Source organism: Lepisma saccharinum, chromosome 9 (genome assembly GCF_977018435.1).
Source record: "Lepisma saccharinum chromosome 9, izLepSacc3.1, whole genome shotgun sequence".
Classification (NCBI taxonomy): Eukaryota; Metazoa; Arthropoda; class Insecta; order Zygentoma; family Lepismatidae; genus Lepisma; species Lepisma saccharinum.
This window is the reverse complement of record NC_139237.1, coordinates 40965775-41037863: the sequence shown is the minus strand read 5'-3', so window position 1 is coordinate 41037863 and position 72089 is coordinate 40965775. Positions and strand designations below refer to the sequence as shown.

Below are 72089 nucleotides of genomic sequence, written 5' to 3'. Positions count from 1 at the left end.
CATTACCGGAAGGAGTGGGGAAAACTCTGCATATGGTTGGCCCCTGTCGATAGTGACATGGCGAAAGCGTACTGTAAGTACTGCAAAGTAGAACTATCTGTATGCCAAAGCTACTGATCTGAAAAAAAAAACTTTCGGAAACACAGAAACATAAAGTCAGATCTGGTTACTTCTGTTCTGCAAGACAGCAGAAAAACAGTTCAAACCGGAAAATTTAAATACTTCTAGTGCTGAAGCTGGTTTAGCTTTATTCGTTGCCGAACACTGTTCTTTGCTAACCGTGAATCACTTGTCCGAATTATGTATGAAAAGGTTTGGTGACAAGCTGCAGTGCAGCATGCATTCGTCTGCATAAAACCAAGTGCACAGAAATAATAAACAACTTTCTTGCAATGCATTTTCTCGTTGATTTAGTATCTGACATCGGTAATCAGTGTGAAGTGCAGTGTTCAGAGGAAGAGGAGAGTAACGAGGAAATATTGTTTTTATACGCAAGTACTAGATTTTTTTCACCTTTTTGCTATTTTTTAAAAGTACATTTGATTTAGCGACTTTTTCTAGAGCATTTACATTTCATTTAGCGACTTTCTAGCGGATTTTCTAAGGACTTTTAGCGACTTAAACGTTCAAGTTGTTGGCAACACTGCGCAGCAGCCTTGTGTTAAGCTGCTGTAGTATGAGGTGCGTGAAGCACCTCCTCCCGCGACGTCGTAAGTCTAGGCGCATACGCTGTGGCCGGGTTGGTCTGCTGAATTTTCCTCGCTTCCCACCTTTCTTGCCAGCATATAGATCGTCCGCCGTAAGAGTAGACAACAGCTATAATTTACGTTCTATTTGATCGCGTATAAATCTTTCAGTTGAAATTGTTGCTTATTTGAAAAAAACTGTAGGTAGATGGTGTGACCTTGACTGGACTATTTTCGTGGCGTCAGCTTTAGGATAATGTTTTACTTTTATTAATTTCATCATATCATCACTCATCCCTATCTTCTCAAATGAGCCAAAAGTGGCACAAAAAACGAAGTAAAATAAAGCAAATCAATCAATCAATGTGTCGAGACCACCTCTCCATCGTTCGACAAGAGTTTGTGTAATACCCAGAAACAGGGCGATACTGTCTCGAACCCTTGAAAATATTGCTCACATGCACAGGTTCGGATTCAAAAACTATCTTGAATCAAATCGCTCTAAGTGGCAGCTTACAAATGATTAGTGGTTATGCAGAAAAAGAGAAATTCGAAATTAGGTTTCTGTTCGAAATCAGGATTCTCCTTGGCCGAGACCGAGTGAAACACCCTGTATTTCATATATACTTTTAATTCATTCTCTCATCTGATCATCTTCTAGGTCAACGTGACGGTACACATATTTTATGTTAAATAAATAAATATAAGTAAATATCAACATGACTTAACGGCGTTCCAATGGAAGTGAAGAAAATTCAACCATGGCTTAAATGGCCAGAATTAAGATATATTTTAAAACAGTTTTATCTAGACATCCCAACTGACAATACTAACAGCGATCAGCCTCCAACGCATCACAATATCCATCGAAATAATAGTATCTGATGCCATGCAATGGTGGTGGTAGATGCACATTGCAAGGTGGTTCGATTTCCACTTTAAACTGTAGGTCCAGTCCCGATTAGCCTTTCTGTGCATAAAGCGGTGTTAAGAACTAACCCAAACAAGTAACAAGTCCATGTGATGAAAATTCAAATATATTCTTTTTATAAAAATAATTTTTCATTCTACCACAATTTAGTCTATCTCCCTAAGATACAACTCCCCATTTATTTCCTTTTATTTCCCACACACCTCATTAAATCACAAATTCAATAAGTGTCTTTGTTATTTTTCTAGAGTAATACAGAATATAATTGTAAAGATTAATGAGAATACCAGGTAGGAATGTGTTCTGTACATTTCGCAGGGGGGGGGGGGGCAGTTGCCCCCCTGCCCCCCTCTAGCTACGGGCCTGCATTTATTTCCTTTCACCTTACGTCAACTAATTGCGCGAGTTAGAAAATGGCCACCGTACGTTCCTTGCCTGTCGTACCGCTTGCACCGTTACTAAGCCATCCGAAACCAGCTTGTCCCACCCCTTTTGGCGCGGAGATGCTCTCGCACATTGTTGCAACATTTATTCCCATATGTTTTGCTATGGAGGGCGGTGCTTGGGTTGCCGCGTGATGGACGGCAGATTACTGACAGCTAGCGCAGCCAATGCGGGCCGAGTTATGACCGTCAAACACCAGCGCGCGCTTCGAATCAACCGCCAATCATCATGTAGTTCCTCTTTATTCACGTTTTACGAACACTATTGTGTTTAGTTGGTTCCTCGCTTCGGGGTTTGGTGCTTGTAGATTCCTCTTACATAACGTTTCGTCAACACAATGTGTGACCTAAGAAAGAACAAATGAATAACGATTCCTCGCAATACTCTTAAGTTTGCACGTTCCTCTCTTGGGGGTGCTGTGCTTGTCCGCACATTCTTTGTCAATATCTCAACTTCCGTGGAGTGTATAGCAGCCACACCCATATTCCCAGTATCCTCGGGAGTAGCTCTATTACGTGTAAAAATCTCAGTCCAATCAGAGCACTTTTAAAACTTCCTCGCTTTGGCGTGAAAAGTCGAGCTTCCTCTTAATGGAGGGTGGGAAAACAGGTGTGTGTGTGTGTGTGTGTGTGTGTGTGAGGAGAGAGAGAGAGAGAGAGAGAGAGAGAGAGAGAGAGAGAGAGAGAGAGTGATCAGATCACCTTTTCTGATCCTGATATATATACACGCACACACACACATACAGTGCTCGAAAACTTTTCTTCAAAGCTAGGCGCCAGCTCTGAAAATCAGACGCCAGGTAGCAATTGTGCATACTACAGTATGTTTCAAAAGTCTCGCAATCCAAATTTTGAAAATGTATATCATGAAAATCGTAAGAGATATTTACACTGGGTTTTCTGCACTAAACTAATCCTGTAGGCTATCACTGGGTTCATAAATTTATGTTAGCATTTATCTAAATAAATGCAATTACATTATTTTAAAAAAATATTAATTTGCTGAAAAATCTGAGAACTGATTTTCAACAATAAATACCAACTCTTAAACAATTTGTGGGATCATTTGTTGGTGTTTGACTGGTTGTAAAACAGTTGCTTTGTGAGGTACAGCAGAAGCAGGGCATTTTTATTGGAAAACCTCTTGCACATGAGTGTAAGAATGAGTAGTAAAATATTCTTCAGCAATGTACACGCACTACTCCAATGAATACGCCATGCTGAATCAATTAAAAAAAAACAGGCACAGTAGAGGTGAAAGTGAGCGAAGAGAATTCAATGTAACTAGGGGCAGGCTAGGATTCTCTCAAGAGTCCTATTTCAGCACAAAATCTTGATTTACGATTTTTCACGTAAATGTATAGCCAGTACTTAAGACACATGTTGCATGCGACTGTTGACAATATTTCGACCTGTTAGTGTTGCCATATACGGAGATATGTCCCAAAAATGGCACTTTTCGCTCAACCCATAAAATCGCCAGTCAAAAATTCATCAAATGTTGCACATGACCAGTATTTGTCGCAAATGACAGACTGACATGGCATCAGTCATCAAATGTCTAATTATGACCCTTCGATCATTTTTTACATATTTTCTTACTCAGAAGTTCATTTCTGGAAAAAAAAATTGAATGCTGCTTTCAGTCAGTAATTAATTTATATAATTTTCTGTACGGAGTGAACTGAATTTTAAGCATTGAAAAATATCTCAATGGATGAGGCTTTATAATGCAGAAAACCCGGTATAAATATCTCTTACAGTTTTCATATATATTTCCAAAGTTTGGGTTGTGCAACTTTTGAAACACTCTGTATATGATGCTGAGCATCACGGTATTCAAAACATCGCTAAATTATTTGAGAAAGCAGGAAATGGGGTGTTGGGGGCAAAGGGTAAGAAATTGTTACTGACTCTATGGAATGTTCACAACGTTGATAAAAGAAAAAAAAACATTTGCTAAATTATGCTCTACTGCAATTTGAACTTGGAGAATCATCAAAATTTCGTACATATTACAGCGAAAGATCACAGTCGCCAGGCTAAAATTTTTAGTCGCCATGGCAATATATGGGAATATATGGGAATTATATAACAGAATGAGAAAATCTCTGTAGTTCCATATAGTTTCCCCAAAAAAGAAGCAGCACACAGGAAGAGGAAGAATCATACATAAGAATAGAGGGGGAGAAAGATATAACAAGAGAAATTGAGAGAGAGACGATAGGTAACTTTGGGAGAAAATATTGTTCCCCTCTTCTTCTCTATCATCCTCTTTCTTCTCTGCCTGTTTCCTTTCGATCTTTTCTTTCTTTCGATATCGCAATCTAGACGCGCACACGTCAGTGGCGCATGCACAACAGGTCTGGTTATGGGGGTCACTTTTGCCAGCAAATCTGCCAACACCCATGCATTCTGGTCCCAAAACACTGTGACCATCACCTTGCCAGCAGAAGGTTAGGCATGTGTCTTTGAGGGTGGTGGTGAGTCGTAGTGCTTCCATTGTTTTAGTCTGTGAGTCATAGTCATAAAAAGACCTCTTGGATTTCATGGCACATGGCTAAAAGTTTGTGGCAACAGCTGGCTTGGTTATTCCTCTAGAAAGGTGTGAGAAACCGGAGAACTCAAGAGAGTTGAAACCTTCCATATATGCAGATGATCCATGATGATTTTTTCCGCAGATCCCACACTAATATTGACTCTGTCAGCTAGTTCTCAAATGGTTATCAATAGAGGCCGGAAGTTTGGCAAAATGCCTCTTTTTATCTACTGCATATATTGATAAAATTTTTCCGGATATACGTTTCTTATGTTGTTTCAAATGTTTTAGAAGCCTTTTCATTTTGCCTATTTTGCCTATTTGGGACCCTGCTGCCTATTTTTAATTATAATGCCTTTTTTTGCCTTTTTCAATGAAATTTGGCTATTTTTTTATAAAAATGTGTATATAAATTATTTTTCTCCCAAAAAAACGTTGCTGACATTTATTTTTCTTCTGTTTATTATGTGAATAATTTTCGCCTTATTTAAGTAATATTGAACTCGTGCATGTTTCAACATTGCTGAAGGAGAAGAGTGTGAGAAAAATGTATTTTATGCTCAGTTAGGATATTGCCTTTCGGTTAACATTTCCTTGTGCATGATTGACTGCTGAAGTGGACAGGTTGATTTCGAACACAAAGAAAATATTTCTGAAATCTCCCTCTCGAACCCGAAAATTTAAGGAAGTTGCGTCTGAGCTTAGTTTACCTCTGCAACCAGTCTTGACCAGATGGGGAACCTGGATATCAGCAGCTATATATTATGCTAACAACCTTGAAAAAATCAGTGAGGTGATAGATGCTCTTCCAGAAAATGAAGCGGCTTCAATTCTTGAAGTGGAAAAAATCCTGTGCTATTCAAGTTTATTTTTGCACATTATGGTGCATTGCCAGAGACAATTACAATTATAGCATCCATGAAAATCTACGAGGAATCTATGCAGCATATGATGGAAGTGCCAGGAGAAAAGGGGTCAGCTGTTGCGGAAAAGTGCAAACGGGTAGTGAGTGCAAATGAGGACTTGAAACAATTGAAAACAATTTGTGATATTCTAAAAGGTGAAAATACTGTTACCAAAATGAGTCCAGCTACATTAGCTTGTTTTATGTATGCTCCAGTAACTTCTGTCGAAGTAGAAAGATAATTTTCTATTATGAAAAACATTCTCTCTGACATACGACTATCAATGAATGTTGAGAACTTAAAAAAAACACCTTCTAGTTATGTGCAATCAAGACGGAGAAAATTGAAATGCTATTCCCAATGTAGATTTTAACATTTTGCCAGAAATTATAGATAAAAGTAAGCGACTTCCAAATGTGCCTTTTTTCGGTTTATTTTGCCTTTTTTTATTTTTAGTGCCTATTTTCCACATTATAAATGCCTTTTTGCCTGACTATTTTAACGAAAATAAATGCCTGAACTTCCAGGCTCTAGTTATCAATGATCTTCTACGATTGCAACCTCAACTTTTTTTTCCATCAAGGCTGATTGCAGTCGACCAGAAATAGAAGTCATATAGTTTACACAGAGATCCAACTATATTTGGATTGCCAATGCTTTCTGATCCCATAGAATGGTTGGTTGATTGATTGAATTGCTTTATTTTACTTCGCTTCTTGTGCCACTTTTGGCTAATTTGCGAAGATGAGGATGAGTGATGATATGATGAAATTCATGAATGAACACTCACAAACATCCATGCCCAGGCCAGGATTCAAACCCGGGACCCCTGGCATCATACCACGATGTCCCATAGAATGGGGCATTTGGGCCGTACAGTATTGTCATCTACTGGAACATTTGTTGGGATGTGTTGCATTAAAAGAACAGGGACCTTATAACTTCTCTATACTCCACTGGCTCCATCCTCATACCTTCCTACACCCTCACAGCCATAAAATAAAAACGGTTATTAGTTCATGCCTACAAATGCAGTTTGTCCCGTGTAAGGGAGCATGTTTATCCCTGAACACTTACACTTTCATCCCCATATGGCCACTGGATGTGGGTTAGGGGAAATCTTTATTGAACGCTCCTCGTATGCATCAGATTTTTTTGTTTGATGTTGAGGTACAACATTTCTCAGACAAACATTTAGCCTCCATTTATGCATGCGATTTTTCTCGGAGGTGTAGTTCGATATTTGTCATTGTGGGACATCCAACAAAAATCTCATACATTGTGCTCTTATGAATCCTATATTTGTTGGATGTCACAGTGTGAAATTTTTTGTCATGTACAGTCACGGACACTGCTGGCTTGTAATGAATACATTGACTTTCAATGGAATTGTTACAAACCGGCAGTGTCCGTGACTGTACAATATTTGTTGGATGTCACATGCATAAATGAAGCCTTAGACTGCTGAACAACTGCAAACATGCTGATGTAATTTTATTGCTCTTTTGGGTCATTTTACCTTATTTAATGAACAATGCATCCAAAGGATTTTCTTCCCCAGCGTAATACTGGTTTTGCACAGGTTAGCACATGTTTACAATGACCCTGAACTGTTCTTAGACATTAAGAAGAATCCGACAAATCGGGATATAACTAGTCAATAATATCAAAACAAGTGAAACAGAAACCTGCATAGGTAAACGTTTTAAACATTTGACAAGTTCATGCCCCCAAGTTCAGGTTTCTGTTACACTCGTATAGCAACTCACCTCTTTCCCATAGTTTTAACCTCATGGGAGATGATTGTTAATCTGCCGCTCATGGAAGTTAATGTCCAACGTTATGGAATAAAATAATAATAATATTACATAGGTACATATTTGAATATAATAATTACTTGAATTATTCAATCCCTGAAATGCATCACTTTCCTCAGTAATCAGTATTCTTCTGCCAGCCCTACTGAATTTTGACTTTTCACCTATTGAAATTTTTGTAGGGTGGGTCAGGCTATTAATAAGACTTGAACAGTAGAAATAACAATAATAATTAGTATTATTTTTTTCATGATAATTATTATTATCATCATAATCATCATCCTTAGAGAGACTTCTACCCCAACCACCAGATGAATGAATATCCAGTACAACTGTTTTTGTTATGAACTTTTACATTCCTTGTTCACGAAAAAAAGCTTTAAAAGTAATTAACAATTTTAGTCATAAGTTTATGTTGTTTGACCCCTCACATTAACCCTTAACTGGGCAACCAGTGTCTATCAGACACTGTTGCTTATATTTTTTGTCACATACTCCAAACGATACTTCCTGCGAACATGATATTTTTTGACTGTTTGTTTCTCTTTTTTTCTCATTTCACAATATTTGACTTTGTTTGATAACGAAGGCGTAAAAAAATATTTTCCATTTCACTCACGTAAACGGGCTAGCAGTGTCTGTCGGACACAGTGTACAATTAATATGTATAGAAGTCTACTTGAATATGTATTAACAAATGCTTAATAAAAAATAAAGTATTTAATCCGACATCACATAAAAATATTATTAATGCTAAAATAGAAAAAATGAAAAATATATGAGCAAATAAAACTATTTCCTCACACTACCTTCCGGCCTAACATGTTTATATACTATGCTGCAAAAAATACAACAACATGCAATTACGATGATGATGATTAATACAAGAATTATGTACATAACAATGATGATTAGGTTAAATATCATATCACTCGAATGTTTCCACAGCGATGAAACATAAAAATCTCTCATTAGAAGGGCAAAATCCATTTAAAACAATGCAGTGTCCGACAGACACTGCTTGCCTGGACATGTTACAAAAATAGCTTGCCCGGATAAGGGTTAAAGTAATATTTCGAATGTTGAAACCTGTCCTTTGAATTAAATGGTAGAATATGAAAGCATAACCTTGTTCCTTTATTTTACACTCAATGTTTTTGTTCTAACCCAGTTTTTACTTTAGTTAGGGCCAGTTTTTCAATGTCCTGTTAATCTTTCTGTTAACTAACTGCCAGTTGGAGATAACAGCCAGTCTTAACCAGCACCAGGTTTTTCAATGTGAAAGTAACTGCCACTTAACTAAACCATAATTCATTCTCGAAAACGTCTGTTGGCAACTCTGAAGGATGGAAATTACAGGAAATCGATCTGCGCACAATCTGTTAGTATAGTTTCAAACCACGTCGACTGGCACATACCCTGGCGATTAAATATAGAACTACAAGCACGCCGCACTTGAAAGCACGTTATTGCATTGAAAATGATTGGAACAACGGGTGCGTATCCATTCTGTATGCTTACGAAATAAATTAACGAAAGCCAGCACTGCAGATTTGGCTTCCTTCTAATACAGGTAAATTCCACGTGGGGGAAATGCTTTTATGAGGCGCAGGTGCAGATACTTTCTTGTAGAAGAAGCGTGAAGAACTCGAGTCGAGACATTAGTAATACCTGTCTGTTGATATAAACACTATTAATATGTAAATATTGTAGATTTGACTGCATGCTTTGTACCTCTCCATGCACGTTTGTTGAGCGGAAAAACAACATGTTAATAGTAAGCATGCTTTGTAGGTAAAGTTCTAAAAATATGAAGGAACGAGTAAAAATAATTTTAAAATTTACTGTAATATTTTTCCGACAATAAAGCATGAATTCAAGGCAACACATGTAATAAATAATTGACAAAAAAAAGATCCGTGACCAGGACTCAAACTTGTATTACAAAACACAACATGCTCCCCAAGATGGTGCCGCTAAGCACTGCACCAAATTACTGTATGGATATTGTCTCACCTGGTAGACTGGATATCTTGGCCACAAATTTCCCAACACAACCTTGCCAAATGAATTCTAGCAAGTACGCTGCTTAATTTCCATATCTGCATGAACATTGGTAAGCTCTGCCAAACAAAACAAGTCTTCTTCTGTACCAATTTAACGTTTTTATGAATCATATCTTGTATAATCTGACAGTGAAGTTGCGAGTGTGGAACTTCGATAGCTGCATGAGGCAGCCATGTTGCTTCGCAACTTCCAGTTAGGCTGGTAACTGCAACAAGGAGTAGCAGTAAAGATAATCGCCACCAGAGTTCCAGTTACGAGCTAACTGTACATTGAAAAAAAATTAACAAACTTCCAGTTACGTGCTAACATAAACCTTAACTGGACATTGAAAAACTGAACCTTATTCTGTTAGAATACTAACTAACTGAACTTCAATTCCATTACCAACAATAAGAGTAACAAACATCCTGCTTCGTTGTAAATGACGCAAATTTCCACGGGAGGTGTCCATGGACCTGTTCGACCCCCACCCTTCTCCCCTGATTCCCATGTCTGCTAGCACTATTTTCACTTTTTGCCTATTGTTGTTGAATTTATTGAATTCGAGCTTTATATATAAACTTCTGGAAGCTGTTACGAACATTGTGTTCCTATTTTAATGTTGGTTTAGCTAAGTCAAACACCTGTAAAATGAAGTAGATTCCCCTTCCATAAATTGGTTGTGTTAAAATTTTAAAATATTACCCTTTTTATCAGCAATAATGTAATTGCATCTTGTCAGTTTCACAGTACTTGGGTATATTGTGAATGTCCGTACGTACTGTAGGAAAAGGTAAGGAATTGTGACACAATTGCAGGGTGTCACTTCCAGAACATGTAGTCATGAGAAACAGGTTCTAGGGATTTTAGAGTTTTGTCACCAAGCAGACTTTGCCCCAAATTATTTCCAGCCAAAATAATACACATGCAGGGAAATCAAAATATAGGAATTGTTCTATGTACCTTGCACTATTTTTCCACATAGTCACCACAGCAGTTCAGGCATTTGTCCCATTGCACACACCACTAGTTTGGAGATGCAGCGGTCTTCGCTTCATCTGTCCTGCCAGGAACTACTTCTTCAGTGGACTGAACACGTAGAAATCACTGGGGGCAAGGTCTGGACTATACACTGCATGCTCCATGTGCAATGGTTCTGTTTGCCACATGAGGCCTGGCGTTATTGTGGAGATAACACAGTCCGCATTGAGAATCCCTTGGCTCGCAAACTAGAGTGTGTGCCACAATAGCAGTCAGCGTTGATTGTGTCACCTTGTGGAATGAAATCGAGCAGTAGTGGTCCTCAGTGGTTCCAGAAAACTGTGAGTAATGTTTTTCGTTGTGAGCGAGTAGTGAGGATGCTCTGACTGCTCATTGTTGTGAAGGTCTTCTCGGCCATTTTCGAACCACCACCACCGTACACTTCTCAAAGCGAGACACTTGTCGTCGTTTGTATTTCCCTATGGATCTCAATGGGCATACGTCTCTTGCTCCATAGAAAACGAATAACACTTCGCTGCTCATACAACATGGACATTATTTTCTTGTAGTTTACGGTTATTACAAGCATAAGAAAACAGTTTTTCTTTGTGACGTTTCAGGAGAACACACGCTCCTTTCATCAGACATTTATTTTCATTTTGACTAAAGATACAGTTATAACAATGGTTAGTCATTTTTTAAACAAAAAGAATCCGTTATATAATGGACGTTGTCAATGTTACAAGGGTTGATCAAATGAAAAAGTACAAAACGACACTGTCGGTGTAAATGAATACTTTATTCAAAGTATCCTCCATAGGCCTGCGCACATTGATCCCATTGATGAACGAGCCGAATGATTCCTTTTTCCCAGAATTCCTTTGGCCGTGATGCGACCCAGTCCTTCACAGCGTCCTTGAGTTCATCATCCGAGGTGAAGCGCTTTCCTTTGAGATGCTTTTTCAGGGGACCAAACATGGAAGTCACAGGGGGATAAGTCCGGACTGTAGGGTGGATGGTCTAGCTGCTCCACTTGAACCTGGCCAGTTCCGCGTGTGTGACCCTGGAGACGTGTGGACGTGCGTTATCATGGAGCAGAACCACACCCTCCGTGAGCAGCCCCAGTCGTTTGTTCTTGATGGACCTGCGTAGGCTGCGGAGTGTCTCACAGTACACATCAGAGTTAATGGTTCGTCTGTGTTCAAGGAATTCCACAAGTAGCGGACCTTGCACATCGAAAAACACGGTAAGCAACACCTTGCCTGCTGACTCTCACAGCCTGCACAAAAACGGGCACTCCATTTCCTCACTGAATTGCCAGACACACAGTCTTCCCCGTAAACATTCACCATCTGGCGATGATTATCGGCCGGTTTAACACCTTCCGCTGTCAGAAAACGGATAACGCCTCGCTGCTCCTCAACAGTCGAATTTGCCAATGTTAACGCCATCCTGTCCGAACACGCACTGCCGCGTCACTTGGACGGCGCTCTGTATCGGAGCCTCTGCTCTCTCCTGCGCATGCGCGTTCCCCTGCATGCTCCGATGCCGCATGGCGACTCCAATCACACCCCTACACATCACGCTACGTTCTCCCATCGCGGCATCGGTATTATATAAACGATTCCGTTGTTACGACGTTTCGTACCTTTTCATTTGATCAACCCTTGTACATTGTTGTAATATAGCAACTTAACTTTGAAAAAAGCAGTCTTTTTTATTTTTATTTGAGATTTTTTTTTTTTTTTTTTTTAAATTATGAATCCCAAATATCATCAGGTAATTCAAATTCATCATTGTTTTCACAAAGTCTCTTGATGTTTTCTGTTACATTAAATTTTAAAGATGGTGGCTTACTCCATTTGTGAAAAAGAAAACTCCATACTGGATCTATGTTACCATTTTCATTATTTAATTTATTCCAGTGTTCTTCTGCAATGAACGAAGCTTCCCAGACATTCAACTCTGTTTTTCCCGTTAATCTTTTTAAAACCCTTCTCTTTTTAATCAAATGTTTATCTTCGATGATATGAGTTGACAAACCTGTTCTTGGGTTTAGATTTATAATGTCCAAATCGTGTTCGTGCCATCTTATTGCCATTTTCCTTGCTGTTTGTCCCACATAATCCTTTGAACATGAACAACTTATATTATATATTCCTGTGGTTTCCACATCTGGTAGAGGGTTTCTAATTTTGAATTCATTAAATGTACATTCCAAACTTCTTGGTGATTTAAAAACAATTTTGAAATCAAAACTTCTAAAAATTTTTGCAATTTTATGTGAGAATCCCTTGTGGAATGGAATGCACACAAATTTCTTTTCAACAGATTTTTCATCTTTGTCTGTATTTCTCTTTTCCTTTAGTTTTCTTGCGACTTGTTTTTTTGATTTGGTTTATTCTGTTAGTGTGAAAGCCATTTTCTTTTGCTATATTAAAAAGCATTTCTTCTTCATTTTTGATATCCTCATTATTAGAACATAGTCTTTGTGCTCTCAGGAAAAAAATTAAAAATATGTTATCCATTGTTATACGCGAATGTTCTGAATTGGCATGGATGTATTTTTCACTCGCTAATTTTTTTTCTATGGACTGATGTTTGAATTGTTGAGTCAGTTGTCTTAATTTGCAGATCAAGGAAAGAAATTACATTGTTATTCATGGGTTCGCAAGTGAATTTTATGCGACAATGTGAATCATTTAACAATTTAAATATGTCCATGATGGTGTTATCATTTTTAGCAATAATTAGCACATCATCTACATATCTGATGTAGAGTTTGATATCCGCACGTATCGCATTAACAATTGGAGATTCTATGTAATGAAGGAAAATGCTGGAGATGATTCCGGATACTGGGTTTCCCATTGATAGACCATTATTTTGCTGATAGATTTTGCCATCAAATATAAAGTAATTGTAATTTGCACATACAGTAAACCATCGAACCATTTCCCATGATTCTACTGGGTTAACCTTCATCTCAATAAGCCATCTGTGTAATGCATCTGTGGCACCTTCTATTGGGACACTAGGATATAAATTTTCAACATCAAAACTTGCAATACGATATTCATTATTCCAAACAATATTTTTTAGTTTCTGTTTCACTTCATATGCATTTTTAACACTGAATGGTGTTTGTTGTTTAATTATAGCAAGTCTTTCAACTAAATATTTGGATAGTTTGTATGCAGGATATGTGAAAGTTGCAATGATGGGTCGTATTGGAATTCCCGGTTTGCGAGTTTTTGGTAGTCCAAAGGCAATCGGCAGGGTTGAATTTTTGACAATGAGTTTTTTCTTCATTTCTCTTGGTATCGTGATACTGCTTTCAATTACTTTCTTTACCTCATTTATTATTTTATTTATAGGGTTTCGAGAGGTTTCTGTGAAATTGTTTACTTTGAAACATTCTTCCATTTTTTCTTTATAGTCCTTAATTCGGATAAGGACAGGTTTATTTTCCTTGTCCGATTTTATTAAGAAAATGTTGTTTTCTTTCAACCAGATCTTGAAAACATGAACTCTTTTCCCCAACCTTATATGCTCTTTCTCCCGTTCTGTGTATTTTGGACCTCTGTTATTTCTTCTGTTGTATTCAAAACTTAACTGTTCATCAAGAGCATCATGTGTGAGACTTCGTAATTTTCTCTTTTCCTCCTCATCATCTAAGAAATTCAGTGCTTTTTCTATTGAAATCACAAAATCTTCCTTGTGTATATAAGCACTACCAACTGAAAATTTCATTCCGAATTGAAAAATTTGTATATACTCATCAGGTACCTCAATATCCGTAAGATTTATAAATAATCTGTTGTCAATGTTCTTAGTTTCTATTTTACCAGTGACATTAACTGCTTCTCTTCTTTCATTGTTGTTGTATATAACTTGTTCTTCTTGAATTAGCTGGTAGAATTTCCTATCAAGTCTCCTTTCTGAAAGCTTGCTGTAGTGTTTTACAACTTGTTGTGTAGCTCTGTTTACATTATCCCATATGAGTGGATGCAAAGAATTTGACAATGTGATGTGGAGATCATATGTCTTTCGAGAAAGGCCGTCCAATTCTGAGTACGAGTCCCTCATTAGTCGTCCTATCATTAACATTTGTAGTTTGCCTTTAAATTCACTGGTGTAGGTATTAAGAGTTCTAACTTTCCACTTCAAGAAATTTGGCACTATGTTTAACTTGCATCTTCTCAAAAATCTGATTCTCTGAAGTGTTGTTTGAATCTTGATTTGATATTTCTGGAATGTACGTACCTCTCTCCCTGTAAAACACCAGTGAATTTGAAGGCAAGCTACAAATTACCTGATGATATTTGGGATTCATTATTAAAAAAAAAAAAATCTCAAATAAAAATAAAAAAGACTGCTTTTTTCACAGTTAAGTTGCTATATTACAAGAATGTAACATTGACAACATCCATTATATAACGGATTATTTTTGTTTAAAAAATGACTAACCATTGTTATAACTGTATCTTTAGTCAAAATGAAAATAAATGTCTGATGAAAGGAGCGTGTGTTCTCCTGAAACGTCACAAAGAAAAACTGTTTTCTTATGCTTGTAATAACCGTAAACTACAAGAAAATAATTCTATAATGCAAGCAATGCGTACATACAAGAAAAACAACATGGACATGTTGAGTACTACAGCCATCTTTATAAACTGACAGCAGCGCTGTGCCATGGAGCAGCCAAGAGTTAACACTGGGCCGTTTCAAGAAAAAAAAACTACTGTATTGAACGTATATCTCAGTTTCTCAATCACATTAATATTTCGGCTGAAAAAAATGGCCAATGGCTTTTTGATTTGCCCTCGTATATGGCATGCATTATCTTTGGGTAAAAAGCTTGCAGAGAAGTAAAGACTTTAACCATATATGGTGCATTTGCCCCTCTGCTTTTTCCCAGAGTTCTTCACTGCTTATATTTGAAAATGTTAATCATTGAACCTAGGACCCCTTCCTGGTCTTTTCTTTATTTGCAAATATGGTTTAAGAAAGCCATGAATCCAATTAAGATAAAGCTATACATTTTGATTTTCAAATATGATCATAAAAACATTTAATTTATTAATTGGATTGGATTAAAAGTAATTAATTCTTGCACCAGAGTGGCCTTCCTCAATAAGGCTCAACTGGTAACAGCATGAAAAACTATGCAATAATTCCAATATAAAACGAAAATTTCCACACAAAATATCACTGTAAAATGTCATCGAATCCAAGGTGCACCTAAATTTCCAAGATCAAAGACCCAAGAAAAAGGTGCAGCTGGAATTCGAAGAAATACGGTATTTAAATTTCATAGTACCTTTGCTGACGTATGCCTGAAGATTTTGTATCTATGCACTTTGAGATGTACATTTTAAGGAACGGATCGGAGATTTGCATTCTGATCTCGCCCAGGCCAGTCCTAATTGGTATTATATGTTAATATTTCAACTGAGGTTTGGAGAAGCTCCTCTTATTTTCAACCTCTGCTTGCAAGAACCATGACTACAGACTCGTTTCTTGATACAATAACACTTGCATCCTACTTCTCTTTACTCTGTAAAGGAAACAACTTGTCCCTTGCTTACATGAGCGAGATTTTGTTGTTGTTCAATGCACACTTGGCAACACATAATGTTGATTTGCCCTCATATCTACACTTTACGAGGTTGCAGAGGAAGCTCAGAATCATCCCCTGAAGTTGACCAACTTTTTGGCTTGAAGGGCATCTTCTCAGGTGGCATATTCCAAGTCTGAGGTTCCTGAAGTTCCATTATCTCCTGCACCAGTTTTAACATGATGGGGGACCTGGTTAGAAGCATGCAACTACTACTGCAAGAGTACCATATGATAAAGAGAACTACCAAGAGATTACCAAGCTGGTAACAATTTACTTCAAGTAGGCTCCTCTAGTGTCTCAAGATGTGGGGCTTTTCTACGTTTAAATCTTTGGTAAGACAAAATCGGCAGTCACTTTGTTAGTAGTGCATTGCAATGCAGGATTGGTGAAATTGGCATGTAAGTTTGTTGCAGCCTTTTAAAAATTTTATAGAGCATTTCTGGTATTTTATTGTGCATTAAAATTTAGCAATTTTGGAGATTAAGTTGCTGACATAAGTGGCCACAAAAACATGCACTAAGGAAGGTTTTGGTGAAACATAGAATTTCTCCATAGCTCAGCACTCCAGAATACAATACACCAGATATAAATTAATTCCTTACAGTCGCACTGCTTATTGTCAACAAACGGTGTTTCATTTATTTCCCAATCACTTCATACAAGCAATTTAAATAATAGGCTCCTGCCCTAGTATTGGACTTTTTTTCATAGCTTTTCTGTCTATAATAACAAGGATGAATGGTGAATTAACAAAATGGATGAAAGAACAAATAAAATGAAACAAACAATGTTTATGAACCCTCCCATAATGGCTGGGAGTCTCCAGGAATCAAACTCTTGCCTCCTAGTCTCCCGAACAAACTTTATCATCAACGATGAAAATTAGTATTATTATGTTTTTTTATTATTACCTTTTAATTTTATTTTGGCATGCATTTGCCAAGCAGAGAAATTTGTTATTGCAAACCAATTAAACTTCAGAATATTATTTTGCAGACTCGTGAAAAATGAGTTATCGTTGAATTAAGTAGAAAAAGGAAGACATATACTCTTGTCCCAGGAATCTGTAGGGCAAGGCCATGCATAAAGGTAGAGAAGGGGAGAAAGTGATGAAGCAGAGCAAAGCAGTACATGCTAACAGCTGGTATCTACAGCCTCATTTCCCTCTTCATGCACTGACTTCCCCTCTCCTGCATTCACTGGTCAAACCATCTCGAGTCACTACTTGCACGGAGACTTGTTTTCATTCTCATGTTCCAGAGATTCTCGAGATAGTATAGAAAGTTTAAACACATTGTTGTGCCAGCATCTACACAAAGAGCTGCAGAAAACTAAAACAAAGGCATTGTTTATTCAATGTCTCAAGACTTCTTTATTTCCCTCCACTGAACTTTGCTTCATTATATTACATTTAGTTCATAATATGTTACGGTGCGATTACGTGCATTTCAGTATTCGCATCCAGTTATTATGTCAAATGCTAATTTTTAAATTTAATTTTTGGTATAAATAAATTTATGGTTTCAAATGCTCATTTATAATTCCATTTTGAAGAATTTTCTTACAGTACAATATTCAAATACACAGCTTCAGAAGAGTCTGTGTATTGATTTTGTTTTGTTTACTTGCAAATTGTGGTTGATCAAGTTGATTCACTTTTGTATCCACAGCAGCAAGACCAACACAGTATTCTTCCAAAAGATTTAATCTAAAGGGTTTGAAAAATCTTCCAGAATTTCATTCTTTAAAGTTGGCAAGTCTATGCCTTACCAAGATCCGTGTCTTCATAGAGCACTAATCTATCACGTCACAAAAAAGGCTTGGTATGTCGGGTCCGGAGTCCAAGATGAAATTTCTTATTTTTGACATCACCTCCTTGTTTGTGCATTGATTATCTTCGACATTAACAACAGACCATCATAAATAAGAGTGAGGAGTAGAAGCTTAAGTGAAATTAGTCCTGGTTGGAGCTGCATTTTTCACTTAATTTTCATACATCTAGATAGAAGTGTACTCCACTGATAGGAGCAATCTTGTGTACTCACAAGATTTGGTAGACAAACATGAAACACCTTTGGTGACATATGTTGCATTTCACAATGGTTGTCTTTGTATTTCCTTTAGGAATGGAACCGATTAATCGGTACTGTATCAGTATCGGCCGATATAGGCATATTTGTGTATCGGTTTATCGGTAAAATTACCAATTATTTTACCAATCCGATATATCGATAAATATCTGATAATTTAGTGCAAAATTCTGCAATTCTGTTGTAATTTTTATGGATAATCTCCATGCCCTACTTTCTAAAAAAGTAAATGTCTAAATAGGCAATTTCTTTTGCACTGCAGTCACCATGAAACACACATTTATTAAGGTCAATGAACTTTCAGGTTCTTCAAGGACCATTTCTAATTTTATATCGGATTGGTAGAATATCGGTTATCGGTATCGGCCAAAATTTCACATCGGCCCATCCCAAATTTTCTTGCTTTGCATCACTTTTATGCATTGTTTGACTACTTGCAACAATCAGGATCGTTGGTTATTGGATGAAGTTGATGAAGGGACACGCGCAAAGACAGAGCTGAGCCGATACCAATTCTTACTAATACCATTGTTTGAAAATTGTAAACATTTAACTGTTCAAAATATTGATTATTATCATTACATAAGTACTCCACTGCAATTATATGCATCAATTTATGCTTCAAAATATTCAAGAATTACATTGAAATATGAAAATAGCTGTCAATCACAAAATCCATTTTCATGTAATACTGGTGCAGAATAAATGAAATATTCAAAATTGTTGTGAACCTCACGAAATACCCAAATGCTGGGAAAGTACTGGCCAGTATCCATGAATAAATTGCAACAGATACTTTCCAATATCGATGTCAGTGATACCAGACAATACATCAGCAGGGGTAGTATTGGCTCAGTCCTGCAAAAGAAACACCCATGACTCAAAGCTAGATCTCTTGGTGGTGAAATTGTGAGTTAACCACAAAGCAGCAAACAGTTGTTAAAAAGAAGTACGGGTTTATGTAAAAATAATATGTGCAGAATTCATATTTAATATCCAGTGCCAGTAATTGCTGGAAGTAAAGGCTCTGAATTAGGTTGCACAAACTTTTATATTCACTGATTTACATATAGACAACAATCTCCTGAATAATGAAAACAATTTTTAACATTGCCCACATATTCACAGTTAATCACTTGTAATTTTCTTATGAATTTTCATATGCAAACTGAGTGTTCCTTGTTGGGTAAATGATTTGTTGCACACTTCACACACAAAAGGTCTTTCCCCAGTGTGCGTTCGCAAATGTAAATTAAGTGTTCCCAGCTGAGCAAAAGCTTTGTTGCAGATCTCGCACACATAAGGTCTCTCGCCAGTGTGCGTTCGCAAATGCAACACTAGCGTTCCCTGCTGCGCAAAGCTCTTGTTGCAGATTTCGCACACAAAAGGTTTTTCTCCAGTGTGCGTTCGTAAGTGTGCATTGAGTGTTCCTTGTTGTGCAAATCGCTTGTTGCACAAGTCGCACACGTATGGCTTCTCACCGGTGTGCACCCTGATGTGCAGCGTGAGCGTTCCCTGCTGGGTGAATGCCTTGTTGCAGATCTCGCACACGTATGGCTTTTCCCCTGTATGTGTTCTCAGGTGAGCATGTAGTGTTCCTTGCTGCGCAAATCTTTTGTCGCACATTTCGCACACAAAGGGTTTCTCACCAGTGTGGGTCCTGACGTGCAACAACAGAGTTGCCTGCTGGGAGAACACTTTGTTGCACTGCTCACATACGTAAGATTTTTCACAGCCGGACACATTCCTATGGGACTGGAAATTCCACATTTGAGAAAATGAACCAACACTTATTGGAGGCACATCCCCAGCCTTTCCATTACTCCCTCCAAGTCCCAACTGGCCAGAAAGCTGCTTGTGCTGTTGCAGAATGCTGTGGAACAGTGGCCACTGCATGACTCCGCCATTTGACTGAGTCATTGGAATGTTTATGGATGACCTAAACAAAAAAATAAAGCATAAAAAAAAAGTAATGGTACATTTGCATTTGAAAACAGCAACAGGTATTTAATATGCAATAAAATTACAGAATACTAATACATATACAGCATGTCCCAAAATGATTATTGGGGTATCATAGTCATTTAAGTCAAAAAGCTCGCTAAACTAAAACAGCAGACCTTGCAAATTCAATGACACAAAAGGACTTCTACACAGAAGTTGCAATAATACACCTATGCCGTGGGACTGATGGGAAACAAATGGCAAGGGCTCATGGTAGCAAACTTGAACAGCCGTTCTTATTGTACATGTACGATATAAACATTCACCTTCGTCTATTGTGATATACTTGAATACCTGATAATCATTTTTGAACGTGGTGTATATTTTATAGCAATGGGCCTTCATTTAATTTTTTACTGATATTGGTAATTACAATGTCCTGATCAGATATAAAATCGCTTATACTTCAGAATGAAGCTGAGTGATCCTCTTACATGTGGAGTTATGAGATAGCAATACTTTTGCTTAGAATAATATTTAGAAATTTATTTTACAAAAGCAGAGGAGATGAACTGTACCATCATATGATAAACAATGTAAGTAACCTCTTTTACTTAATTTTATTGGTGTTCATGGCCCATGTTTGTATTTAAATGCAATGTTTGGACTGTTTCACATTGCACATTGGTTTGAATCCCACTTTAAACTGTAGGTCCAGTCCCAAACAAGTCTTAATGAGGCAAAAGTACAAGAATTTTAAGTCAGATTCTACAATTGTTTGAAACAGTTGATGTTTAAAACCAAATTTGTGTCACAAATACCAATAAAGATGCGTGAAGAGGAGGTCTCTTATATTACTTAATATAATAATATTGGTACAGTCACGGACACTGCCGACTTGTAATGATTGCATTGGAAGTCAATGTATTCATTACAAGCTGGCAGTGTCCATGACTGTACAAACATAAGATGTTCTTTAATACTTAAAACAATAACCAAATAGTACAATTATGAACTAAATTAAAATACTTATATAAGTATCAAATTTCAAATTGATAAAACCATCAGCCCATTAATTGATCCCACACATTATTTAAGGGCCACGTTTAGAATCCTGGAAATGTGAAGTAAGTTGAAGTTCAGAGAAACTAATTTCCGCATTTCAAGTCACAGAAAGTGTTAATTTCTGAGAAAATATGTCATAGAAATGGAAAGTACATTGTGCAAGTCATCATGCTCTAGGTAATCTGATAAGCTTATCATTATATCCTACAAACATGTAAAGAAAAATAGATTCACATAAAAATCCAGAATCATGATTATACTGGATGTCACACGTTTACAAAATTATCCACAAATTACGATTTTTTAAAAATTGTTGCACTTTTTCCATTTTTTTTCCCATCCAAAATTAGGGAACAGGGAATACATATGCTCCAAGAGTGGTATTTTTGTCATGCTTCCCTGCAAATTTCATCTATTCAGCATCTATAGGGCCAACGCTAGAAGATTTTTCTGGATTTTTTCCATAAGATGACAACACTGCTTTGCTTATACGCTGTTATTTATTTCCCCCTCCAAGTTATTTTTTAACTTTCATTATTAATAAAAGTTATAATATATAAATTTCAGATCCATTAAGAGCCCTGTCATTCAGAGGAAAACAATTATTTCATCTCTCGACAATTAGTTCCCTTGTTATGATTTTTTTTCTTTTCTTTTTTACAAGGTGGTATCAAAAAGTTTTGTAACATGCCAACTGATGGCAGCATGCACAGTCACGGGGAGCACCGTCCTTCATAGGCCAGTGTGCCAAGAGATATCGTCCTGTGTACATTGGGAGCTGTGCAACGGGTGCTATTCTGACCACGTTCATTACCACATCTGCAATTTCATCATGGACAGCAAGCTACTCTATGTGATCAGAAGTATCCGGACACCCACCTGAAAATAAAGTACAAGTTTGGGCAACCCTCCATCGGGAACACTGGCAGTCAATATGGTATTGGTCCACCCTTAGCCTTGATGACAGCCTTCACTCTCGTAGGCATACTTTCAATCAGGTGTCGGAAGGTTTCCTGAGGAATGGCAGCCCATCCCTCGCAGATCGCCAAAATGAGAAGATGTATTGATGTGGATCGGTGTGGTCTAGCACAAAGTCGGCATTCCAAAACATCCCACAGATGTTCTATGGGATTCAAATCAGGACACTGCGCAGGCCAGTCCATTAGTGGGACGTTGTTGTCGTCAAACCACTCCCCCACAAGCCCTGCAGTATGGACGGGTGCTCGGTCATGTTGAAAGACACAATGGTCATCCCCGAACTGGTCTTCGACGGTAGGCAGCATGAAAGCTGTTAAAATGTTAACGTAAGCTTGTGCCGTGACATTGCCATGTAAAGCAACAAGGGTGCAAAACCCCTTCCAGGAGAAACATGACCACACTGTAACCCCGCCACCTCCGAATTTCACTGTCGGCACTATACAGGCTGGTAGATATCGTTCACCAGACATTCGCCACACCCACACCCTACCATCGGATCGCCACATTCTGTACTGTGAATCATCACTCCACACAACGGTTTTCCACTGTTCTATGGTCCAGTTTCGACGCTCCTTGCACCACACGAGGCGGCGTTTGGCATTTGTCTGTGTGATGTTTGACTTATGGGCAGCTGCTCGGCCATGGAAACCAAGTTGCCGCACCTTGCGCCAAACAGTAATGGTGCTTGGAGTAGATCCTGATGCAGTTCGGAATTCCTGTGTGATGGTGGCGATGGATGATTGACGATAATGCTGTACGACCCTCTTCAACACTCGATGGTCTCTGGAGGTCAACATGGGAGGTTGGCCTGCACGCTTTTGAGTTGTACACATCCCTTCACTATAACATCGGAAACAGTGGACAGAGGGATGTTTAGGAGGGTGGAAATCTCACACACAGACTTCCTACACAAGTGGCACCCAACCAACTGACCACGCTGAAAGTCTGTGAGTTCCTCAGACCATCCCATACTGCTGTCTCACACTGTCTGAAGACTACTGAGTTCGCTGACTATGTGTTCCACGCCGTAGATGGCAGTACTGTGTCGCCCTTTATGATAAACACACGTTTCGCGGTGTGTCCGGATACTTTTGATCACATAGAGTAGATCTCTCTTCGTCTACCAGTGAAGTTCTTCCGCTCTTGAAGTGTGCGTGCCACTCAAAACATCTCAAACGACTCATTGCCGAATCATGTCAACTGTCTCTGTGGCAGATTTGCGCAGTTTCACGTTTGCTCAGTTCTATAGATCCACCAACTAATCTGAAACCCTGGCGCGGGAGCAGTGGCGCTGGTGTCGCTAGTTAAAGTTACGGGGAAGTCTGTAGTTTGCATATTTTCCGAGGATTCAGAAACTTTGGTGGATCTATATCTTGCTGTCCATGATGAAATCGTAGACGTGGTAATGCACATGGTCAGAATAGCACCAGTTGCACAGTTTCCAATGTACACAGAACGAAATTTCTTAGCACACTGACTCATGAAGGTCGACACTACCTGTGACTGTGCATCCAGCCTTGTGCTGCCATCTGTTGGCATGTTACAGAACTAGTCTTGAAATGTTTTGATTAGGGCCACAGTATTGGCCGATGCCATGGGTATCGGTATCGGTTGATATTTTTGCACCAATACTAGCCGATACCATTGTTTTTGAGTAGCTAGAAGCGCAGCCAAAACCAAAATTTGTTCCCTCTTAAAGGTCCATTCAGCTTTTCCAAATTACCTTTGGTTTTTGAATATATATATATATATATATTTGCATTTGTTAAATGAACCTGTACTCAAGTTTCCGTGAACAGCAAGTAGGTGACACAAAGATCCATATGTAGATAAGACTCGCGGTCAAGTATCTTGCAAATCAAGGGTAACGTGAAATTATCACCATAGGAGTTCCTTCGAAGTCTACCAGGCTTTGTTCCTACAGATGCGGACTCCTGTAACAATAATCCACATTAAGGTTCTGATAACCGAGACACCTGGTGTATTGTGGACATCTCTCTCCTTAGAGACCTCCTGCAGTCAAAACAGTCATCGCCCATGTGAGTGGTGGACCTGTCTCAGACATAGTACATAGCATATTCATGGAAATTCAGATACCTGTGCTAATCCCCTTTTTTCTTTTCCAACTTTAGACTTTTGTTTGTCCCAACCTGAATAACTGGGTTTCAACAGGCGTGTTTTGGCAGCACAGGGAACGCGACAAGGAAATAATTTTCTTTGAACGACAGTTGATGGCACATACTTTCTTGAAAGTGTAGTGATGGTTTGGATTTCCTTCCACGCCAAGCGATAGAACTATACATTTATTTTTTTAGAAATCATTTTCCGATAGTATATTATATCAAAAGCAAAGTCAAGTCGAAATATCACTGTACTGAAGTCGATCGCTTGTAAGTTTTCATTCTCTCCTTAAATTTTGTTTACTAATTTTTATTCTTTTTGATAAAGGACAAAAGAGAGAAGAAATTGGTTTCACATTACTGTTAGATTTAGACGTTGTGTCCGGGGCTGGTAAATCGCCAATTATTCTTGTGTTCACGGATGATTTAATGTTAGTTTTGGAAGAGTAATCCCTTAGTTTTAGAGGCGGTTGAACATTGGGGGAAGGGGGGGAGGACGTAGACAAGATTACCTCACTCTTAGCTGCACTTAATATTTCTCTCATATTTGAAACATCTGATAGATTCTCAGTTATCTAAAAAAAGACTGTAAAGTTGAGATGCATCGTATGAAGAGAGCATCGATTGGTGGGTTAATTTATTCATCGCCCCTCGTCAGAAATGCATACATATAAAATGTAATAATAATAATAATAATTACACACACAAACATATAAATATATATATAATTAGCCTTTTATATTTTAAATTAAAATTAAACCAGTATCGGTATCGGTGAGAGTATCAGCATCGGTATCTGTTCAAAGTGGTATCGGCTCAGCCCTAGTTTTGATACCACCTTGTACATCATGGCAAGTTCGAAAAGCACGTGCCTGAAAAGTTCCCGTCTGGAGAAGCTAACATGTGGAAGATTCTTCTGTCCATTAAAGGTTAACAATTTCATACTACCACTAATAATAACACAATTCTTAATACTGGTAATTAATTGATCATTAGGACTCATTTGATGTATTACTAGTTTCAGGATTCATTTACAAATGCATGTTTTTATTGAAAAGAAATGTTTCACAAATAATTGTTTTTTTTTGTGCATTTCTACAAAAATATAAGTAAATGGAAGCCCATTTACATTGTACATTTTGTCAATTCTCTCCATAAATAAACGTTTTCTTTTACTTTGCACATGAAAGGCATATTTTACATAATTCAACAGGGTTGTTACTTTCTAGCCAAATATATGGATTTCCAGGTTGAGAACTAAATATATAAATTTTGGGGTTTGAGTTGTTATTTTAAAAGTTCACTTTATGCACAGATAAGCTTATTCGGACTGGACCTACAGTTTAAATAGGGATTCAAACCAATGTGCAATGTGCCTCCACTGGGTATCGAACCTGGGACCCCTTGATTACAAGGCGACTACGTTAGCACTACGCCATCAGGGAGGCCTGGATAAATTTTGGACATTGGCAGTTATGATTGCAGAAAAAATCTTAGTTAAATACTGCAATGTGAATTCTGTAAGTGCTTTTAATTTTCAGTAAAAAATTTAAATTTTAGCAGTTTTACATCTTTTCTTCATATTCTGTAGGCTAGCACAAGAATTGCATTTATTATCTTTCAAACTAAATTTCTATTATCAGATTACATTTTTAAAGTCTTTACACATGATTTAGATAATTTTTAGTGCACATAAAACCTCAGTCTGTTTATTACATACTTATCAATAGGGGCATGCATATTTAATTTATGACGAAAACACGAAATGTGAAATAACACATTCTAATGTTAATTTTTAATGTTTCTGAAAGGTGCGAGGTGCATTTTCCTACCCTGTTTTGTCACGAAATGAACTGCAAAATGCAAAATAGATTCTTATACATGAAATGTAGAGTTTATTTACTGATGTGACACTTTCTGAAGTTTGAATTATCCTGTGAGTTATGCAATTCACGGAAAATTGATTAATTCTGCTGTAAATATTTGAGAAGCAAGAATGGACCCCTTTATATAGGAATAAACTTAATACTCTGGTAACTACATGAATGTGCTATTAAAAGGGTTATGTTTATTATTGTAATAAGTGCAATTTTTCCGTTTTTTCACCCGTATAACACCAACATTTTATTTTATTTAATGCTTTTGAACCTGAAATTGACTATTTTTGTACCAAAATTTTTCTTTTTTATTTACCAAAAATATGTGCCTCTACTTATCAATTACAATTTGGAAAAAATCCTTCTTCTCAAGTACTGATTATTGTAATTGTTCATTTTACTAATAATGAACAAATCTTTCTTTGCTGACTCATAATTTCTGTTTCAGCAAAAGTATACAGTGTGTCTCATAAGTAATAGTGGAAACTGACACAGGTGAAAGTACACGATAATAGAAGCAAAAAAGCATCAGTAAACATGGGTCCGCAAACGAGCCGTTTTCGAGATAATTGCAAATGTGTGGTTACAAGCCAACACTGACCTCATTGTTTGTAAACATTATCCTAGTTGGTAAAATGCTAATAATGTGTGCGAATGTGTGGTTAGAAGCCGTCACTGATTGCATTTTGTAAACACCAAGTGCTTTACTCCTTGCACGTTCCGAGGTTTGGTCTTTGTTTACAAGACAGAACCTTTCCGAGGGGTGGCATAATCAAACAGGATGGATACAATCAGTACAGATAATTGTACATGCTTGTGACCAATTCCGATATGAACAGGGCGTGTTCGAAAGCATTTTCAACTAGGACGATGTTCACAAACAATGAAGTCAGTGCCAGCTTGTAATCACACATTCGCGATTATCTCGAAAACAGCTCGTTTACAGACCCATGTTTACTGAGACTTTTTTGCTTCTATTATCGTGTACTTTCACCTGTGTCAGTTTGCGCTATTACTTTTGAGAAACCCTGTATGTATTTGTGCATATAACATGGACTACAAACATTTAATTTGAATATATGTTTCCATAAAAACAAGTGACAAAGAAGAAAGAGAGAACTGTTTCAAAAGTGAGATGGCTGCTGAAGTTTGTGCCCGTTATGTTTATGTAAGTGTGTGAGTAAAATATACAGTGGTAAGGTAAAGGTAAAGAAGTTCCCTGCATACAGCAACATGCCATGAAGGCACATTTAGGGGATGTGGGGGTAGAGCCCCACACATTCTCGATCTCTGCATTATGGAGGTGATGTGAACAGCACCATGCTCCAGCCACCTTCACCCTCCTCCCACAAGGATTGGGGAATTGTTTAACCCTTAAATGTTGAGCTTGTTTTCTACAGGAAAGGTTTTAAATAAAAATTATATATCTGAAACTATAAATGCTAAAGTTACATTTTTTTACATTTTTTCAATACACTCTAGGCTACAAGTCTATGGTCGAATTTGAAATTTGAACCTTCGGGCCACCACATAGACAATGTCAGGACATGAGGGAGGGTTCAAAATGGCATCTGCATATTACCTGATATGCATTCCATTCTTTTGGGAAGAATTGTGCACTTGCTGCTGATTCTTTTGGAGGAAACAAAATCATTTCCAATGTAAAAGCTGTACCTTTTTTTTTTTTTGGCAGGAAATTACCACTCCCCCAAATATAGACAGAATCAAATTAAACTTTACTAATCACTAACAGGAAGCCTCAACACTTGTGTAGCACTCAAAACATGTATCTCCAAACATTACCTGAGTCACAGTATGCTACAAAAGTACAAAAAAAAAAAAAAAAAAAAAAAAATGTAAAACTCAAAATATGAAAATTGCGCAGGATCTATAAATTTGTGGCTGCAAATATGAAATTTATGTAGAATGAGAGGAGGAGGTTACAATGATCCTTTCCAGCGATTCTGCAAAAACCTCGATTTGCCAACAATACTCCTGTCTGGTAAGGGGGTAGGATCCAAGCACCCCCAATTTTTCCACCCTGATCAACTCTTTCGCTGTGGGATTTTGGCACGCTGATATAGCTTTCGCTGTGCAGTTTTTGTGAAAATTTTTCAGAATTGCATACATTTGTAAAAAAGTATTCTAAAGTACTGATATGAATTCTACCACTATTCTTTCCCCACACTCCCTATACGCCTTCATGGCGTGGTGCTAAGCACAGGGGAGCACTTTACCTTTTTTTATTCTTTGAATAAAGGGCCATAGCAGGGAGTCCCTCTTGGTGTTAGATTTTCATTGTTAATGAAGTGGATAAAGTGGCATGACCAAGGGTGGTGGTGGTAGGGGGTCGTAACCCTTCCTTTTGGTCTAGTATTCCTGAAAAAAGAGAATGTCAAATGCAGGAAAATGAGGGCTGACTACTACAAAAGTATATGAACCCCAACATCCTCTTTCGAAAATCCTGGGCACACCACTGAGTGGATAAATGATCCTTGTTGCCAATGATGTTTACATACACATGGCGATACACGTTTTTTATTTGTTCAGAACCAAAGTGAGTTATTTCTTTGGTAAACATTTCAATTACCAGACTATAGATGGCACCATGTTTTGATAACGCTTTTCCTTACAGGGCAACTTCGCTCGACATCAGCAGCAATGAGAATATTTTGAATCGACTGCAGTCACTTTCCGTAAGTTACCCATACTGAAAAAAATCGACTAAAGTATTTTGCAGTAGCGAAAGAGTTAAAGCCCACAAAGCCAGACTTTCTGTTAAAATGCCCTTCTAGCTGCTAAATTAAGTACCCAAGTGTTACTCAAATTCTAGCTTTTATTGTAAAAAAAATAAGTTTGGTAGTTTGTTTTCAGAGCACCTTATGATCAGACAGGCTAATCAGAATGGGATGTATAGTTTAAAGTGCAATCTAACCGACCGTGCATTGTGCTTCCACAGGGAATGAAACTTGGCACCCCTTGATTAGAAGCAAACATTACTACTACACCATCAGGAAGGCCCTGCACATGCTAGTTGAAACAGCATTTGTTCATGCATGCATGTGTAATTTGCTTCTTTATGCAGTGTACGTATTTGCAAGAGATGCAATTCAACTGACATTTTTGATTAAGTTTAATTGCATTCGGTGTTTTTCTTCCACAATTCATTCGTCATTCAGTTTTGTGAAGATCAGTGTTTGAAGTGGAAGTAATATACGGGAATGCTCTCTCTCCAATTAAGAAAAGCATCACACAAGCACAGCACACTAAGATAATTTGCCAAAGAATCCCTCAACTAGGAATTTCCACTTCAAAACCTGGTGGAGATGAATTTTTTTTCTTTATATGAAGTTTACAAAGCATGAAAATAAAGCCAATCATAAATATGCTGTGTAAATAAGACATACAATATAAACAACATCCCTTGACATAAAAAATACACATAAATACACACAAGAAGATCTAAGAAAGGCACTCATTAGTACTGTGAAACAACATGATGAGGAAGTGTGTATTACACACTATTGAATACAAAATAAATACGTAAAATAATATTAAAACTTTTCAAACTTACGTGAGTGAGTATATGTTAATCCGGATGACGTTTCGGAGGTAAATACTTCCTCCTTCTTCAGGTCTAACTAGAAATCTAGACACCGGACATGGTGTCGTGTGGAATAGTGTTAAATAGGAATATGGTTGAAGGAATCGGTAAAAAACACTTAAAAATCCTAGATATTAAAATCGTAAAAATTCCTATCCAGGTAAAACATTCTAACAAATACTCATTTCAAAACTAAAAGACTAAAAACCAGGTGGCCACATGGAAGCCGAGGAACTCCCGTCCAGCAGTAAGGTGAAGCGAGTGGGTAACGGTCTACACGCACAGAGTTGCAGATTACCTCCTCCCCCACGGGACTGATTTCCTTCAACCGCAACGACACCCATCCAATGAGAATTCACGTTCTTCCCCTACAACTCTCAAAACTTCGGCGGTGACATGAAAACCCAACTTAGCGTATTTTTTACCGGTATTATCCCATTTTCTAAGGAAATGTATCCACCCTTCTTCCAAATTACCGTTGTCCCTATTGAGCATATTGCCACTTCCCGTGCATGCTGCTTCATATATGTTTCGGTCCAATTTATTATTACTTTTCCTAATAACTTCCCTTTTTATAATTCTATGCTTGCTCTCAATAATGTATTCCTCGAGGCCAGTTTTTGGAACCCCTTGGATTCATATGCAATCCTGCATTCACATACAATTTTGTAGACACCTTTCTGTTCTTCAGGGTCTTCTTTGTTCCCCCTTCCACCTTTCTTATATTCCGTAAAACATTTTTCAATGCTACGGGGGGCTTTCACTCCACATTTCACACCGTATCCTCTCATTGTTTTTTTCTATTTTTTCCAGAAATTCCTTTGTAGTAGGGAATACTGACAAAGCATGTCCCCTATCCTGTTCCTCCTTTTTAACATGACTATCAGCAATATTAATCAGTTCCTTCCCTACAATTCTCCTCACTTTTCTTGCAATCCCATCCATCTCCAAGATCGTATACCAATTCTTTAAACCCACTTGCCTTATCTAAGCCATTTCTTTCTCCTTCTCATTTTTGTCATTACACAATCTCTCACCCTGATGTAGAAATTAAGGTAAACATTATATTTGACTCTACACGAGTGTTCGGAACTCTTGTTAAGGTACAGATTACCCACTAGAGGCTTATGAAATACACCGGTTATTATTCGGTTATCAGTTTTTGTTATGCTCAAATCTAGAAAATTGATCTTGTCGATTAGGTCTTTCCTAGTAAAATTAATCCTTTCCTCCTGTTTTCCCAATTCGGTAAAAACAAGGTCTAGGTCACTTTCTTTCCCGATGATGAGAATGCCATCGACATATCTGCCGTAGAACTTTATCCACCCTCCCCAACTAAGTCTAAAGCAGCTTTTTCAAGTGGCCTGAGATCAGGTTGCCCATGGCCAATCCTTCTTTCTGTTTAAAGATCTTCTCATTAACGTAAAAGTAATTATAACTGATTAAAAGGAAACACTACATAACATATTCCCATGCCAACAAAATTTCTACCCCTTTCTCCAACAACCACCTCTGAAGGCAGTCACCCGCTTTATCTCTTGGGACACTGGGGTACAAATTTCTTACGACAAAACAACTGATTATATCGCTATCCTCAATTTTCAATCCTTCAATGGATTTTTAACCTCGACTGAATTTTTAATGGTGAATTGGGTAATCACTCCGATTTTTCCCATTCTTTTTATCAGTTCCTTAGCCAATCCGTATCCTGGGTGTTCGTATGTAGGAATAATGGGCCTAAGAGGAACACCAACATTGTGAGTCTTTGGAATGCCAAATGCGGTAGGGATATTCCCTTCTTTAACCTTTTTCAGGAGTGTCTTTTTTTCACCACTTCCCAGAGTAATACTTGTTTCTATACCTTTCTTAATTTCCCTTTTTATCCTGTTAATTGGGTGCACCGAAATTTCCTCATAATTGTCATTTCTAAAACTATTTTCCAACTTATCACGGTATTCTTCCCTCTCCATGGTCACCATTTTATTTTGTCAGATCTAATCAAAAATACATTGTTCCTCTTAACCCATTTTTTCGCAATATGTAAATTTTCCCAAAACTTATTTTAATTTATCCATTTTATATTCACACTCTGGGTTTGATGGTCCCCCTTAATGTTAATATGCATTTGTTCGTCCAATAAATCCCACATCTTTTGTCTAACTTCTCTTCGATCCTCATTTTCATCCAACTTCCCTACAATTTTATCAGTGGCAATAATAAACTCCTCTTTCTCAAAGTTTTCCCCTCTGACGCAAATTTATGCCCTTTACCCATTATCTCCATTAAGGTCGTTTGGGGTTCGTGTTTAGTCAAATTCAAAACGGTCTCATTTGTCATATCACTCATTACACGTTTTTCCTTTTTTCCGGTGGTCCCTTTATTTATCCCCAATTTTGCCATTTTCCTACCGATAGTATCATAATCTCTATCCCTTGCCATATCGACAGCCTTAAAATGCCATTCTTCAATGCGTCTCCATGTCACTTCGTCCAGTTTCTTCCCGATTTCTAGATGCAACCCATAACAATTGCGGTTAAGGCATTCAACTTGCCCATACGCTTCTCTAATACACTTTCCTAACATCTTAAATTGTAATTCCTTTTTTTTCCCTACCATTGGTACTAAAAGATTGGTACCCCCATTTCAGGAAATTGGGCAATACCCCAGCTTTTTTGCATTGTTTGAGAAACCCGATCCTAATTAACGATTTATTAAGCTTAATCCTCAGTCATTCAAACAAACACACCTTTCTCCCCATATCAGAGATTAACAACATGATGAGGAAGTACGTATAATTGGTGATTTACCAGCCCCGGACACAACATCTAAAACTAACAGTAAAGCTGTAATGTGAAACCAATCTCTTCTCTCTTTTGTCCTTTATCAAAAAGAATAAAAAATAGTAAACAAAATTTAAGGTGTTCCTCTTAGGCCCATTATTCCTACACACGAACACCCTGAAGGAGGTGGAAGACCTGAAGGAGGAGGAAGTATTTACCTCCGAAACGTCGTCTGGATTAACATATACTCACTCACATAAGTTTGAAAAGTTTTGATACTATTTTACGTATTTATTTTGTAGTACTGTGGAAACATTGCCAACAAATAACATAACAGAACAGCATGGGTTGGGCAAGGCACTTTCCCCTCCTCCCACATTCGTCAAGAAGTATATACATTATACATAAAAATTATGCAACAACACAACGAGTTCCAATGAGGATGGTGGCAGTAGCCACCAACATTAATGGAACATATTAAAAACAGAGGAGCGAATTGACAATACCGGATCCCTCCCCGATTTTTGTAATATTTCACATACTCACTAATTGAGGCCTCCTAATCATGAATTTGAAGTTAAAATTTGAGGTCAGATGTAGAAATTGCAAAATAAGCGATATTGAGTGGTCCGCGATTGGAACAGAAACCCTGGATTTCTCCACGAAAACAATGGTTATTTCAATATTTTACGTTTTAGAACAAAATTTTAACTGTTTGCCTAACCGAACCAAACCTTACCGTGAATGGTTTGTGGGGCTATGCATGAATAGTTTTTGGGGCTATGCGTGAATGGTTTGTGGGGGACCTTAAAAAATGTGTTTCGTAGCACTTGAGCGACAAATTTTAACTAAACAATCATGATCAAGTGTCCTAAATTATTGCCTATGCGAAATATGAACGAATGCCCCGTATTATTAATATGTACACAACTAAAAGTTACGAAAGGAAGAACTTTATTTCCTACCTTCAAAGTCGCCATCTTCATTACACCACGCAGATACGTTGAACAAACATGGTTTCCATGCTTGTATACGGAGAACGATCGCGTTAATTGAAAAGCTTATTTTACAACTTCTACAGGTCAATTAACAATTTCAGCATGTCACCCCCACATGTTAACCTCAGATACTTCATCTGGACTACGTATTTCGTGAGTATAAGAACTAGGATAGAAATTAGTCTGCAGTCCGGGGTGTACTATGTGGAAGTGAGGTTGACTATTGGGTGCACTACGTGGAAGGAGCACCCCTTACACCCCGAAACCATGAGTGCTAAGTTTCTCTGTAATTATAAAAATAATATTGTCCATCTTGGCCTCCCTACACACAAAAAAATATATATATATGAAGTTGGCAGCCCTGCTCCACAGAAGTTATGTTGGAAATTAATATTATATCTTGGGTTGAAGATGATTGTTCACAGCATTGAGCACACAAGCAAGTGGCGAAACAGAACATGATGTAGTTGGCAGAAATAGTTGGCTAACAAATCTGGAGCATTTCTAGCCGGATACCTAGTTCAGAAACCACAAAATTGTTCTGGTAAGCAATCTAGCTCTGTTGCTAAGGGACATAATAATAGCCTGTGGTGCAACAGCCCATTGAGGGCCTGGGCTTACATACCAACTGCCGGCCTCACTCCCACAGCCTAAGCAGAGATGGGTGATCATACAACCAGTTACGGAGTGATGTGTGGTCAGCAGGACGAACCCCCAGTCGTCGTAGTAGGTTTTCATGACAGGGTTATGCTACTCACACAGGCCGAGATCTCAAGAGAAGTTGTTACGCTTCGCCTAGGAGACACGAACCTGTGAGCATCCCGTAGCTGGAGCCCCAAGCATGATGCCTAGACTGGACGGCCACATTGCGAGACTGCCGAAGGACTTGACAGTAACCAAATAGGGGACTCAACAAAATAACCCAAGTTCAAATCCTTACCTTTCTTCATCAACTTTTGAATCTGCTTCACACTGACTGTTGAAAACCTCATGATGCTCTGAATATGCTTGAGAAATTTCACCCTCCACCAAGTGTTTCTTCGGTGCATCTGGCATCTCTGAAACTTTCTGCTGATGTGGGTCAACTGGACCTTGATCTCCATTGTCACTACCAGCAACAGATTCTGAAATACTATTGCTGTCAATGTTGTCCACTTTGTTGCCCCACGAATTAACAACTCCAACACAAGAATCCATGCATTCGGCAGCTTTGATCAAGCTGTTGTGAGTTGAACCGCTCGGAATTTCATTCCTAGCTGCAATTCCTTTCACACTCCAGCTACAAGGTTCAGGGCTCCCACTGGGACTGCTATAGTTCATCCTAATATCTTCCCTTTCAGATTTCACAGAATAGAAATTTACTTCTGGTCTACTACCACCTGGCACCACAGCTTCTGTTAACTGTACACAAGGTGAAAGGAGTGACATTTCTGAAACCTGAAAATAAATACACACAATTATTATAGTCTGAATTAAAATATGCCTTGAAATAAATAAATTCAATTAGTGATAGGGCTTTAATTACTTGGAAAATGCAGGTTCCTATTTATTGAGCCAAACCCAATTCCCCGAATATTCGGAGAATATTGTGCTTCAGCATGATCTTCAAATACACTGTGAAAAATTCACACTCACTGCATATGCAACATTATAATTCCCTGACTCATTTCAAGTGTTCCCCTCCGCATCAACACACAGAATGTGATTCAAAAAGAAATATAATCAAGGGGATCAGGTTCAATACCCAGTGGAGGGACATAGTGGTTTGGATCCCACTTTGAACTGCAGGTCCAGTCCCAATAATCCTATATGTGGATAAGTGGACTCAAAACACAATTAAAACAAAACAAACACATTCAAAAAAAAAAAAATCAACACTTTCTAATTGTTGTTTCATCCATCATAATTAACTTACGCAAGCATGAGTTGAAAATAACTTACAGAGTAACTAATAAAGCTTATTCTCTTCTTTTTATCCTGTGGTCTCCCTGATGGTGTAGTGGTAATGTAATCTCCTTCTAATCAGTACCCCTGGAGGCATGAAATGGTTCAGATCTCACTTTCACCCTTAAACACTGAGACCCGTTTTACACCTTAAGGCCTGAAAGCTCACGGCATTTTCAGCGGGAAGCTTAAAATTGCACAATGTTTTAAAAAAATATATATCTCGGTAACTACAAATGCTAGTTACAAATAATAAATCACTCTTTCAGTAGTCTAGGCTACATGCCTATGGTCAAAAAAGTTAATACTACTATATAAACTGACAATCCAGAAAAGTCAATATCAACAAGAAAATAAAATACAATAGCATGCTGTACTGTAGCCTTTATGTTTACTTTGTATTGATTGCTTGGTTTGCTTTATTTTACTTCCCTTTTTGTGCCCCTTTTGGCTAATTTGTGAAGATGGCGATGAGTGATGATGTGATGAAATTGATGAATGGACACTCATAAACATCCATACCCAGGCTGGGATTCAAACCTGGGACCCCTTGTTTACTTTGTAATTCATACATGTTAATTACAGGAAGAATACAAATTAATCAGATTTCATAATTTTCATCATATGGGGCAATATAAATTGTCTTTTGTAATTGCAAGGTCTATGCAGTGAGCGTTTACATTGAATAGGCAATGACCTCAGCATTTACTGCAAAGAAATATTGTGCTTTCCCCCAGTTGAAAGTTCAACCCTGACATTTGGCAAGTCTTGTGACGACTACGTAAAAATGTCATGAATCACAATTGACAATATGTTACATAAGTGGAAAAACAATGTGACATATATTTCACATCTCAGCATTAGCAACCTCACCTAAATATGACACGTATGTCACCTCTCAACATTTAAGGGTTAAACTGTAGGTCCAGTCCAATTTGCCTATCTGTGAATAAAATGGACTGCAGTTCATCGTAATGCCAGAAGACTAGTGGTCGCAAAATGGCTGCATCTCAGATTGAGACAGCTTTCTGTGTTGCAGAATATGCAAGAACAGAGTCTGTAATGGCCAAGTTCTTGAAACACACCTTGTAAAGCTTAACATGAAGACATTCCCTCAACAAGTTGTGGAATACCAGTTTGAGCATTGACTCAATGTGTCAATTTCTGGGCACTGCTCTTTACTCCATAAATGCAGTCAGTCTTCTGGAATATCTTCACCCAATCATAGATGGATTGCTTGTTAGGCGGTGGCTTGTAAAATGGAACTGGGCAGGAGGCACTGTTGACTCTGTTCTTGCAAATTCCATAACACAGAAAGTTTCTCAATCTGAGATGAAGCCAGCTAGAAACCACTGGTCTCCTGGTGTTACGGCAATGAACTACATCCCCCCCTCTCCCCCAAAAAAGAACCCACGATGAGTTGCTCCATTGATATATGCAACTCAAGGTCACATAAGTTAATTATGTTGACTGAAACAACAATTAGAACGTGTCAATTCCTTTTGAATCACAAGAGTTTTCCTCCTGCAGTGATACTCAAAGACAGTAGCGTAGCAGCCACCCTGCAATGTGCTCCTGAAATTTCACAGGTAGTGTCGCTTACAAAATACATCGATTTACGAAACAGAAATCTGGTTCCCAGTAACATCATATGACTACGTCTGCAATAATAAGCAGTGGCGTATTGTCTCAGCCAGAGGGGCCTGGGTAACTTGTCATGTGGGTCCCCTCCGAAATGCAAAATTAACGTACTTGCTTGCAGATGGCCATAGATAGGAAAATATCCCTCATCTCATACCTTTGTAGCTACGCAGTTTGTTGTAAACGTAGTGTAGCTTGTCAATGTCTACAGTTATGAATCCAGTAGAAAGATTCAGTTGCTCATCAGGCGATGCCTTGTTGCTACACAATAAACATCAAACTTGGTAATTCGTGACCTTTCATTTATTTATTTATTTATTTATTGAAAAAATTCCAGATACAGCACAGGTGGCCATTTACACTGAAATTGTCAACAATGAAAAAGTAAAAAAAAAATAATAATAATAATAAGCAAAAAATGAAACATAACAATAATTAAAAGTAACAAAAGAAACACAGAAATGAATAGCAAATTAACAAACAAAAAAAAAAGTAAAAGATGCTTCTAATAGAAGACCAAAAGGCAAACTCGGAGGAAAATATATCAATATTTGATGGGAGGTTATTATATTGTGTGGCAAGTCTGTAAAAGGGAGATCTTATTTGAATTTGTAGTCTAGGTTTTTGTGTATAAAATAAGGTTGTGTTGCATGGTGTGCGCATCGATACTCGAAAGTGGAATTCTTCAAGGAGTGTGTTACCGCTAATATTAATATTACATGTTATATTAAAAATGTAACTTCACAGTAAATATTTTCAAGGGGACTCCCAAGCCTTTTCATATTGACATAAGAAAAGTAAAGAGCTCCCCTGTGCTTTAGCACCATGACATGAAGGCGAACAGGGGGTGTGGTGTTATGAGTTCTTGTTCACGGCCAAAGGTGGGGATGATGTGATCAGCATCATGTCCCTCAGAGTTTCCTCCAGGTACCCACTTTATACGACGCTAGGTTGGTATCGGAGCAGCTTGAACAGGTGGCTTTTACTTGCAGGGGGGCCCCCCCAGAGAACTGTGCTACGCCACTGCTCAAAGATCTCTCTCCTTTCATAAATCTGAGCAACTTCTCTAGGGATCAGTTTGCTCTATGGCTCGCCAGGAAACCTGTTTTTTTTTCAGAAATATACCTGTGAGAAAGTTAAAAGTATAATGTTTTTGACAAGATGCGGAACAATTTTAGTAAATATTTAGTGAATTTCAATTGTATATTTTAATTTATGAAACAAAATTTACTACAGTTAAAAATACATTTATTTCCTTTCCTCAAGCCATCATAGGCACTTACCAAACATTATTAAAAAAAAAACATGGTAACTTGTACTACATAAAGCTCTACAACGTTTTGTTTTTTTTGCAAGTTTTATCAAGCTGTTGACAATTCACGATTAAAATTACCGCCTGAGCACTAGTGTTGCTTCCAATATGGCCGCTCTAAGTAGGATAACTCTTTGTTTACATTCAGCAGTAGTATGAAACAGCAGCGTTTTGAAAATAAAGAAATTGAAATTGACCTAAACTTGAAAAGCTGGCAGGAGAAAATTGCGAACATATCGTTGCAGTTCTTTCTCGATAATATTCACGATTTCATGACCAGGCTATCCTCACTGAAATAGAACATCGTACTGAATGAAGCAGCAACATCAGCATTTCCATTTTATTTTTCTGGTTACATTTGACATTGATTCATTCTAAAATTATTTTCATCTTCTCTCTTAATCGACTTGCACCTGTTCCAAATTTCATACATACATAATACATGAATGCATTGGGTAAGATGCTTCATGACTTTTTGAAAAAGAAAAAAGTTTTATTTATAAAGTACAATTTAAAACTTTACTTTCATGGCAATCTCTTGAAAAATAAAGTGAATCGACTAGTGCATTCTTTGTAATTTCCTTGCCGAATTACAGTGTTATTCCCCATGCCAATCTTCTGTCAATCAATTACGTATCCCCTGATTTATTTACAAATTTCATTTTGTTGATTCCACAGGGTGGAAATACATGAAAACTTTTCATTTGTTCTGACCCATAAAACAATTTAGAGCACAAAAAAACATGAACAGTAGACCTTAATCTCTCGCATATTCCCCATGCTTTAAACAACTTCAACACAAAGTATCCTAGCTAAGACCAGTTCCTGAAAGTCCCACCAGATGGCATATCGGTTAATTTTAATCGCGAATTGTTAAATCCCACAAGTATTCACAGCAAAAAATTACAAAATTTTCTGAAAACTAGGCTGGGTCCACCCAGGCCAACTCTACTTTGAAATGATATTGAATCTAAAAGTACACAAACAAAATAAGAAAAAAAAAAAAGAACTATGTATATCTAGAAAAATATATCAGCATTAACAAATAACAATGGCATTTGCGTCAGTTTAAGAAATATTTACAAAAAGAACATACCTCTTGATCTGATGAGCTCTCATCTTTAAAATCAGCAGATGAAGTTTCAAAGGACTTCAAAACTTTTTCAGATTCATGACAGCACTTTCTGAAAATATCAAAATTTTCTAGCTGACTGTGACAAGCATGGCACATATATTTTGGAAACTCATCATCTTCAGACACCTTAAACAAAGAGAAATGTTACCTTCTTAATGTAATGCTGGTTACTTTCACTACAAGTAAACAGTTTCAATTAAACTGTATGAATTTTTTTTTTTTTAGGACATTATTGATTTCAGCTTGCTGCACTTTTTAATTAGTTGTAACTTTTGTGGATGTAGTGATAGTTGGACATAATTGCAATCATGAAATGTTGGAGAGTTTGGTACAGATAATGAGGTTGTGTTGATGTGCCGAAGTTTAGGATGTTCCTATGAATACTTGCCACAAGCAGTAAGATGTTATACACAGTGCTGCAATACAAAAAGTGAGTACGGTGTTCAGGGTGGTCCTGACTGAAAGACAATTCTCAGGTTGGTACAGAAACTGGAAGGGTTGAGATGTTGTTTTAAGTCCACTTTATGCACAGATAGGCTAATCGGACTGGACCTACAGTTTCAAGTGGGATTGGAACCACTATAGACCTTCGGTGGGTATCACACCTTGCACAGGCAACAACGTTAACACTATGCCATAGGGGAGGACCCACAAACTGGAAGAAATAAGTCCATTATTACTGTATGAGAAAGGGTAGTGCAATTAGCTGTCAGACTGGCAAAGTGTGCATATGATGTTCATCATTATCCAGTCAAAGAGTGGCTATGTACCTAAAAATCAGGCCATGAAGATCTTTTAGCCCCCAACACAAAGTGTACATTACTGCGAGTGGTTTCTCAATTTGTAGAAAGAAATTAAGGAAGATGTGATTTACTGGTAGACCAGTACTTCTCCTGTATAAACACACACTGATAAACTGTGTATAACATCTTGCTACCTGTGATGAGAACTGGTGACTCGCATGGGGATCAGGGAGAGTGTTACCCCTTAATCATGTAAATTCTCAATGGAAATTGGAATTTTAACAAGAATTTGGAAAAGAAAGAGGTTGTGGTGATTTTAACACCCTGTTTTCAAGCCTGCTGCAACTAATGTTACTTGTTTGTCCCTTCTGGCTAACTGGGACAGGCAGAATGAATATTATGTGAAGGGATACTCACAAAGAAACATATACCCAGTTCAAGACTCATCAGATGAAAATTTACCATGATCAAACATCCATACCTGCATAAATTTCAATTCCAATAAATTTAATAAATTTATGCACTGTTGTCAGCCACAGTTTAAAATCGGCAGCGATATGTTAGAGTCAGTCATGTATTTGAATGTATTGCATTGCATTGGATTCATGCTGCTACCAGGAGGCCATCCCCATTCATACGAGGGTGGTTTGAAAAGTTCTCTGAATCACCACCAGATGTCTGTGCTAGGACAACGAGGTTCCCGCATAGTAATAGGCCATCCTTTATTAATAAACACGTGGCGCGTCAGTGTTCTGGGTAGAGATCTGTGGTGCGGACGTCACTTTGTAGTTGTTCCCGTGCAGTGCTTTGTGAAGATGGAAAAAATCGAGATTCGAGCAGTGATTAAGTACTTCGTAAAGAAAGGTATGAAAGCAAAGGAAATTCATGCCGATTTTCTGAACACACTGGGGGACTCTGCTCCTTCATATTCAACTGTTGCAAAGTGGACAAACAAGTTTAAATTTGGTTGGGACAGCTTAGAAGATGATCCACGTAGTGGTCGCCCAAAATGTGCTACTACCCCAGAAATTATTGAAAAGTGCATAAATTGGTCATGGAGGATCGCCGACTGAAAGTGCGTGAAATTGCTGAAGCTATAGGAATGTCATCCGAACGGGCGTATCACATTTTAACACTTGAATTGGATATGAGAAAATTATCTGCAAGATGGGTGCCGCGACTTTTAACAAAGGACCATAAACGCATCAGAGTGGACATTTCCGAACAATGTTTGACTCGTTTCAAGAGAAACCAAACAGATTTTTTGTGCCGGTTTGTGACGACAGATGAAACGTGGGTCCACTACTATACCCCAGAGACAAAACAACAGTCAAAGCAGTGGAAACATGTTGATTCACCACCACCAAAGAAAGCAAAGGCAATACGGTCGGCCGGAAAGGTAATGGCGTCAGTGTTTTGGGATGCGAAAGGGATTCTGTTGATCGATTATCTTCCCACTGGTCAAACAATTACAGGACAATACTACGCTAATCTCCTCGACCAACTAAAGCATAAGATACGGAAAAAGAGGCCAGGTTTGGCAAGAAAGAAAATCATCTTGCATCAGGACAATGTGCGCCCTCACACAAGTGTCGTTGCCATGGCAAAAATTCATGAACTTGGTTACGAATTGTTGCCACATCTACCTTATTCGCCTGATTTGGCTCCCTCAGACTTCCATCTTTTCCCCAAACTCAAAAGTTTCCTCGGTGGATGGAGATTCTCTTCAAAGGAAGAACTAATAGCTGAAGTTGACACGTATTTCACAGGCCTGGAGGAATCTAATTTTCGAGATGGGATCAAGGCATTGGAACATCGCTGGACCAAGTGCATTATAGCTCTTTTCAGTTCTTACGTCGTGTGCTCTAGAAGCTGGCAGGGGAAGTGGGGAGCGGGGAACATGCCGCTGACCAACCAGAGAACAGACCACCTAGCGGTGGAGCCGAGAGTTACGCAGTTGCGGGAGGAAGCTGCAGCGCTAACTTCGTTCTGCACGTTGCTGTGTTGCCAATTCACCGCGTTGTTGATGGTGTTTTGCCCCAGTGTTGATTCCTGTTTGTTATGAGCGGAATGTAGGAATAACATACGTATGAGTAATTGTTGTCGCGTCGTGTATTGCCTAACTGCATTGTTTCTTCGATAAACGTGTATGTGGCATGTGATGTGACGTTTATTTGTACTCTCGTTGTTCCATAGGGAGCTTTGCGCTTATTAACGCAGTAAGTATCGTATGATGGCGAAGAGGAAAGAGGTAGTTTGTAGCCAAGGCAGGAAACTTGTGGAGTGAGTACGCGAACTGTGCAGCGTATTGTTAGGGAAGACAAAGACAGTCTTGAGGCGTCGGGTTCAACGTAATTTGAATCACCGCGCAAACTAATCAAAAGGAACAGTATCACAAAGGCAATCGACGTTTGCGATAAAGATATAATAAGAATAATTATCCTCGGGTATTATGTAAAGGGTGAATATCCAACACTGAACAAGTTTTCGTTGATTTGCATACACAAATAAGCTTTCAGTGGGGAGTTTCGTCGTTGTGGAGGATACTGAAGTATATGGGGTTCAAGTACAAAAAGAGCAATGACGGTAGACGATTTCTGATGGAGAGAGCCGATATAGTTACTGCCAGAGTAACGTTTTTGCGAAAAATGCATCTTCTAAAAAATAAGGAACCTTTGCCCTATAGGTATTTCATTTAGATGAAACGTACGTACATACATCAGAATTACGCTCCAACGAAAATCTGGCAAAATAAAGAGGGTACAGGCGGTTTAAAACTGCCCGTGGGTAAGGGTGGAAGCAATATTGTTTGTCACGTCGGTTCCAGTCACACTGGTTTTCTACAGAAATGTAAATTAGTTTTCAGTGGTTTTTTGCAGTTTTTAGATACGCTTGACGAAAGGAACATCAAAGATGCAGTGATTGTAATGGTCAATGCTAGCTACCATTCGGTACAGTTCGAAAGAATTCCTACAACGTATACACTTGATATCATACACTTATCGGTATTCTACTGACCACAAGATGGGGATAATATGCATTCTCAGGCCATACGCGAACAATGGGACGTCTGTATTTCATGGTTCTTTCGATTTCAACTCATCTTTCCCGCTACTCTGGCAACGCTGCAGTCTCTCTCTCTAACCGGCCTCTCTCGTTGCGCTGGATAGGTCGTTTCCCCGCTCTCCACTTCCCCTGCCAGCTTCTAGAGTGCACGCCGTAACAACTGAAAACAGCTATAGTGTACAGGGAGACTACATTGAAAAATAAAAAAAAAAATCACTGTTGTAAGTCGTTTCTTTCTATTCCATTCAGAGAACTTTTCAATCCACCCTCGTACAATCTTGTATACATTCATAACTTAAATATTTAAAGAACACATGTTGTTGTTGGATTCATGGCTTTCATAGCCCATATTTGCAAATATACACACATACATGATACATAAATGATGATGGCTAATGTGAAAAAGGGGCTTGCACCTGAAATATTTAATTTTTTTCTACACCTGGTTACATGTACAATATATTCCAAGTTTGCACTGATATGAGGTGACTTCGGCACTTGGGATAGCAACTGATTATGGCTTCAAAACATCATGTACCCCCCCCCCCCCCCCCATCTCCCCAGACACCAAAATGCATAAATGTCAGTGTTGTTGTTTCAGTACAGACGAAAGAATTTAACTATTTCATGGAAGTGATCATTTAGCACGAAACCTACATTTTATTTATCTGTCTCCACATGTGCAAATACTTGAATCCTCTATGAAGTTTCACTTCGAAAATTCACAATTTGCATCTAACATTATAGCAGATCAGTCCTCACTTTCAAAATTAAATAGACAGAACAAAGATGATAAATAAACACATACAAACTGGAAAAGGGTATTATGGTGATCATAAATCCCCTTTCAGTCTTAATTTTCTTTAAAAAAATAAGTAATTTAAATTATTTTGGCCACTTTCTTACCAATTTACACATTCAAAATACTTTTTCACCAGCCTAACCTCCATTAAAAACTTTTTGGTTGGGCCGGCCTATGCATGCAAGCACACACGTGCACACACAAACACACATGTGCACACACAAATACACACACACACACACAGACACACAGGGAATTTTAAGAAAGCACTCTGAAAACAATAAGCACTTGAAAGAAAGGTCTCGAGTTCAAATTCCGAGTACAAAATGAATGTTTATAACTTTCCTGATCACTACCATTAGTTTGTTAGTCATTTTTATTGTCACATCGGAATAAAAGTTTAAAAACCAGAAAAGTAACATGAAATGGCAAAAATGTAAATTAGCATAGGGAGAAAACAGATAAGAGGTTTTGTGTACGTAATTTCACCCTTGTACAGTTTTTCACTGTAGGCCTACTTTGAGAAAGTACAATACCCCAACCCCCACCCCGCAACGAATATACAAATTTCATATTGTTAGGCTTTTCAAAATTTATTGATAAGTTCTCGTACTTGCGTACTAAAATGAAATTTCTTTCCTTATTGGGGGAAAAGGGACTGTTTCCAATAATTCGTCTGCCCACAACATACTGACTTTCTAATTTCATAAATAATAAGACTTGAAGCGATATGCTATTATACATAAATACAGGGTGTTTCGTAAGTTCGTTTACAACGCTTGGGAGGTGATTGTACGAGTGAAAATAAGGTGGAAAGTTCATGTAACGAAATTCCGGAAAAGGCTTTGTTGCCGAGTTATTGACGTTTGAAAACGTGGGAAAATGATTTTCCGAAGTGAATAATGGCAAAACGAGTGGAGAGAAGTTTTTACGTCATGGTGCCCTTCGCTCAAAAAATTTTCTTTGTTTTTTGGTGCCATTCAACACATGCCAATTTTCGTCGATACCAGCTCACGCAGAACGCACACCCACCCCACTCCCGTCAACATCTTCGTTCGCGTCCTTTGGGGAATCCCTTGCACCGACATTGCACAACATTGCCGCGTGATTTTTTGACAAGAGTGTACCAAATTTCTTAGTGGACCGCCCAACACCGACGACTTCTCTCCACCCGTTTTGCCATTATTCACTACGGAAAATCATTTTCCCACGTTTTCAAACGTCAATAACTCGGACACAGAGTGTTAGTGGATTGTCATGTGAGGCTCGAAGGCTCTGCTTGAGATCAGATTTTACTGTGGAAGCTTTTATGGATGTTATTTTCATGCTAACAACCCTAAGCATGACCTACCTATCCAAACAAGAAAAGCATTTAGAGGCAGTATACCCCTTTGCACCTAACGTCACATGACATAGTAGCAACAGCATTTGGGAAAATAATGTTTTCTCTTAAAAGAATAAGAGAATAACATTGGCACTGTTGAAAAATGCAGCACATCTAACCTGTGGCTGTGAATGTGAGTACATAACATATTTTATTTCAAGTTGATATACCACTAGCATAAAGCTGCATTGCTCATATATTACGATAGAAGTTGCATATTGTAATGAAACCCTTCTCGTACGGTTTTGAAATATATTCCCCAATACAAACTAGTCAAATAAATTACATAAACTTCACAACATTCGAAGTGCAAAAATTGTGGTGTTTACATTAAATTACCATATTATAATTATATTTCATTGACACCTCTTTGATTGTAAAATATTTATTGTGAAATTTACTTTGAAGTCCATGAAACAATTCATAATTTATATATCATTACAACACTAGCAGATTTATTTACTGTGGTACTACACACGGCACAGTCTGCTTGCTACAGGCTACAGACAACAAACCAGTAGGAAATTTAGACATACGAAGTATTTATTTAAAACAATAATAGTTAGTAGACTCTTCACTCGACAAATAAAATATTCGCCCCAATCATTTATATAGCTGTATTGGTCGAATCTTTTTCTTTTTTAAGCTGCCTTGAATAAACAGTCAAACATATATTGTCTTTCTTCTTCTACTTCCTACTTCAGCTGGCCAGTGTGCTCCTCAATTCTGATGGTATTTCTTTGGTATTAAGGATGGATTTAGGGACGGTTCTGTCGGGAACTGAATAAGAGTAAGCTCTCACGCGATCGTTAAGTAAGGAAGTTAGAAGTCGATCACGAAGTGAGGACGTACCTAACTGCCGTGTGAGACTGCCTTTAGTATTATTTACCAGAGATTTATGATTGGAAATGTAGCTTAAGCGAGCATCCATGCTTTGCAGCAAGCAGCCATTCTTTTTTTAAGATTATCCTCAAATACATACTGCCTACAATTATTTTTTTTCAAGGCTCAAAAGAGGTTTGGTTACACAATAAGGACATTTATGGGGCCAAGTTCCGATTGTTTAATTCTGAATTTATCATGTAGCAAGGACATTACATTGTTCAATTTCAAATTATGTATGTTATCACATAGTTCAGAATCTTAGTAATTACTTACTGCATATTTTCTCGAGAACAACTTTTCCCTGTCTTTTACTCCTACATGATCCTTTGTTTGCAAAGCACCATTTGTTTACTGTCATCTTGGATACAGACTGCTGCTACCATCTATTTCACGTGTGTCGGGGTGCAAAAGGGTAATTCGTCGCTAACTGCTTCCGTTGTTACATTTCAAATCATAATTTCTCTGATGAATAATATTTAGTGAATGTTTTAACTGTAGTAATTAGTTTCACCAAGCTTTGAACTTGCTCTCACACTTGTTTCCAATATTGTAAAGCACTTCTAAGTACTCCTATAACACTTGCAAAAAATATTAAACATTCAGAACTGTTACATATTTATGAACATTTTTTTAGGTATGATTGCACAATATAGAGAATGTCTATAATTCCTTTCATACTTACTAAATATGCAGTTCTGATAACGTATCTAGAGTTCAGATGTGGGGGTCACATGTAAAAATTGTACACTTACGTCTATATATGTTGGAAAATTACATTTTCCATTACCGCTATCGTTTTCCATGTTTGATGATATGAACAAGTGACGTTCGGCATTTCTTGTTCTCTCTACAGCATTGCCACACTGTTCCTTCGTTACTTGCAGATCATTAGTTGTTGCTTTGTTGAAGCATGGCATTGCGGACTTTGATTAGAGGTAGGTTTGGGAACAGTGTTCAAGAATTCTTCTAGAAACATGGCGTTTTGCGGAGTGAGGAAGCTCATGCTACAACACTTATATTTTGTGAAAATATGTGGTCATTGGGAAAAGATTTAACTGATAATCCCACGAAACTATTCTCGGTAAGGTTAGGGTAAGAAAGTATCTTGATTTTTGTTAATATTTGGTAGATTAACTAATTTTGGCCTTCTGGTCGGTATATTATGAACAGGTAGCTGCACAAAACATGCACGGGTAGCCCACAAACAATTGATGGATAGTCCCACGAACCATTTCCGGTTAGGTTAGGTTAGGCAAGCTTAGTTAAAATTTGGTTCGTAAAACAATAGATTCAGCTTTAAAAAAAAAAATCGCAACTTACATCAGCTCCTTTCGCGATTTCCAGACGTGACCCCCGAATTTTAACAACAGATTCGTGATTAGAAGGCCAAATTTGGAGCAATTACAGAATACCGGGAGTATCTCCTATTGCTTTCAAATTTGGCATACTCACTAATTTTGGCATCCTAATCATGAATCTACAGTTAAAAATTGGCGGTCACGTCTAGAAAATGTGAAAGAAGTAGAAATAAGGGGATCTGTGAAAGAAGTAAACACTGGTGATTTATGACGGAAACAACAATTTACAACAATGATTAGCGTTCAAAAACTATGTTTATGAACACCCTGAATTTTAACTATGCTTGCCTAACCTAACCTTACGTGAATAGTTTGTGGGCCTACGTGAATGGTTCATGCGGCAAGTATGTTTTCCAAATTTACTGAAGATGCCATATTGTCATATGTAAGGCAACGCTCCATGGAACGGATAGCAAACTTCACTTGTTAACATCATCAAACATGGCGACCATTAGTATCGACAATCATAGTGGTAATGTATGCACGGTATTTCGCATTTTCTAGACGTGATCGCCAATTTTTAACTGCAGATTCGTGATTTTGAGGTCAAAATTAGTGAGTATACCAAATTTGAAAGCAATCGGTGATACTCCTGGTATTCTGTAATTATACCCCAAATTTAGTTAGTATACCAAATATTAACGAAATTGGAGACATTCTCTATATTCTGCATTCGCTCCTTATTTTAATACTAAGCGCCATAAACATGACCCACCTAACAATTAAAGTACTTAATTATGTTTCATTAATGCTACCGGCATAATCTAACATCATAAGTATTTACAGACGTAATATCTGCCTGCTCCCTAGCACCAAAAATAGATGGCAATAACAGTTAACGAATGGATGCTCGCAAATGAAGAATAACAAGAGTACACGGAAGGAAAATAATAGGTACTACTTTACTATACCGGAGACACCTATCAATGATCTATTTAGCAACTTTTTACATTGCTAACGTACTATTCTACGGTGCAGAACATTTCTATAGGTGAAATTATGGATTTCTAACGAAAATAATGTATATTTCTTACATACGTTAGCCCCACGAATCATCACGGGGACGAGGTATGCCTACTAGATTAGGTTAGGTTCCATTATCACTCCTTTCGTTCAATTTAGCATATACGGACAACATCGGAATTACAAATTCCATGGCATCTTCCATACCCGGCAACAACTTCACGACGCATCCTCGACACGTCATGTTGTAGCAGCAGCAATAGCGCGTATTGTGTTCTCGTGCAGAAAGCAAATGACAGCAGCAGCAATAGCACGTCGGAAATAGATTTTCGTAGAACCACATGCATTCGCATTAAAATGGATCGAAACTACATTCCCGAACATCAACAACGCTACAGAAAATAATTTGCGTAAGTACTTTCTCCTGTAAATTTGAAGAAATCCGTCTCCGGTATAGTAAAGTGTTACCAAATAATATTCTCCAGAAAATTCAATAAGTCATCACAAAGACTGAAACAAGTGTTAACAGACAGAAATACAAATTGAACCATGTAATAATAATATTAAAAAAAATAATAATAATGCGTGAATACCATGATTATATCTGAATTAAAAAATCTGACCTGGAGCCATGGCATTTCTTCATTACAAGTCTAGCGTCATATAGCATGTTACTGACAAGGCATTTAAACAATAATGCGAAATTATGATTGCAAATGTCATATAATTATAAGTCTCAACAGAGAACCTACTTCTTAGACTTTATTTACCGATTGCATAGATGAAAAATTGAAGCCTTTGCGCTACTTGAGTATTACTTACTATCAAAGATAAACAGTTTAAAATTTTTTTATTTAATTTTCGCTGAATTCCTTCCTCACCAAATATATGCAACTTAAGGTTAACGTCTGCCAAGCAAAGTCTGCAGACTTTCTCTGGCATAACGTTCTTCATTCAACTCGGTAAATGTTATTTATAATCTATGCTTCAAAGTAACATTAACATACAGATCCTGATAGCCTAGAAGAAAATTCGTTTTTTCTTTTTTAAAAGATAATAATTCATTGGCAGCTAACTACAATGTAAGAAAAGTGTTTCCTTCACCCTCATTACTTCTTCTTCTTCGATTTATTCCTTTCCAGCGTATTTCTTTTTGAGAAGATAAAAACACGAATTAAGGTTGTATATGCTTAAGATGTGTCAGCTAGTTAATTACGTTTAGTCTTAGATTCTCAAATATTTATTTCCATCCATCAATGGATTTCACGGGTTCATACAATTTTCTATTTGGCATAGGACAATTTGTAAGACCCAAAGACGAAGAAGCAAGCAGCGTTGCCAAACCGGATTCGCATAATAGTAAAATGCACCTAATGAAACAAACTAAATGACAGGGGTACGGGACAGAATGTTTTGAGTCGAGACGGGATCGGGACGGTATTTTCTTTTAAATTCCGACATTCGGGACGGGAAAAATTCTCAATTTCCCGACAAAGTCGGGTAAGTTTCGGGACGGGACATGTTCGAAATTTCCCGAAGCTCTGAAAATCTAGAATTCTACACGTCATTTTCACCTTAAGTGATTGTTTTTGCATTCATGATACAAAGTACAAACACTAACAATTTCCGATAAGTTCCAGAAATTTATAATGCAGAAAACGTCGAGAATTAAAGACCTTTTAAAATGACCATTCCGTATTTCCCAACTGCTTGGGATCCCGAAAAGTCGGGAAGTCATTTCCCGAAGTCGGGATCTGGACGGGAAATTTTTTCCCGACCCCGGTCCCGACTTTTCGGGATCCGGCACACCCCTATAAATGACTTTTGAGTAGGGGTGTGCGGGAAATAATTTTTTGGTCGGGACGGGAAATTTTATAAATCCCGACATTCGGAACGGGAAAATTTCGCCATTTCCTGGTCGGGAAATTTTCGGGACGGGTTATGTTCGAAATTTCCAGAAGCTCCACAAATCTCGAATTCTACATGTCATTTCCACCTGAAGTGATTGTTTCTGCATTTCTGGAATAAAAACTAACAATATCCGATACGTTCCAGACACTTGTAATGCAGAAAACGTCGAGAATTACTTTTAAAAATGACCATTCTGAATTTCCCGAAGTTTGGACTGGAAATTGTTCCCGACTTTTCGGGATCCCGCACACCCCTACTTTCAAGTACCGTTCGGCGAGCCAGACGACTTCAAGTCGTCTTGAAGTTCTTGGACGTTTAGTGTCCGGCCGCCGGAAGTTGACGTCGCGTCATACAGAGTAAAAGCGTCCGGCCATTCACACGGCTTACAAGCATAAGCGTGCGCAGACTCTCTGATTCGGGGGGCGGGGAAGCCCTGATGAAAGTTCAGTCTGGAGTGGAAAGAGAAACCTAATTTTATCTCACTGTTTAAGTTTTATTGCATTCATAGGTGCATGTATATATATATACCACTGTTTTTGTTTTTTGATGTTTTATTCACTACCACGAGTACTACAAATAACAAATATATTATGGTATATATCGCAATGCACACCGGAGCTGCTTTTGCATAAAACGTCCGAGCAGCCACACTGTTCGCGCGCTCTCGCCTGACTGTAGTGATGGGTCGTTCGTGAACGAACCGTTCCTTTTGAACTACTCCCTCTTGGGAACTGTGAAGTGCTCGCTCCTTCGGAGTGAACGAGCAGTTCCTCTGTGGTAGTTCCTCGTTCCAGGAGTCGTGAGCTTTGCGTGTATTGTTACTGCTGTGTATGTTCTCTGGTTTTCTTGTGGGAAGTGGAGTAGTAAGCGCAGTTCCCTCTCCCCTAATCCTTTTCACTCAAGCTAACTCCAGCAAGTCCTCCCCCACCCCCTTCACTTCAGCTGCACGAAACCAACATCGGGAGGAGTTGGTCGTTCGTTCCTTTGAATGGCTGCTTGAGTGAGCGAGCTCCGGTGAAGTGCTTCCCGAAAGGAACTGCCATGACTTTTGGTAGTTCCTTGGAAGTCGTGAGCGTTGCTTGTTGCCAACGCTCCCAGTCGATGACTCACTCCTATGAACCATCGAGAGAGAGAGAGAGAGAGAGAGAGAGAGAGAGAGAGAGAGAGAGAGAGCGAGGTCCCCTCTTTTGTAGCTGATTGTTGATAGTGGCGGTTTTCCGCGTAGCTATGCGTGCAACTCTGTTTACAGTAATGCTGCAGAAGCTCAACAATGAGGGAGGATGGGCAAGTAATTCACCTTTAATCCTTTTCGTGGCATGTTTTCGCAAGTCGCATTGCAAGGAACTGTAGAAGGAACTTGATAGATATAAGATCATCATATCAAACTTAAGACAACGTTCCGTTTCCGTGCTCTTCCATTATCTCTAAGTAAAAGTGAGGCCGGGAGGCGGAGAGAGCTTGAAAAATACGAATGCTATTCTTCGTAGTCAAAGGTTTAGCGTCCTCTCTTCCATTCTCTTACGGGTGTTTGTTTGACCGTGTATCCATTTAATTGCATGAAAGTCTGAAAAGGTGGAGAGGGGCGAAGGATACCCTAGAAAATAAATTTTAACCTAAAATTTGTACATTTTACACATACGTATAATTTCATTTCAATCTCAATTTGTTAATTATTAGAAGGGCGTTACAGGTGCATGCTAACTTCAAACTGAAGTTTTTTTTAAGGAGATTATACTGTTTTGGAAAAAAAATATGCCTCCTTTGAAACCTTGGAAGAATGCCTTGTTTGCCCTTCCCTGGAAAAAAATACAGCGGACGTCCATGTTTAAAATATTTGCAATTATTTTTCCTCATCTATGACCAGGCGCTGTAATGTACTGCGACAACAAGGGGTACGAATTCATTTTTGGAAAGGAAGAGGGGAGAATATAACTTGTCCAACTTTTCCTTTCCGATGAGGACTTTTTGCTAGTGTTGCCCACGGGACAGGCTTTTAAAAATTCGAGACGAGACTAGATTGATCATGTGTCCCGAGACAAACGAATATTTTCGAGACGAGACAGCATTTCACAGCATTTCCACGAGACGAGACAGGCCAAAGTCTCGTCTCGTGGGCAACACTACTTTTTGCCCTTTAAAGTTCAATTATCCATTAAAATGTATTTTCATTCACACCCATCCTGAAAGCAGCTCCCGAACCTCGGTCGGTCGGTCGATACATTGTTTGTTATAGCTATTTAATATGTGCGCGAAGGCGGATTCCTCCCCTCTAATTCTTTTCACCCACTCCAGAAACAGTCTCCCACGTCCCCTCCTCCGCTCAACGAAACCAACTTCGAGCTGTGTTGGTATGGTAGCGCCTCCTGTGAATGACTCCTTCAACGACGAAGCTCCAGTGAACTGCCTTTCTAAAAGGAACTGCCTCGTCCGAGAGCATGCTCCGTGGCTTCGTAGTTCCTTTGAATGACTTCCAGTGAACGCTTCCTTTCGGTGAGCGAGCTCCGGTGAACTGCTTCCCGAAAAGGAACTGCCATGACCCATCACTACCTGACTGGCGCAACGTTCTTACTGTCGTGCGTATAAAGAAAACAAATGCATGTTGATATGCGCGAAAGCGCTATGTTCTTGATGTGACATTTCAATGAAAATAACACATGATTATCATACATTCTCTCCCCCTCGTACAATTGACCAAAATAATATACTATACTTCTCTGACGTGATTACACTTAATCACCTTATAACTGCAAATTGTTATATTGACACTAAACTACACTAAACTATTGTTCAAAATCATCTTCGATGGGAAGTGGTACAATCTTGACGACTGGTCTTCTGTATACACCTCCTTTAGTCTTGACGTCGACGACTCGAACAAGTCCATCTTTACCAGGATATACTGCTTCAATGATGCCGAGATTCCAAACAAGGGGAGGAAGTCTTTCATCCTTCAGTATCACAACGTTACCTGCTTGAATCTTCTGCTGATGAGTCCACTTGGATCTCTGCTGTAATCCATGTAAATATTCTCTCGACCAACGATGCCACAATTGTTGGTGAAACTGCTGAATTCTCTGCCATCTTGTCAGTCTGTTGACTGGTAATTCGGAGATGTCTGGCTCGGGTAACGAGGATAAAGGATGACCTATGAGGAAGTGACCAGGTGTAAGTGGGGTTGGATCTGTTGGATCTTGTGAGATTACAGAAATGGGTCTTGAATTTAAACACGCTTCTATCTGGCACAATAATGTTGTCAATTCTTCGAATGTTATCGATGACTTGCCTATTATCCTTACCAAATGATGTTTCATTGATTTAACTGCTGCCTCAGCGAGTCCTGAAAAATGTGGTGATCCAGGTGGCATAAAGTGCCATTGTAGACCTTCTAGTGATAAGTAGTCCTGTAGTTTCTTATTAAATGCTTCTGATTGAAATAGTCGTAAAAGTTCTTGTAACTCTTTGTTCGCGCCAACAAAGTTGGTTCCATTGTCACTGTATATATTACTACTCTTTCCTCTTCGTGATGTGAAACGTCTAAGTGTAGCAATAAAAGCCTCGGAGGTGAGGTTGCTGACTGCTTCTAAATGTATCGCTCTTGTTGATAAACAAATGAATACGGCGACGTAGCATTTGGTAACTGTTTTGCTTCTTACGGTTCCTGTTTTAACATGTATTGGACCAGCGTAATCTACAGCCACATTGGTAAATGGTCTTGATGGTTGAACGCGAGCTGCAGGTAATTGTCCCATCAATTGCGACGAAGTTGTGCTTTTTAGCTTAAAACAGATTATGCATTTATGTAGTATCTTCTTAACTACTTGTTTGCCACGTGGAATCCAATATTTGTCTCTTAAAGAACTTACTAATAGCTGTGGTCCTGCATGTAGAAGTCTTTTGTGCTCTGCTTCGACAATCAATTTTGTAAGGTTACTTTTTGGTGGTAATATCATCTGATGCTTGCTGTCAAATGATGATAATTGACTGTTATCCAGACGTCCTCCAACTCTTAGCATCTGATCTTTGTCTAAGAATGGATACAATGTTTTCAAATAACTTTTATTTGAAAGTTCGTGGTTCGAGTTGAGTTCTTCGATTTCCTTTGAATAGAACGTATGTTGTGCAATTTTTATACATGTGTGTAATGCACGTTGCACTTCATTGGGTTTGAGATGCCCAATCATTCTCTCATGAGAGTTCTTGAGATTGTAAATAAACCGTTGGCAATATGCCACAACTCTTATTAATTTAGACAATTTTGAAAATTTGTCAATGATGTGAGTCTCTTTGCTCTGTATGAACAATGACAATGTTGATATTCGTCTCATTTCTGGCGCTTCAGTTTCGAGCTTTATTGATGAATGAGGCCACAAAGTTGAATTCTCTTTCAACCATTCGGGTCCTTGCCACCATAATGGACACTGTTTCATGATGCTTGCATCAATACCTCTTGATATTAAATCAGCTGGATTATCGTTTGAAGGTACATGTTTCCAATTACTGATTTCTGTTAAATCCTGAATTTTAGAAACTCTGTTTCCTACGAATGTTTTCCATTTTGCAGGTGAGGCTGATATCCAGGACAGAACAATTTGAGAATCTGTCCATAAATGTATGCTTTCAATTTGCAAATGCAATGCGGGCATTGCCTTATGCACGAGTTCTGCTAAAAGTAATGCTGCACAAAGTTCTAGTCTGGGTAATGTTACTTTCTTTATTGGAGCTACGCGTGACTTCGAACAAAGAAGTTTGACTGAAGCTTGACCTTGCTGATTGCTGGAACGAATATATAAGCATGCACCATATGCTTTTTCACTTGCATCTGAAAATCCATGCAATTGTATTTGTGTCACGTTACCTTCTTGTAGTACAAATCTTTCGAAGTTTATTTCATTGATAAGTGGAAGTTGCACTTGCAGTTTCTGCCATTCAGTAATTAATGCTGGTGACAGCTGTTGATCCCAATCAACTTCTTTCTGCCAAAGACGTTGAAGAAACATTTTGTATTTGATGACTATTGGACTAACAAGCCCTAATGGATCAAAAATGGATGAAATGACGCCTGTTATTTGACGCTTAGTGGAAATGCTGACTGTTGTAGAACTAGAGGTAAATTTACTGCTAACGATGAATTTGTCTTCTACAGGATTCCAAGAAATTCCTAGTGTGTTTACTCCTTTTTGCGAATGTAATTGGACTGGAAAGTTATCTTCTCTGTATTCTGGTGGAATTGATCTTAATAACTCAGCGTTATTACAACACCATTTGCGTAATACAAATCCTCCTTTAGCTAGTAACTCGATGAGTTCGGTTTGCAATTGTGTCGCTTGTTGTACGTTTTGAGATCCACTAGCTAAATTGTCAACATAAAAGCTCTCTGCTAAAATGTTCGTTGCTTGAGGATAATTACAACTTTCTTCTTGTGCTAGCTGCTGCATACAGCATGTTGCTAAAAATGATGCTGGTGCTGTCCCATACGTGAGAGTCTGTAATTCAAATATTTTGATCTCTTCATTTGGCGTGTCTCTCCATATGATTCTCTGCAACGGAGTATCATCTTGATGAACTTGTATCATTCTATACATTTTTTCGATGTCTGCTGTGAAAGCGATTGGATATGTTCTAAATCTTAAGACTATGGACATCAAATCGGGTTGAATGGTGGGTCCAATCATGAGAATATCAGGGGTGTAAGGGGTGACCTTCCACGTAGTACACCCAAATGTCAACCTCACTTCCATGTTAGTACACCCTGGACTGAAGACTAACGAGGCTCTGGCGACTGGCCCCATGGCCAGTATAATTTTGTTTGTATTGTCCTGTTTTCCTTATGTGTGCTGAGTGCCCGTTTACAGCTTCAGCTTTTAACAGAAGTCAGAACATTTTAAGATTTTTAATTATGCAACGTTAGAGTTGTTCTTTGTAATGATAAGGGGCTGGCCCCCGTATAATGTGACGGGAGCAAAATAGCCTAAGTGCTGACGCTCAAACAATTTTAGAATCAAAATCAAATCATGAGAATATCATTCAATGATTTTCCGTTGTCTGTCTTGGCGGACGCGTTGAATACGACACGTACCCTTCATGTAGAATTGCTAGGTTTTTACTACAGCATGATGAGGCATGTAATACGTGACTCCTTCTGAGGTGACGTTCCTCTTCAACTTGTTTCATGGGTCCAAGTTCTTCATATTCATGCATAAATTTCACGTAATCTTGACGTAATTCTGTTTCACGTTGCAATTTCGCTTCAAGTTGATGAAACCTGATTGAAGCTAGGTTGTATGATTGTCCTAATGTTTCTTAAGCTTCCTTGAATGGCAAATGTACCGTGAAACGCCCTGTATGGTCACGAGTGGTGTGGTTTACAAAGTGCTGCTCGCATGCCATTTCTTCTCTTGTTGTCACCGATATTCCTAATTCTTCAAGCTCCCAAAAAGCTCTTATCTGTCTATTTAGATTGTCATCTGTCATTGTGAAACATGAAGTAATCGATGTGCTGGAGTTACATTGTTGTGGGATGCGTCCAGATAAAATGAAGCCCAATTACGTGTCTTGAAGTACTGGGAAGTTCTTTGGGTGAGTCATACGTTCTGGCTTCAATATTTGAAAGAAAACATCTGCACCTTATAATAACTGTATTTTGGCTGGAATAGGAAAAAAGGATCTGCCAATGCGATATTTTTTGGAATGTTCCATTCTGGGTCAATCCATATGAATTCATACAACCTGGTTGCTTGACCATTTTTAAAAAACTTTATTTTTTGTGGGGTGTGAGCCTCATATATTGACAGTTCAGAACCACTCTTATTTTATTTTTACTATCACCGATTTGAAGATGGCGGGCATTTTTTTATCATGGCGCGCGTCATTTTCACCATTCGTAAGCAACAGCGGCAACTTTTTTTCTCAGCTCTGGTAAGTCCTACGACAATGAGACAAAATCTGTGATGTTAAGCACATTATAGGCTACAATTATATTTCTATGTAATTTTCTAAATATTATTCCTTCATAATAAATTTGAAGGTCAAAATTGTGTATTTCAATCGCTCAAAATTACATTTTCGGACATTTTTTTTGGGGGGGGGGGAAGGCAGTTTGTTTGACACTTGAATTTTTTTTTGTCCAAGTACCTGTGTACCAATAGAGTATGTCAAAATTATTCGAAGCTTGAGACTTTAATATTTGTTTTTCTACAGGGTCATAAACATGTACTTTTTTTAAAAAAAAATTCCAAGTTCAGGGTTAAATATCTCTGGTGGACAGTTGTTTAAAAATCTGAAATTTGTACACAATACAGTACTTCATGATAAGTAACTTCAGTAAAAATTTTGAGTTTGAGATTTAATTGGTTTAAGAGATACAAAACTCGTGAAAAATTCAACATTTTGCATTAAATATGGCATGTCTAATTTCATTTCTTATTAACATTTTGTGTTGAAATTCTGCAAACTGTAATTTGGAATGTCAATGAACAACATTACAATCCTGAAATGGCTCTGCAATAAAGTATATATACGAGGGCGTGCTGAAAAGTAACGCTTCCTATATTTTTATTTTCTTTGTTACCTTGTAAACGCATTTTGGATTTTGAGCAACCATACATTGCACTTACAAGACTTTCCCGGTTCTCCATTGAAGGTTTCAAACTTCTATCGCCAGGGGGTGCTGAACTATTGCGAGGAAAATGTCAGCATGTAACCATGCAATGTCGGTGGAGCACCTGAAGTAGCGTGCAGTGATCGAGTTTTTAAACGCAGAAAATGTGCTACAAATTGACATTCATCTGAGACTGGGGGCACTTTATGGGGATGAATGTGTAGGCATCAGTACTGTGCGATCATGGGCTGTTCATGCTCATAAAGATAACTCCAGCTGAACACGATTCCGATGACCTCCATCAGTTGCAGTTCGCGGCCTTTCATTCCATTCTCTCAAATAGCTGAGATTTGTTTAGCTGGGGTTATCTTTATGAGCATGAACAGCCCATGATCGCACAGTACTGATGTCTACACATTCATCCCCATAAAGTGCCCCCAGTCTCAGATGAATGTCAATTTGTAGCACATTTTTTGCGTTTAAAAACTCGATCACTGCACGCTACTTCAGGTGCTCCACCGACATTGCATGGTTACATGCTGACATTTTCCTCGCAATAGTTCAGCACCCCCTGGCGATAGAAGTTTGAAACCTTCAATGGAGAACCGGGAAAGTCTTGTAAGTGCAATGTATGGTTGCTCAAAATCCAAAATGCGTTTACAAGGTAAGAAAGAAAATAAAAATATAGGAAGCGTTACTTTTCAGCACGACCTCGTATATATACTTTATTGCAGAGCCATTTCAGGATTGTAATGTTGTTCATTGACATTCCAAATTACAGTTTGCAGAATTTCAACACAAAATGTTAATAAGAAATGAAATTAGACATGCCATATTTAATGCAAAATGTTGAATTTTTCACGAGTTTTGTATCTCTTAAACCAATTAAATCTCAAACTCAAAATTTTTACTGAAGTTACTTATCATGAAGTACTGTATTGTGTACAAATTTCAGATTTTTAAACAACTGCCCACCAGAGATATTTAACCCTGAACTTGGAATTTTTTTTAAAAAAAAAGTACGTTTATGACCCTGTAGAAAAACAAATATTAAAGTCTCAAGCTTCGAATAATTTTGACATACTCTATTGGTACACAGGTACTTGGACAAAAAAATTCAAGTGTCAAACAAACTGCCTTCCCCCCCCCCCAAAAAATGTCCGAAAATGTAATTTTGAGCGATTGAAATACACAATTTTGACCTTCAAATTTATTATGAAGGAATAATATTTAGAAAATTACATAGAAATATAATTGTAGCCTATAATGTGCACAGATTTTGTCTCATTGTCGTAGGACTTACCAGAGCTGAGAAAAAAAAGTTGCCGCTGTTGCTTACGAATGGAGAAAATGACGCGCGCTATGATAAAAAAAATGCCCGCCATCTTCAAATCGGTGATAGTAAAAATAAAATAAGGGTGGTTCTAAACTGTCAATATATGAGGCTCACACCCCACAAAAAATAAACTTTTTTAAAAATGGTCAAGCAACCAGGTTCTATGAATTCATATGGATTGACCCTACTTCATACGAAACCTTTTCTGTAGGTAAATTGCCCGTGATGGTTGGCAACACTGCACATTCTATGGTTGTAGAAAAATCGTTTGTTGTGGATTTCAAACATACTTCAACACTTGATCTGGTTTCTGATGTGGCACCATTTATTCCTCTTATTGGAACGACCCTTCTTTGTTTCGCGAGCCCCAGTTGTTGAACCATATCTGAAGTTACGAAATTCGATTGAGAGGCACTGTCTGTCTAATAACCCTCTACATTTTATCCATCTTCCTGCTCGAACTTTCAATTTAACTAACACAGTTGCTAGCAAAACTTGTGACTGAGGTTTTCCCTTTATTGTGCAATACGAAGCTTGCGGTGAAGAAAATTCATTCTGACTGTACTGACTTGTGTTAGAAGGCTCTGAGGTACCAGAACGAGTATCTGATTGTTGCGATCTTCTTGACGCTTCTGTTGCGCGATCTAAGTGCAATAAGGTGTTGTGGTTCTTTCGGCATTTTCTACATGAGCTTGATTTACATACGCTTGAAAAATGTCCTGTCTTTAAACAATTAGTACAGATATTGTTGTTTCGCAAACATTGATATTTCTGCACTTGATTTACATTAATTAAGTCTTTACATTTGTAAATAGCATGTGACAGTTTACAAAATGGACACGCTGGAGACGACGTAGTGACGTATGCTCTTGTGAATTTGTCTTGCTTTGCATTAACATACGATTTTTTGCCTGCTTGTTTGTTATTAGAAGTTTTTGATGGATTCTAACGCTTGGCATCTTTTTTCTAAAAATGACAAAAGGTCCTTCAAAGTGGGAAACGAAGATTCTGTGCATTGTAATTCCCATGCCTTTCTTGTTGCAACGTCTACTTGCGAAACGAAATGTTGCGTAAGAATCATGTCTTCTAACGACGCGTCTGTTTGTATCGCTCGAAGTGCATTTAGATTACTCGTCGCTGTATTGACGAATTCCCTGAGTTCTGTTTCATTTTCTTTATGCACGGGTTTAATGTGAAGGATTTCATCAATATACGAAGCTGCAATCAACCTTTTGTTTGAATATCTTTCTAATAATAGCTCCCATGCAACCTTGTAATTTGCTTCGCTGATCTGAAGATTTTCAATAGGACGCAAGGCTTCCCCCTTGAGCGAAGTGCGCAGATACTGAAACTTCTGTATTTGCGGAATGTCTTTGTTGTCGTGGATAAGCGAACGAAACTTGTCTTCATACGCCAGCCAATGTTTATAACCCCCCTCAAATGTAGGTAAATGCACGGTTGGAAGTTTCAAGTGTGAACTCGAAGCCGACGTTGTATTGTTTTGAAGCTTTGCTGTGTTATCGAGTTCGAGATCTTTAATGATTGTTCTCATTGTTAACTTAAGCGAAAAATACAGATGTTCTATTTCCGCCCATACCTCTTCCTGACAAGAATCAGTAGACAAGATGTCTATCTCTTGCTGCACGTCTTGAATCTTATTCCATATTGTTTCTAAGTGCTGTAAACGGGTGCATATTTCCTCTACGTTACCATGTTCAATGTCAAAGGCACGTATAAATGTTTGCATTCTTGTCATCTGTCCCTTTTGAGTTCCCCTTTGCTTTACTAACATTTGTAATTCTTCCATTGTTGTGCGTGTTTATTGCGGGATACAAGGAAAACAAGGAATTGAAATTGATGTAAAAAGAGCCAGACATAAACAATGAGCATGCAACTGACCTACTTGTTGCCAAGTCGCTGAAGTGTTTTCTGCGGCGCTCTACGATGCTGTGTGAAGCGATGCTTTCCGGGTGTCACTGGTGGTCGTTGCGGCAACGCTGCTAGATGAAACTGCGTAATCACTGAAGTCTGCTGAATGATCGTTGCACAATCAACTTGTACGTACGCGTGATAATGTTTGTGCACTGATTCGTATCACTATGCGGCTCGACGGAGGACCATATGTTTTTGTTTTTTGATGTTTTATTCACTACCACGAGTACTACAAATAACAAATATATTATGGTATATATCGCAATGTACACCGGAGCTGCTTTTGCATAAAACGTCCGGAGCAGCCACACTGTTCGCGCGCTCTCGCCTGACTGGCGCAACGTTCTTACTGGCGTGCGTATAAAGAAAACAAATGCATGTTGCTATGCGCGAAAGCGCTATGTTCTTGATGTGACATTTCAATGAAAATAACACATGATTAACATACAACCCCCAAATATACCGTGCGTCCATTTCGATCTGCAGCCGAGAGATTCGGAGAAGCGTGGCGGGCGGCATTGACGGAGATGCCGACATTTGCGGCCTGAAATGCCCGCTTATTTTTATGGACATATGCAGACATTTATATAAATATTGCAAAACGAGCACTAACCTGTGTTATAAGAGTATGGTTTTAATTTTAGTAGCTTAGTGACTGTATGTGCCGATGATTTTGACACGCCCACCTCTTGTGAAACACGGCGTAGAGGTTTGTTTGGAGAACATTCTAACGCTGCACCAATATCATCGAGTTTTGCTTCGGTTAGAATCCGTTGTTTTTGCTTAGGTGTTTTAAAATTTAACGATACAGTTTCTCGTAATTTAAGGACAAGATGTCTAACCGTATCTCTGTGTGGAGTTGAAACGCATGGGAATTTCTGTACAAATTACCTACACACGTCTCGACACGAGTTTGTTATCACGTAGGTACGTGTCATACATAAAAAAATCTTTGTTCTAACGTGAATCTTGCGGCTGGCATTCCAATCGTCTCACTGACACGTCACACATACACACTACAATAACACAAACAAGTAACTGCAAGTAACCAAGAATAACACTCTTGCGCACAGTACGAAATTAACACGCTCTTGGTTTACATTGCTTTTGCGTGTTATAACACAGGTTAGTGATCGTTTTGCAATATTTATATAAATGTCTGCATATGTCTATAAAAATAAGCGGGCATTACAGGCCGCAAATGTCGGCATCTCCGTCAGCGCCGCCCGCCACGCTTCTCCCGATCTCTCGGCTGCAGATCGAAATGAACGCACGGAATTTCGTATGCAACAATGGGAAACACTGTTGACGGCCACCGTGGCTGAGTGCTCTGAGCATCACGCTAACAAGCCAGAGACCCCAGGTTTGAACCATGATCAGGCATGAATGTGTCATGATTCGGGAAAGGATTTTAAGGTGCAAATTATGGTCGGGAAAGGAAAAAAAATGTTTCTGAAAATGTTTTCAAGAATGTGCTGATAAAATTCCTTTATTCCATTCTGTCTTCATCATCATCATTCTTACTGGTGTAAGTAACGTCCCGTGGAACTTGGCTTCTCTTTTGAAGGGTGGTGCTACACTCAGAGAAATAAATGCATCATATAGATTGATGCACCAGAATGCATCGATTGATGCACTAAAGTAAGTTTTGTAGCTTCTTCAAAGAATCATATTCACATTTGATGCATTTGAGTGCATTTTTGTATGTCGTGAAAGAAACACCAAAGTACACCATTTGATTCAAGTGAGGTTTTTTTTTCAGTCGAGATGTACTTTAATGCATCAGTTGATGTTCCTTGATGCACCTTCCTGCATCTTCTTGGATGATGCACTTAAACGTTTCGTCTGAGGTACATGAAGCATCAAAACGCATCAGCTGATGCATTAAAGTGCATCTTGACTGAAAGAAATCCTCACTTGAATCAAATGATGCACTTTGGTGTTTCTTTCACGACATACAAAAATGCACCAAAATGCATGAGATGTGAATCTGATTCCTTGAAGAAGCTACAAAACACACTTTAGTGCATCAATAGATGCATTCTGGTACATCAATCTATATGACGCATTTAGTTCTCTGAGTGTAGGTAGGAGTGGAAAATTTTGTTGCTTTCGTCTTTGGGATATGCTTATTCCTGCTGCAACTGCAACAGCTGAGTTTCTAGGGTAGGGAAGAGGTTTTTGCTCCTGTTTACTTGGCTGGAGCTTGAAGTTTTGAGGTGTTGTCCTCGAAAGGGTTTAATTTGCCCCCTTAGAGCCTGAGCGTACCGCCAGTTCGTTGGGGGTGGGGGTTGTCTCCCTCGGCTGGTATGAAGGAAGTGAAGGATTTGGTTCTTCCAAAGAAAGTACAAGGAAATTTCAAGAAAGGTATATGAATTTACATATTCCTAATTTATTTTGATTTTGCAATTCGGCGTATTTTGATGGGGGATTAATTAGCGCCCGCCTTCTGTATATAATTCGCGCGGACCGCATAGAGAACGGTGGTTCTGCCGAATAGGTTACGTTGAAGTTTGTGTTTTCTCTCGCGTGTTTTGCTACATTATCTTAAGAACTATTGGGTCTGCAATGATTATATTATACCATTCTATAGCTCTCGTTCCGCTCTACAAAATGAGACTATAGGATTTTATATAGCTGCTCAAAAAGAGTGAATTTTTTTTCTGTCCAATATTTTTTAACAAAACATGAAAAAAGAGTAGGAAAAATGTGCTGAAACAAAAAGAGGGGGTAAAAAGTGGATAAAAAGGTAATATAACGAAAAGATGCAACAGAGTGTGTTCACTTTACTTAATACATATCTCAAACGATCGTTATGAAAGCAGCTATATTTTTGGAAAGGTGCTGCCTGCACCTTAAAATCCGTTCCCCAGCCATGATACTTGTCCCATCAGGAATTTAATATATTTGCCTTGGCCTGACCGTCACGTTCACTTGGGTGTCCGGTGACTTTTGGCTACATAGTGTACATAACATGGGATTAATTTCTAAAGAAAGGAAATTGAGTATGATGATAGTTCCAAACTCTGATTTAGCATAATTTCGTTCTTGGTATTCGCTGTTTCATTTCCGTCGTCTTCTACCTCTGCTTCTTATCTTAATTCTCTTCTTTTCCTCTTCCTTTCAATCTCTGGATGACCGTCTTCATGACACAAGACATAGTCCACTAAACATCACGTAAACAACCGCCCACTACCAAAGACAAAAATGGCGGCGGCAGAACGATGATCCAGCATCGTTTTCTTTCTTGGCAGAACTTCATCTCCTTCTTCACAATCTTGTACCAGAGATTCATCTCTTCCATTCTGTTTTCGTTTGGTCGTCTCAACATTTAGCGCCCTAATGAAAATCTCTTTTGTATGTATGTATTTTAATGTTATCTTCTACTTATTACTACCAGTAATATTGATAATAAATAATATGCAACAATCTACTCTCCCATTAAAAAAATACATTTCCTTCCAAATATATGCATTTCCTTTTTATATTTGAATCCAGAAATTGAAGTCACTATAAGCCCCCTGCCCCCCCCCCCCAAAGAAAAAATCAGAAAACTGTTCGGATTGAATGGAAATATTGCCGGCCAAACCTTCTTCACTTTATCGTTTTGTTTCTCGAGGGCCTCTTCGATTCCGTAGTGGTAAAGAAAGACCCCCCGAGTTCGATTCCCCCAACGGCATATAGTTGTTCGGGTCTCACTTTAAATTATAGGTCCAGCGCCGATTTGTCTACCAGTGCATAAAGCAGACTTAAACTTCTAACTTAGTTTTCCGCAGTGTAATATTTCCAGAATTGAGAAAAAATGTCAACGAAACAGTCAAGGGTACGCCCAGTTACGTTGTTTAGAAACAGGCAGGGAGAAGAATTAATGCAAAATAGATAAATTTCTGCGAAATTCTTAAAATGTGCCGAAAACTAGAACATTTTATGGGGCACGTTTAATTTTAAAATTATATTTGTTAAATAGTTTATAAAAACTCTCTTAATAATAATATAGCTACATGGTGTATTAACGAAAACTAAAACTAAAGTGGACATTAGTGCCAAAGTCGTAAAATTCATGATTATCCTTTTCAAGATATAATTGTAGCATTAGAACCTTAGGCATATTCAACATCCTTCATATGATAACACATAACAAAGATTTTTCTTTATTTGCTTATAATTACAGACGGATTTGAATCTCAATTTGGAATGCTTCTTCATCTATCTACCTCAGAAATAACAATAGCACTGCAACGGAATCCGTGCAATTATATGTTCATAAGCCACTTTCACTCGACAAGCAGAAATTCCTGCGGCAGAAACATGACAACCTTCTCCAGCACCCTGTCTTGACCTTATAGAACTCCATCTCCTTCTCAAGGATTCTAAAATCCAACTTCAGCTCTTCAATCAGATTCTTTTTCGTTTCCTTAATTGACAGGCAATGACTTTTCATGAACCGCACAGCATGTTCGTGGTCGAGTCGCTTGGGTTGTTCAAAATAATATTTGAGTCTGTTTTCGGAAGCCATCTGTTCGTCCGAAAGCTTTCGTTTAAGGCTTGCTTCCAAATCCTGGATCTTTTTGTCAAATCTAGATAGCGCACTTGTAGAAAACAGCTTTTTCTGCAGTGAGGACTTCTGGGAGTCCACGAACTGACTAATTTCTTCCTCCGCACGCTTCCATTCACTGTTATAAACTATGGATATGGGACTATCTTCGCTCTTTTCAGCTTCTTTGTCGCCGTTTGCCTTTCTCTTCTTCTGGTTTTCGGTATGGACAACTATCATTTGCCCTCTTTTCCCTGCGAAAGTTAAAATCTCAGGTGCCGGGGGGGTTCGCTCCTCTCGTGGTGGACTTCCCACGGAGCCCCGCCGACACTGAATGCAGTAGTAACAAGGCATAAGCGGCTTCTCCTTTTTCTTCCCAACCATCTCGTAGAAACTTCTCTCTTCCAGAATCCTCCTGAACTCTCGTTCTATGTGGTTCATTAGATTCCTCCTGAACAGTTTTACAGTCTTGCATTGGAACGTAGCGAATTTCAATGTGTAATGTGCTCTGTTGTTTTTTTTGGAGAGCAGGAAGTATTGCAGCTCTTCCTCCTGTTTCGATTGAAGCTCCTCGCACCTCCATACTAATGCTGCTTCCAAGCTGGCAATCTCCTTCTGGAAGACGGTTAACGCGCTTTTCTTCAAAAATTTCCCTTTCAAGCTCTTCATTGAAGAGGATTTTTTTGCTTGAACAGCGCAGTTAACCATCACCATCGTGTCCTCCCACTCAGCACTAACGTAAGTCCTGATAAACTTTTCGCCCCGTCGAGAGCGCGAATCTTCATCTGCAAGCTGCGAGGGCGTTGTTTCCTCTACTTGAACCTTAATTCCATCAAAGCGATCCATTTTAGTAGTTTCGTGTTGCGTTGCATCGTCCCCCGAATCTTGAGTGTCTGTGGGCAAGATCGCATCAACTGCCAGAGCGCCTTCACGATTCGTGGTCGATTCCTCACGATATTCTGCCATTTGACGTGTCCTGGCCTCATAAATCCTCTCATGATGTCGTTTATCCTTTCCAGCGACCTGCACGCCGTTGGAAGAAATTCTACTGTAGTCGTCGCCTCTTCTGTAGACGTTCCTAGCAGTGCTTCCTTCCTTCGATGTGCTGGCTTCTCCAGGTGCTTTCGCATCGACAGACAGAGCGTCTTCATTATTCGTGGTCGATTCCTTACGATCTTCTGGCAGTTGACGTGTAGTGGCCTCATAAATCCTCTCATGATGTTTTTCCTTTCCAGCGACCTGCACGCCGTTGGAAGAAATTCTACTGTAGTCGTCGCCTCTTCTGTAGACGTTCCTAGCAGTGCTTCCTTCCTTCGATGTGCTGGCTTCTCCAGGTGGTTTCACATCGGCAGACAGAGCGTCTCCATGATTCGTGCGTGGACCTGCGCGGTCTTCCGTCAGCTGATGCGTCACGGCCTCGGCCATGTTTTCAAGTTCTCTTGCATTGTAAGGAAACTGTACGCCGTGGGACAAGAGTTCGCAGTAAATGTCACCGCTTTCGTGTACGTAGCTAGAAGAATACTCAGATGTCGGTTCCCTCTCGTCATGATCCGTCGGTCTTCTGCCACGGTCTTCTGCCAGCTGACAAGTCACGGCCTCGGCAATCTTGTCAAGTTCTTCCTTCTGAGGAATACTCGTTGCTTCCTGTATTGTTCTCCTCGCTTTCCCTTCAAAATATCTGTCGCAGCAAGCACAGGGTGCTGCACAATCTATAATATAGTTCATTTCCAGGGGTTTTATCGGCAAATCACGGTTTAGTTTAAAATCTCTCTGCGGCAAGTGGCTGCGTGACCCTTTGACGCTCTCTTCTTTTCCAGTGCACTCATTCTGGTCGTCGGTGGCCTTTCTGAGCGACTTCGAAGTGCTCAGTGCCCTAGCAGCGATGCCATATCTACGCTCGTCATTTACAATGTATGCACCTGGCGATTCATTATCTTTCACCCTCCATGCAGGAGAAAGAGTGACGACCAGGGCTTCTCCTTCAGGCAAATCTATCTCTTGGCCACGTATCGGGTGCGAATGTGAGTTGGGGTCCCGATGCCTATCTTCTGCATTAACTAGTAGAATATCGCCTTCTGTTAAAGCAATGTTCGTTCTCTTCTTAATGTTTTCATTGTTCTCAGTGGTAAGGAAGATTGGATCCTTGTTGGTTTCAATCGTCTCCGTAATCTTGACGTGCTCGTCTTGGGTGAGAACAGCAGCTTCCTTTTTGGTTTTCATATCACTCCTTATCACTGAACTTTCAACAATCTTGTGGAAACCATGAACCAGCACGTCGAAAGCTCTAACTCGTAGCGTTTCGTCAGTCATCTTATAAATTTCTCTAATGCTGACAGAAAAGATTACTCGAGGTTGGCCGTCCGTCTGAATTAAAGAAGCGTATCTCAGAACCGAAGATGATTGATAAGACAGGAGTCGATAGATGAAAGAAGAGCTGTAAAGACGATCCTCAAAAGTCCATACCGTGAAGAACTGGGTTGTTTGTATGCGATATGCATGATGCGAGTAACACTCGTCCAAATTTAGAAATTTTCTTAAGTAGTTTTCTGCTTGACTTACATGTTTATGTACATCATAGCAAAGTCCCGCAAGCAGTTTTCTCCGAATTGGGGGATTAAATGCGCTTGTAGTCTGTCGACTGAGAATTTGCAGCCTGGTCCTGACGGACATCAAATCACGAAAGATCTGCGAAACAAGAACCATAGCGCTATCTACTCACTTTTGCACCGTTTTTTCTTCGTAGCGTTTATCGCACTTCTATGTCCAAAAACTTGTATTCGCAGGTCTAATTACCGGGCAACGTGTTCTCCTTTATATTCAGAGCCAACAATGCGCTTGATCGTTTATGTACTGTTGCTAATCCCATTTTAACTTTTGCTCTGATAGTAATTATTACTTTGCTTCCCTTATTTTTACAACTCACTCGTGTTGCTTTCCCTGAATGTATAAACGTCGCTCTCCCGTTCACTCGATCTGATTGAACCCTTTCGCTGCTCCGTTAGGGAATGAGGAAACGACAAGCGCTACAGGAAGCGAAGAGGCGAAATACTTTTGTAGCCCCACCGCAGTTAAAGAGTGTGGAGGGATTGTAAATGCTCGTCTAGTTCTCGAAATATATACTACAGGGTGTCTCACGAACGGCGCAACTGGGAATTAAGAGTGGCGTTACTTGTAACCGAAACCTGTACATACATAAGTCATACACCAAATGTTAGCCCTGTGCAAGTAGATATTTTTAAACATAGAAACAACAAACGGGGTGCAGTGTTGTTCATGCAGTGTTGCCAAATGTAAGTGAAAGTGTAAATTTATTTTTCCACAAAGCATGGAAAATTGCATGTCAAACATTCGTACGGAAATTTGGACGTCAATTTCCACGTTGGGTATGTGGACTATTTCGCCATCTATAGTTCAGAGAAGAAAACCGATCGTTTTTCGCGTATAGCCAATCCTGAAATGCCTCGTAAAGGCGTACCGGTCCAAATGGGTGTTTTTAAAAAAAAATATGAGGTGCAGTGGCAACACTGTTGATGTTTGAAGGCAACAAAAGGTGTGTTTAGTGATGGTCTATGACATGGAAATACTGGAAACTGGAAAAAAAGAAAGTGAAAATTATGGTGAAAATAGTTACTTACCTACTCCTGGTAACCATGCGAAATAGTCCACCTACCCAAGGTGGAAATTGACGTCCAAATTTCCGTACGAATGTTTGACATGCAATTTTCCATGCTTTGTGGAAAAATAAATTTACACTTTCACTTACATTTGGCAACACTGCATGAACAACACTGCACCCCGTTTGTTGTTTCTATGTTTAAAAATATCTACTTGGACAGGGCTAACATTTGGTGTATGACTTATGTATGTACAGGTTTCGGTTACAAGTAACGCCACTCTTAATTCCCAGTTGCGCCGTTCGTGGGACACCCTGTATAAATTTGTGTGTGGATATGATGGTTCATGTTGTTTACTCTTCGCTTTTCTGCCACTTTTTTGGCTAATCGTGAAGAAGAGTGATTAACTCAATGTACAGACACTCAGAAATAACATCCATGCTCAGGTCGGGATTCGAAGCCGGCCTCCTGGGATCGTAGTGTGCTGTGATAAGCACTCTACCACGGGAGCCTGGTAATTGCATATGTATTTACATATACGTATTTAGGTATGTATCAGTGTATAAATAATTGTTTTGTGCATATCAAAGAATTGCCGTTTTCACTGTGGTTTGTCTTTTGTGGTGGGTATATGTTAAACCAACGTCGTCGCCCTGTAAAGCATATAGTGGTTCTGATCCCACTTTAAACTCGAGACACATTCACGGTTAGCCTTTGTGCATGAAGTGGACGTAACAAAAAACAACTTTAACAAGCAAGTGTGTATCTGAAACAAGAGCTAAATAAGCAAATAAAATATTTCATTATTCACCGTCGCGAGAAATACGAGTAAAAAACGACACCAATAATTAGTAATTTTTTTTTTGTAATTTAGCGCGCCGTACTCTGTGGCGCAGCGATCAGCAAAGCGCGCTACGACACCAGAGTTCAAATCCCGGCCTGGGCGTGTTCTTTGGCAGTCTCCATTCAACAATTTTATCATATCATCACGTAACTTCATCTTCGCGATTAGCCAATAGTTGCAAAAAGCGACGCTAAATAACCAAAATCGAATGGAACCCAGAGACGAGAGTCTACCACACAACACGCTCGCCACTGATTTGGCGTACCCTCTGCCAACCCCCACCCCCTTCCCCAGGGCAACCCGTTGAAGAGGACAAACATATTCGTATTCGTATATGCTGCCTCAACAGGTAGTCCACGTTCAGGCATATATCTAGAATTTTTTTCGGAGGGGGATCTGAACCAACCAACCGTCTCAATAATAATAATAATAGCAACAATAATGTAAATCTTTAAATTAATATAACTAAGTTGTAATTAAATTAAATACTAATTAAATATTTAAATTTAATAATATTGCATTTTTATTATTACATGAATATGTAAAAAGATATAATATCATATATTTATTATCTAACTTGCGTGTACTGAAGATCTCCAAAATTTGTATAAAAGCAAGAAAATTAATGTCAAGTGGGTTCATTTCGATCTGCAGCCGAGAGATCGGGAGAAGCGTGGCGGGCGGCGCTGACGGAGATGCCGACATTTGCGGCCTGTAATGCCCGCTTATTTTTATAGACATATGCAGACATTTATATAAATATTGCAAAACGATCACTAACCTGTGTTATAACACGCAAAAGTTCTTCTGTAATTCATCCAAGTTCTGCTCTTATATACACAAAAAAATACGCTTTAGAAACGATGTTAAGAGCCACAGATAATAAAACATTTTAATCATAGTTTTGACCAGTAACGTCCTGCTTAAGTTTATATCCTTGAAAGAGTCTTGTGCCGATGGGGATCGTTTGGAGGTTTTGAATGTGCAACACTGTATCAAGATTACGCTGTAGAAGAAACCGTTAAAAGTCAATAGTGTTCGTGAGCTTCCTTGCAATCCGAAATCTCCGAGCTCGAGTTTTTTGTTCCTTCGCGACTAGATGAAGACAGAGTTGTAAATACAGGGTGCTCGGAAATTCCCCTTACAAAGTTCTAGGGCAAGTAGAGGGGACTGAGTAGACAATATTTGGAATAGGAACCCATGTCCGGAAACGTACAGTTTCCGTGCTACAACCATGGCAATGTGTCGGATGTGCCTGTGTTGGTATGCAACCGGGTAGGCAGTACATGACGTCACAAGATCACCTGATGACCTAAAGTGTAATCATTTATTACAACCATGTCAAATGAGTTGTTACGTAAGGTACAGAAGTGAATGACTTGTGACTCAGTCCATAATACAAACAAATTTATTTGGTAACAATGCCAAGGGAACAAAAAAGAAACCTACTACTGTATTCAATGATCAACACCTGTGTCAACAGTGGAACGCAACAATTTGTAGACGTCACGTGCCATCAGCTGATCTTCTGACGTCATGTACTGCCTACCCGGTTGCATACCAACACAGGCACATCCGATACGTTGTCATGGTTGTAGAACGGAAACTGTACGTTCCGGACATGGGTTCCTATTCCAAATATTGTCTACTCAGTCCCCTCT

The 72089-nt window shown here is 38.7% G+C and overlaps 1 protein-coding gene across 7 annotated transcripts; it reads right to left on the bottom strand.

Annotated features, from left to right (window-relative positions):
- Nucleotides 1-19093: 19093 nt before the first annotated feature.
- On the bottom strand, nt 19094-49819 carry LOC145992023 (uncharacterized). 7 transcript variants are annotated; one of them, XM_083128049.1, is made up of 4 exons: nt 49765-49819; nt 39421-39508; nt 34368-34864; nt 19094-20000 (listed from the first exon to the last, which is right to left on the bottom strand). In XM_083128049.1, the coding sequence occupies exons 3-4, from the start codon at nt 34853-34855 to the stop codon at nt 19190-19192; spliced, it is 1299 nt and encodes a 432-aa protein (XP_082984175.1). In that variant the 5' UTR covers nt 34856-34864; nt 39421-39508; nt 49765-49819; the 3' UTR covers nt 19094-19189. The 7 variants fall into 7 exon arrangements, with proteins under 7 accessions (XP_082984175.1, XP_082984171.1, XP_082984170.1 ...); XM_083128045.1 differs by having other exon boundaries at nt 39421-39585; nt 49765-49788; XM_083128044.1 differs by lacking the exon at nt 49765-49819 and adding an exon at nt 49431-49757 and having other exon boundaries at nt 39421-39585.
- Nucleotides 49820-72089: the final 22270 nt, after the last annotated feature.

Coding starts and splice junctions, on each gene's coding strand:
- LOC145992023 (XM_083128043.1), bottom strand. CDS start 49,614: ATGAAGAACGTTATGCCAGAGAAAGTCTGCAGACTTTGCTTGGCAGAC. Junction 39,586..49,482: donor TAAACTGTTTATCTTTGATA/GTAAGTAATACT, acceptor TCTTTGTTTAAG/GTGTCTGAAGATGATGAGTT. Junction 20,001..34,367: donor TCAAAAGTTGATGAAGAAAG/GTAAGGATTTGA, acceptor TTTTTTGTTTAG/GTCATCCATAAACATTCCAA.